The 72,089-nt window shown below is 42.6% G+C and overlaps 1 protein-coding gene across 1 annotated transcript; it reads right to left on the reverse strand.

The window, feature by feature from the left end:
* Positions 1-5,590: 5,590 nt before the first annotated feature.
* On the reverse strand, positions 5,591-29,948 carry LOC148443205 (glutamate dehydrogenase, mitochondrial). The gene is made up of 13 exons (XM_088463045.1): positions 29,440-29,948; positions 26,086-26,166; positions 21,157-21,212; positions 19,431-19,494; positions 15,867-15,961; positions 14,343-14,522; positions 11,239-11,376; positions 9,723-9,860; positions 9,565-9,645; positions 8,333-8,456; positions 8,158-8,249; positions 7,171-7,233; positions 5,591-6,844 (listed from the first exon to the last, which is right to left on the reverse strand). Exons 1-13 carry the CDS (start codon positions 29,831-29,833, stop codon positions 6,725-6,727), a joined length of 1,626 nt encoding a protein of 541 aa, XP_088319171.1. The 5' UTR covers positions 29,834-29,948; the 3' UTR covers positions 5,591-6,724.
* Between the last annotated feature and the right edge of the window lie 42,141 nt (positions 29,949-72,089).

Below are 72,089 nucleotides of genomic sequence, written 5' to 3' on the forward strand. Positions count from 1 at the left end.
AGAATCCTGCGCCCAAAGGATGCATCTTGAGAGGCAAAAGGTGTCAAACACATAAAACCTCCAAAATGTCTGAATGGAAGACCAAGTGGCTGCCTTGCACAGCTGAAAAGCGGAGGCAGCACGTCTAGCAGCCCAAGAAGGACCAACAGACCGAGTGGAATGAGCCTCAGAGGCTGGAACAGGTAAATGTTCCTGTATAGAAGCCTCTCTAATAACAGAACAAAGCCAACGGGCTAACGTTTGTTTGGTTTTCATAAGAGGGGTTGGCCTGCCAACAAAGAGGACAAACAATCGGACTTTCTTACAGAAGCAGTCCGATCAACATAAACTAAGAGCACGGACAACGTCCAACAAAGCCTCACCAGCTGAAAGTTCAGGAGATTGAAAAGCTGGCACAAGTTTCTGATTGATGTGGAACTTAGAGACTACTTTAGGCAAAAACTCAGGACGAGTGCGAAGCACGGCCTTGGCCTGGTGAAAAATTAGGAAGGGGGGACTACAGGAAAGTGCCCCCAACTCGAATACCCTCCTGGCTGAAGCAATTGCCAGGAGAAACACAGTTTTCAGTGTTAACCACTTGAGGTCAACGAACTCAAGAGGCTCAAAGGGAGGTCCCTGCAGGACCCGAAGAACCACCGCCAAGTCCCATGGAGCCACAAAGGGAGGTTGAATCCTAAGCACACCCTGGAAAAAGGTGTGAGCATCAGGCAGGGTAGCAATCCGTCGTTGGAACCAAACAGACAGTCGATACATGAACCTTCAGGGAAGCAAGACGTAAGCCCAGGTCAAGACTTGACTGCAGAAATGCCAAAATCCTAAAAACCCTGAACACTTGAGGATCAAAGTTTCTAGACTCACACCACTGAAAGTAAGTGCGCCACACTCTGTGGTAAATCCGTGCAGAGGCAGGCTTACGCACCCTCAGCATGGTACCGATGAGAGGTAGAAAAACCCCGGGACTTTAAGACGGCTGTCTCAAGAGCCACGCCGTCAAAGACAGCCGACCCAGATCCGGGTAAAGGCAGGGCCCCTGAGGCAGCAGGTCCCGACGCTGAGGTAGAAGGAACGGAGCGTCTACGGACAAGCTCCTGAGATCGGAGTACCAAGGACGTGTGGGCCACGCTGGAGCAACCAGCAGAAACGTGCCCACGTCCTGTTTGATCTTTCCGAGTACCCGAGGTAGCAGTGAGATCGGAGGGAACAGGTACGCTAGGTGAAACGTCCATTTCACCGACAGAGCATCCACTAGGCTTGCACCTGCATCTCTTGTCCTTGAGCCGTACACTGGCAACTTGCAGTTGTGACGGGAGGCCATCAGGTCCACCTCCGGCAGTCCCTACTTGTCCACAAGTTGAAACCTCTGGGTGAAGCGACCATTCCCCGGGATGCACGTCGTGACGGCTGAGGAAGTCCGCCTCCCAGTTGAGGACTCCCGGGATGAAGACTGCCGAGATTGCCGGAAGGTGGCACTCCGCCCAAGCCAGGATCTGAGACACCTCTGACATCGCAGCGCGACTGCGAGTCCCTCCCTGGTGATTTATGTACGCTACCGTGGTAGCATTGTCCGATTGCACCTGAACTGCTCACCCGTGAAGAGCGGTGCCTGACGACAGTAGAGCACGGAACACGGCCCGCAGCTCTAGAACGTTTATGGGAAGGGCGGCTTCCTCCGCCGACCAACGGCCCTGAAGAGACAACGAGCCTGTCACTGCCCCCCAACCCCGGAGACTGGCATCTGTCGTAAGCAGAACCCAGTCCGGGATCCAAAAGGGGTGACCCTGGACGAGATGAGCTGACTGAAGCCACCACGCCAGAGACCGGCGCACTTCCGGGGACAACACCAGCATCTGGGATCGGATCCGGTGAGGTAACCCGTTCCACTCCGATAAAATCTGCCCCTGCAGGGGCTGGAATGGAACTGGGCAAATTCCACCATGTCGAATGCGGACACCATGGACTCCAGGACTCTCATTGCTGAGTGGACTGACACCCTGCCACTGCTTAGGCAACTGTGTATCCGAAGTTGTAAAGGGGACACTTTTTCCGGAGTCAAGAAAATCCTTTGTTGACAAGAATCCAGAAGTGCTCCCAGATGGACCATCCGTTGTGATGGGACAAGAGAGGACTTCTTCCAATTTATCAACCACCCGTGTGCTTGAAGACAAGCAATGGTCAGGTGGAGATGACGAAGAAGCACCTCCGGGGAGCTCACTTGCAGCAGAAGATCGTCCAGGTACGGCAACAGCCGAATACCCTGACCCCGAAGGTGGGCAGCCATAACTGCCATCACCTTGGTGAACACCCTTGGATCCGTGGCAAGGCCGAAAGGCAACGCCCGAAACTGGTAGTGACGGTTCAGAATAGCAAACCTCAGATACCGCTGATGTGCCGGTGCTATGGGCACATGGAGATATGAGTCCTGGATATCGAGGGAGACCATGTAATCCCCAGGTTCCATCGCCAAAATGATGGAACGTAACTTTTCCATCCTGAACCTGGGAACTCTGAGGTATTTGTTCAGAGACTTCAAATTCAGGATAGGACGATGAGAACCATTGGGTTTCTGCACCAGAAACAGAGTAGAATAGTACCCCGTCCCGCACTGAGACTGCGGAACTGGAACAATGACCCCTGCGTGTAGCAAGGATTCTATAGCTACCTGAATCTGGACAGCTTTGGTCTGGTCCAGAGAAGGACTCTTACAGACAAACTGGTGGGGCGGCCTTAACCGAAACAGGGCGTACCACTGAGACCACTTCTCGAACCCAGGCATCCGTGGTGGTACTGTGCCAACACTGGGCAAATTGGAGAAGTCGGCCTCCCACTCTGGGGTCCCCCAGAGAGAGGCCCGTCCCATCAGGCAGCAGGTTTATCCTCCTGCTTGGAAGAAGGGCGCCGAACACTCCAAGCCTGCTTCTTGGGCTTGGGCGCGGCCTTGGTCGCTGAATGCCTCGGGAAGGACTGACCCTTGGCCTTACCTTGAACCCGAAAGGACCGAAAGGCAGAGCTCCGAAACTTAGCCAGCGCTAAAGCCGAAGGAAGGCCGACTTGGATTTAGCCAAGGTATCCACTAGTTTGTCCAAGTCCGGACCAAATAGTAACGCACCATTAAAAGGCAAAGCCTGCAGACCCTTTTTAGAGTACGCATCTGCTCGCCAAGACCTTAGCCACAAGAACCGACGAGCAGATACAGCTGCCGCCGACACCCTAGAGGTCAGCAGACTAGCATCCAACGAAGCGGCATCCCTCATTTATCCAACTAACGCTCTCTGAATTTCCGGAGCATCCTCTGGAAAAGAATCCTCCAAAGCGTCAGCCCAGCTCTCAATGGCCTTAGCCACCCATGAGATGGCCATGGACGGGCGCGCCACCGCCCCTGAAAGGGAGTAAATGGATTTCAAACATATCTCGACCTTCCTGTCTGTGGGATCCTTCAAAGAGGAAATAGACGGGAAAAAGGGAGCGTAGCGCTCTTAATCAAGCGGGTGACGTGGGAATCCACAGCCGGTGGAGTTTCCCACTTCCTGCAATGTGCTTCAGGAAAAGGATAATTCGATGCCAACCTCTTTTGTGGTTGGAATCTTACTGGGCACCTGCCAGGCCCCCGCCATATGATCCATCAACTGGTCAGACAAGGGAAAGACACTCGACGTAACCTTAGCTTTTTTAAAGTTAGGGTACTTAGATTTCGGGCCCGGTGCATCATCCTCTATATGAAGGATAGCGCACACCGCCCGAACCAATGCCGGCACATTAATGGAGGACTTAGTCTCCATCTCCTGGGCCGCGGCATCAGAGTCAGTGTCTTCATGAACTTCTCCATCATCCGAAGACACCTCCGAGTGCGACAGCTGCACTGTTAGAGAACTCACAACGTGATGCTTGGGCGCCTTATGGGGCAAATCACTCTGCAACATAGACTGAAAAACAGAGGATGAAGCCGCCAGACTCTGCACTGAACTGGAGAGCACATCCACCCAAGGTGGAAGCGCAGCATGAGGATAACCCTGAAAAGGCACCACTGACTGCTGAGTCACAGGGGGGGACTGGACATACACAGGCACCCTCGCATAAGGACCCACAGTTTGAGACCCTGGGGGAGACTGCAATAAATGCGGAATACCCGGGGAATGGGGGATGTTAGGCTGGGGCAACGCCCTAACAGGCACCGCTACACGGTCCGCAATAGATGCCACCTGGGAAAACATCGCCCAAGGAGGATTCTGTGAAATAGGGGGCATAGAGGGGCCAGGCACCAGCTGGCACCGCCCGCACAGACTATCCTGAGAGAGATCCCCCCTATCAACTCCAGAAGCACAGCGTCTGCAGGAAAACAGCACAGGAGCTCCGAAGCGCTCAGTCTCCTCATCAGACATGATACAGTAAATACTTAATGAATACGTATCACCAGAGGGAATACAGTGAAAACACCCCTGCACTCACAGTATGCAACACCAACAGCCCACAATATGGAACTGTGCAGCACACAACTGTATGTGACTGACCTCGCAAATACTTGATTTATACAAGCGAAGGTCTACAGTAAAAAGCCCTTCCCCCACACACCTGTCGGGCCGTATGGAAAGGAAAGTGATAGGCATAAGCCGACAGTAAGTTTGAAAAAAGTCACAGACAGCAGCGCTAGCAAAAGTCACATACAATGCAGTAAGGATTCGACTCAACGCACCTTCCGCTACAATCAACCTCCCAGATTCAGTGTCTGGGAGGGCTATAGCGCAGCGCACACTGTCCCTTTGCAGAGGAGAGGTACACAGGGGGACAGGTCCATGCACCGCCTGGGAGTCTGCGTTACAGCCTAGAAGATGGCCGCTGGAGAGCTCTGAGGAGGAGTGGCCGCATGTAGAACAGCTCAAGAACGCCAGCACGCATGAGAGAAGGCGCGCTGAGCTGAGGGGAGGAGCCGCTAAACCAGGGAAGGCTGCCTCCCCTGGCTAGTGATTAACCGCAGGAACGCTGGTTCCCCTCCACCAATTACTCCCTGGTGGTCCAGCGGACGCGCAGGGTATGCCTGCAGAGGGGGAGCCCGCCGCCGCTACTAGCTCCGCCGGTCTGTCCCCAGAGACCGGCGGCTTAGAGACTGCATTTCCCCCGCGTGCAGCGCTACACGCAGCTTACCTGAATCCCCGTGTGCCCGGCAGCAGTCAGTGGGAGGTCCCGGAGCCACGCTAGTACAGACTCTGGGGTCCCGCTGCGATCCCCAGATCAGTACTGGCGTCGCAGCGCCAGCGGGGTTGTTGGAGCGGCAGCGTGGACGTCCAGCTGGACAGTCTGATGCTGCCGCTCAGAGAAGTAAAAATAAAATAATAAATCTTCTATCTTCGTAAAATAAAGCTTAGGGGCTGCGACAAGGTGACCCGACTCCGGCCGGGCACCAACTAAAACTGAGGTGCCTGTGGTCGGGGGCGGGGTATAGAGAACGACGGACCCAGGTGCATCCTGGGAGCAGTGAAAGCTTTAACTGCGTGGTGCCAGTGGATCCAGATCCAGCTATACCCCAAGGTCAACCAATTTAACAATAGTAGCAGTACCAATTTGTATGGAGAAAAAAAAAAAATGAAGACAATACAGATTTTGTAAAGGAGGACTTTTAATATATAGTATTTGTTCATCTGTCATGCTATTACAAAATTCTATAAGTCTGTGACAAGCATCTTTGGAACTACAGTGGCAGTACATTGTAAAAATTGTTCAAATAAATGCAAGGCCTCAGGGCTAAAAAAAATATCCAGAGAAGTAGTCTTATTTAGGCAAGTGATTTGGTCGCTTACGGAAAAGTAAAGACTATGCAACTTGAAAGGCTATGACTGCTACAAATGCAAAATAAGAATTATTGCGACCATACTAAATACTTTAAAAAAATGAATGGTAACAAAATATAAAAGCTTCAAACTGCTGTAAAGTTATCCTCAGAATAATTTTACTGCAGAGGGGCAGATGCATCAACAGCCCGCAATGGCCTAGCATTCAGCACAGGGTTGTTAAAAAAAACAAAAAAAAAACACAAGTTGCATTTTAATGTGATGGGGACTATTATAGTAATTCAGAACAGTCTGAAACAATTAAAAAAAAATAAAAAATCTATTACAGCAGCAGTAGGTTAAAAAGAATAAGTGGCCAGCAGAGATTAATGTGCAAACAAGTCATTGAAAGACTCTCCTGAAACACTTTTGTGATATGCAAGGTTTTCACCCAAGTGATCTGTCAAAATAAACACTTGCAGTTCCATATGGCACAGGGGAAAAAAAAAAGAAAAAAAAGTTTGCCCTGATAAAAGGACACTGAAAAAGCTAAATGCTTTGGAGATTAGCAGGTTTAAAACCAACCATTTCCTGATTTGACCAATTGTCAGACCAAGTGGTACATGTAATCATTTCATTGCAGTAGATTTACCCCAACTTCCTGATCAGCCCCAGGGAGAGCCTAATTATGCCAAGAGCATATTAACAGTCCAATCGTGTGCCAACAAGCTCTTTGGAAGGCCACTAAATGTAATCTTCATGTGACTTTCCTATGGGTTTAAGATATTTTGTTTTATACACCAGTGGCGTAATGTTTGCATAACAAAGAAAATGGACGGAAGCATTCTGAAGTACGGTCCTCTATGAGGAAAACAATTGTAGTCTTGGTTATATGTAAACGTATATATGATATGTTTCTGATGAGGGTGAAGGATGGCCAGATGACCACCCAGCAGGTTACTCATTTAGGTGAAGGTCAGCCCAGCCTCATTGTATACTTTGAAGACTTTCTCAATGGCGTTCACATAGGCAGCAGTTCTGAGGTCCAAGCCCAGGTTGTACTTCATTGCAGTGCGCATGATTTGCTGCAATATAAACAAGTGTTACAATGTCTCATCTTTTCATAATAATCCAGATTAGATTTTTAGACAATATGTAACAGGTCAATTTTAAGCAAAAGCAATTACAATGTCCTATGTATACCTAGTATCCTTAGTATTGTAGCACTTTCTGCAAGCTGCAGGTGTCAGTGTTGTGACTGTCGGGTAGAACGGAATACTGACAGAAGGCCAATAAGCCACTCCCTCACATTACAACTGTAAACTGACTAGATGCTGACCATTGTTTAACTTCTCCACTGTGCAGAAACATTTTAAAGTTAATATGAAGTAAGTAACATGTGAAAGCTTACTCTTGCTGAACGTTCCATGGTGTATGCCAAACCAGAGTGGACAATATCTTTTTCAGAAGCACCCTGTCAAGAGAAGGAACAAGTTTACTATTCACTGACCTTGTGGAAGTTGGATCACCATAGCGCAAAAAACAAAACAAAAAAAAAAAAAACTCCATTTAACAACTGGAGAAATCATCATTATATAATGCAGTATGTAACCTATACTATAGCTTAATTGCACACATGTGTAAGCAAAAAACCAAAGCCACAATAAGTAAAGCCTTTTTTCCCTTTAAAGCCTAAATTATATGCTAGAATGGAAACTTTTAAACACTTAGCTATTGGGTTTATTGCAATATGTACAGTCTTCTCCAAATAAAGATTCTGGACTATATAGAGACATTCACAATTTGTAGAGCATCATGTTAAAAATGTTTCAAAAGGCAGCGTTCAACGCTGGTTCTAGTACATTTCATTATCAGCTATTTATATAGCACACATTCTGCAGCGCCTTTTGGCCATTCACATCAGTCCCTGCCCCAGTGGAGCTTACAATCTATGTTCCCTGCCACATGTACACACGTAAATTTTTGTATTGGGTGCCAATTAACCATCCAGTATATTTTTGGATAGTGGGAGGAAATGCATGTAAAACAGAGAATATACAAACTGCACACAGTTAGGTCATGGGTTGGATTCCTATTATGACCCTCAGTGCTGTGAGGCAGTAGTGCTAATGTGCTGCCCCACATAAGACCACTACACAAGTGCCAATGATGAACACATTAAGGGAGATAAAGAAATGGATTTTTAAACACCATACTAACGCCTTAATGTTTGTATTTAGAATACCTTACAGCATATGCCAACATATTGTTCTCATCATTCGCCATGTAGGGATTCTGACATGTGTACAGTGAGACCATCCCTACAAAACCACTGCCAGCAGCAAATAAGATTCCAGAGAGCATTCATCTGTCAGTTTGGTACTGAACAGTCACTTACAGATATTCTAGCCTGGAACTCTGCAGTTGGCACCACTGGGATAGCTCCACCATGTTTTCCGAACTTTCTTTCCAAGCTCTCCTGGACAGACACTAAGTTAAAGAGAATTAGTCAATGAAACAGAGATGGGAGAGGTGGAGAAGGGTGGAGGGGAAGAAGATTTCTCTATACATACTGAGTAAATGGTAGTTCGAATCCCGTTCATATTTGAAGGTTAACCGCCCATAGCTCACATGATTGAGGTTTTTCAGCCACTCAAAATAAGATACTGTTACACCACCAGCATTCAAATACAAGTCCTACAGAATAATAAAGAACAAGATTCCAGTACTGCAGTCAGTTTATATACACAAGATACTTACTCAGGCTACAATTACTAAGAACCACCTATCTCAAAAGCTAGGCTGTTACATGAAAGTGATGTAAAAATCATGAATCCAAAAAAAAAAATTAAAAATTAAATTTGCAGTTTCAAATTGTCTGTGGAGTGGAGGGTGCTCGAGGTATGGCTAATGTAATTTATCATCTCCTTCGAGAAACAGATTGCCGGAGATGGAATGTAAGTTCAACTAGCTGCGTAATAAGTGCTGGGCCTTCAATTTATAGCAAGGACTGTAAATGCTCAAACCTATGAATACACCAATACTACCAAATCAGATGGTTTAATTTCCTTTGGTGTCTGGGATCTCGGTAAATGTCAATTGTACAACAAGCAGTAGCTAGGCAAAGTTTGAAAGAAAAAAAAAAAAAAAAATCAATCAACCAGCACACAGGAAGAAATCACTTTGAAAACTAGACCAAGCTTGTGATCTTGCATTTACATGTAATATCTTGTGTGTTGGGCAATAAGATATGCCCTCATTAATAAATCACAGGTCACAACTAATTTGCATTGTACAGACCTGCTTGAATGACAGCAGGTAAGAGGGGGCTTAGCAGGTATAGACTAATAGTGTAAAAAAATAAAAAAATTTTACTTGAGACCAGACATTATAAAGTTTGGTCAAAAGGTAAAAATTCAGCATGTTACAGCTATTAACTGCACTAAGATATCTATAAAGGAAAATAGTGAATACCATATTTAAAAGGCATTTCCAATTAATGCCTTATACCATGAATTTCTATAAGAGGCTCCCCTTGTTCAATTAGCAAGATCAGAATTACAGCTGTACACTTTTAACTTAAAGTCTAGACTGGAAGCTTAAGGGTCTTGGAAGCTAATGACATTTTATGATGTAATGTCACATTGAGAACGCATATGGAGGTTCTTAAGACCATTCTAAACATTACTACAAAAGCTAAAACCAGTTAAAATCATGTACACAAAAAAAAAAAAAAAAAAAAAAAAAAAAAAAGAATTGATAGATTGGTTTGTAGATTTTTTATGTCCACAGTAAAATTACTTACAGGAATGACCATCATATTTCTCTCAAGGAAGATTTTATCAGCTTCAGGAGTAGTAGGACCATTAGCCCCTTCTGCAATAATCTGAGAAAAATAGAATATTTTAAGACAGACATTCTGTATAAATCAGTTCTTATAATGGAGTCTTATATTTAATATACCTTTGCCTTTATCCGGTGTGCATTGGACTTTGTCAGTTGTTTCTCACTGGCTGCTGGGATAAGAATGTCACAATCCGCCTCAAGAATGTTCCCATCATATGCCTGGGCTTTTGGGAACCCAACAATTGTCCCATGTTGCTGTTAAAGATAATGAACTAATCAGATTTTACCCACGTTTTAACAATGATAGCTGCACATAATTCCTTCATGTGGAATCAGAACAGGCTCCAGTTAAAATTAAAGCCGTAATTGTCAGCCAATTCAGTTTTGTTCATACCAAGCAATCTGCTCATTCTCATGATATTCAAAATATTTTAAAAGCAGTTTAAAGATACTTCACCAATACATAGCTGTACTTACAAAAGCCCAAAGCATTAGGTAAAGCCAACAAACCAAAATCAATTAGATGTATTCTGCCTGCCTAACATGTCACCATTTGCTAGATACACCATAGCAGAGCATAAACACATCTACTTTAAATAACCATTATGCCCATGCCTACATTGTTTTCCTGACAGATCCAAAGACAAGCTTCAGATATAAACAAAGACACTCTACAAGAGTACACACTTTGGGCCTGATTCAGACCCACTCGCGAGCGGCTGTCCGCTCACAAGTGGGTCGATGGTCTGCACAGCGCATGCGCACGACGGAGGGAGCTCAGTCGTGCGCATGCGCAAGACGCGACGAGTGAAGGCCTTTCCTTCGCTCGTAGTGTCTGATCAAAGGGGGCGTGCTGTCGATGTGGATTGACAGCACGCCCCCTTTGGTGGGCGTGCCTCCCAGACGGAGGCGTTCCCAAGGGAACGCCTACCGTCAGAAGTCGGCCCCACTGACGAGCCAAAATCACTCCTGGCCTTGCGGTTGAGAAACTCAACCGCAGGCTTCTGCTCGCAGTGGCGATGGTCGCGATGGTCAAGACCATCGCGACCATCATCCTGCACGCTCTTATATGCTGTGGGTGGTGACCCACAGCTATACGAGCGTCCAGGAGGATGCTCCATATTTATGGAGGTGGGCCCTGATTCAGAGCGAGCGCTCTGGTCAGATCGTCCGGCTCTGAATCAGGGCCTTTGGCTCTTTTCTGTTAGAAACATATAATTGAGTGCTAGCTTGACAAACAGATGAAATGTTACGAGTTTAATTGACATTATGCAAAGCATACAGCTGGTATACCAATCCAGCCCCCCTCCCCTTACTGGTGTGAAGATTCTCAGCAACAAATACTTGGACCATAATTTTAGCAGCTTTGAAGTTCACTCCATATACAATAATTCTCAATCGTACTTTAGAGGACATTGATTCAATTCGGAGCTATATTATAGATGTGTCCCCAGAAAGGTCTTGGAATGCTTGTAATGATAGCACATTGTAAAAATCGCTAATTTTACATCAAACCCCACATAGGGGAGTGCCATAAAAATAAGCAGTTTTAGGCTGCCACAAGTGTCTGCAATAAGAACAGATGCACATCACAACTGCTTATTAAAATATTTGAAAAAAAAAAAAAACTCACGAGTTTATAGTCTTCAAGCTCTTTAGGGTCAATACCATCTGGATTCCAAATCGTTCCATCTATTTCTCCAATGCCAACACACTTGGCACCAAAACGATGAAGATAACGCATAGAATGTAGACCCACATTACCAAAGCCCTGTGGAGTATGCAAATTAGTTACAAAAAAATAAATAAAAGCCAACTGCTCAGTTTATTTTGTAAACTGCCCTCAGCTACATGTTGTATTGCTAGTAAATAAAAAAAAAATAAAAAAGTAAAGGTGCGTACACACCGGGCGATTAAAGTGGACAACTATCGTCCATTTTTAACATCAAAATGACGACACGCATTCCCACGTGTCGTTCATCGAGTAAACATGCAGGCCAACCTGACGATGGCGTCAGGTTGCTGCATGTTGGGGAATGGGGAAGAGAGCCCGGCGCTGAACGATATCGTTAATGATATCGTTCAGCAGGTGTGCTCAATGTCATGAACGACACTGAGCACACCCTGCCGGGGACACACTAGACGATATCGCTCAGGGAGCATATCGTCTAGTGTGTATGCACCTTTACATTATATGAGCCAGGCCAGACTTCTGGTTTTCATGGCTTACACTACCATAATAGAATACATTGCCAGACGTTAAGGACCAAGCGGTCAACTTTAGTAATAAGCATTACATAATACCGCATATTGCAGGGATAATGGTTCACCACTGCAATTTACCACAAGAGACCCAGAAAAAACAAAACCTCCACTTGGTTAAAGCTTGTGCAGCTAACTTCCATGCCTGCACAAAGCAAGTGGATCAAGTAAAGCCTCTATGGTCCCTGTTGATCGGTATAGCCAACACCTGAAACGACATTGGCTACCACAGCTTTTTGCCACTTGTTAAATTAACTAAGGCAATTTGTTTTAACCACTTGGTAAGTTTAAAAAAAGTTAATGTACTTTCTCTCAAAACGGCAGAGAAAAAAGGCTCATCTCAGCTTCATAATAAGACCCTAGTGTATAATGTTACACAGTGCCTTGCCAAAGTATTCACCCCCTTTGCATTTTTCATGTTTTGTTGCCTCACAACCTGGAATTAAAATGGATTGTTTGAAGGTGTGCATCATTTCCTTCACAGAACATGCCTACAAATGTGAATGTGTGTTTTTTTTATTTTGTGAATCAAACATCTAGGACAACATAAGTCAACTTCAGCGTGCATAACTATTCACCTACCTAAAGTCAGTACTTTGTCGAGCCACCTTTTGCGGCAATTATAGCTGCATGTCGCTTTGGATAAGTCTCTATGATCTTGCCACATCTTGCCCCTGGAATTTTAGCCCATTCTTAAAAGCAAAACTGCTCCAGCTCCTTCATGTTCGATGGTTTCAGCTTATGAACAGCAATCTTCAAGTCTGACCACAGATTCTCTATTGCAGGGGTTCCCAACCTCGGTCCTCAAGGCACACTAACAGTCCATGTTTTAAGGACAGCCACACTTGAGCACAGGTGACTCAATTCGTACTTCAGTTATTTTGATTTAACCTCCTGTGCTGAAACATGGATATCACTAAAACCAGGACTGTTAGTGTGCCTTGAGGACCGTGGTTGGGAATCACTGCTCTATTGGATTGAAATCTGGGCTTTGACTAGACCATTCCAACACATTTAAATGTTTCCCCTTAAACCACTCAAGTGTTGCTTTAGCAGTATGCTTCGGGTAATTGTCCTGCTGGAAGGTGAACCTCCGTCCCAGTCTCAAATCACAGGCAGACAAACAGGTTTTGCTCAAGAATATCCTGTATTTAGCACCATCCATCTTTCCCTCGGCTTGAATCAGTTTCCCAGTCCCTGCAACTGAAAAACATCCCCACAGCATGATGCTGCCACCACCATGTTTCACTGTGGGGATGGTGTTCTTGGGGCGATTGGATGTGTTGGGTTTGCATCAGACAGTTTTCCTTGGTGGCCAAAAAGTTCAATTTTAGTCTCATCTGACCAGTGCGCATTCCTCCATACATTTAGGGAGTCGCCCACATGCCTTTTGACAAACTCAAATCGTGTATTCTTATTTTTATCACTAAGTAATGGCTTTTTTCTGGCCACTCTTCCATAAAGCCCAGCTCTATGGAGTGTACGGCTTATTGTGATCACATGCACAGATACACCAGTCTCTGCTGTGGAACTCTGCAGCTCCTTCAGGGTTACCTTTGGTCTCTGTGCTGCCTCTCTGGTCAATGCCCTCCTTGCCCAGTCTGAGTTTTGGTGGACGGCCCTCTCTTGGCAGGTTTGTTGTGGTACCATGTTCTTTCCATTTGATGATGGATTTGATGGTGCTCCGGGGGATCATTAAAGAATTGAATATATTTCTTTTTTTATAACCCAACCCAGAATTGCACTTCTCAACAACTTTGTCCCTGACTTGTTTGCAGAGCTCCTTGGTCTTCATGGTGTGATGCCTCTTGCTTAGTGGTGTTGCAGCCTCTGGGGCCTTTCAGAAAAGGTGTGTTTATACTGACAGATCAAGTGACACACAGATTTCACACAGGTGGACTTCATTTCACTAATTATGTAACTTCTGAAGGTAATTGGTTGCACCAGAACTTTTGAGGGGCTTCATAGCAAAGGGGGTGATTACATATGCACATGCCAATTTTCAGAATTGTATTTATTAAGATTCTTTTTTATACATATTTTTCTCATTTCACTTCACCAAATTAGACTATTTTGTGCAGATCCATCACATAAAATTCAGATAAAAAAAAAATATAAATTTAATTACAGGTTGTAATGTAACAAAAAAGGGAAAAAGGCCAAGGGGGGGGTGAATACTTTTGCAAGGCACTGTATATGCTAGTAGATGTGAGGTAACTGGTACATCTTGTAAAATGTAGTTCTAGTGGAGAGATTAGGCTGAGGCACACATCAGCACAAGTGTTTAAAGGCAAATATGGTGAACCCTACCCTGTCAAAGACAGGTGTGAATGGGTATTAAGGCAAGCAGCACTGGAATATGCTCAACAGGAAGATATAGGACTGTACATTGGACAGTGTTATGTACTGTAAGTGAGGGAGCACTGTGTTTAGTGTTTAAAATACTGAAACAAAAATCCAGAATTCTCAATTTACCTGAATAGCAAATGTTTTATCACCAAACCCTGGTGTCATTCCCAATTGGCTCATATACGAAGCCTCATTGATGAAGTTCTCAATGCCATGGAAGACCCCACGACCAGTAGCAGACACACGTCCATGGATGCCTCCTTGGCTAATAGGCTTTCCAGTAACACATGCATGTGCATTGATATCCTGTAAGTAGTGTGAAATTGTTTAAAAATTTGTCACATTTTAGTCTCCAAAAGAGCTGTACAAAAACCTTCACATGCACAACATACAGAACACTACTGTTAAATGCCTAAAATATACAGAGGGAAAAACAAAGCAGTTACTAGCATTGTACAAACACCCTCATTGTAAAAGTATAGTTAAGACACCGCTTTATAGCCACCAAAAACCTGTCTCCATCTCTGCAATATGCAGCTGCTTTCTGGAGCCATTTATGAAAGTTACCTTGTAGTGACAGTGGCTCCAATAAGCACCTGTCCCGGCAAAGAGTGAAAAATGATAGCTTACAATACACTGCTGGATTCAGACCCGGCCTAACTATTGTCAGTCACCAGGTCACATATGTGCACAGTATAGGCCAAAGAGGGAGAGCTACAAAGGAAGATATTCTGTTGCTAGTTCCTTCATGCTACACGTGTTTCCCAGCTTCAGTCCTGGTTTTAATGGTAGCTATACTTGAGCACAGGTGACTTCATTAGTGCCTCAGTTAACTTTATTTAACCATTTGCGCTCAAGCTTGGATATCCTCAAAACCAGGACCGCATTCCCAACCTTAGTCCTCAGGCACACTTGGTGCCAAATAAAAAATATGATTGGTTAAGAGAAGCTCACCACCATTTATATGTACCCTATTTTTAAACTCACATTTCTGAACTTTGCAGCCAACATTTAAAGCAGGGACCAACAATGTTCAACCATTCAATATAAACTTCTAACATTTGATTGAGAAATAGTTTACTGGTCCTGGAAAATCTTGTTAGATGATTTAAGTAATTAATGTATCCTAGACTGATTAAAGCAGCTATTCCTGGGCACTTTGCCAGTGGAATAATGTAGAAGAATCACAACCATCTAGGATGTCAGACAAGATGTAGCTTTTATGTTTAACCATGTATTTTGTTTTCAAGCAATTCATGTTTCACTACTGTAGAAATCACTGCATCCATTGCATACTAAGGTTAGAAAGTATTAACCACATTCTGAATGCAGCAAAGATCTTCGGTCAAACAAACTTTGATAATTAGAAGGAGCATTGACCTCAGAAGATAATGCTCTAAGTCCATAAACAAACCAGATCTAACATCCTTCCCACAACTCCCCAACTTGCAGATGCAGGCAGCCTAACCTTTGTGTCACATACTACATGGATACCAAACCATAATCACACCCACAAGCCAAGCACAGCCTTCAATACTCCATGCTCATATCCAAGAATGATAAGTGTATAGAATTGTCAGACTGGAGCAGAACACCGCTTCACAGAAACAGAAGTTGTCTGTACCATGAATAAGCTGCATAAAAACTCACGGTGTGTCCAATTGTGTTGGCATACGTGTCTGCTATCCATGACATCTCCCTCTCCCCAGTACTCATATCCGGTGCAGGGACATCAATACCGGGTCCTATGTGAAAGAAAGGCAATCATTTAAGTTGTATTAATATCTAAAGACCTCAATTCACATTAAGCCAAGGTGAACCAGGCCTTAGAATCTGGCATTTGTTTTATGGCTTCAATTTGCATGCTTAAAGCCCATTACAAGGCATCATAAAGTTACATTTTCTATTGAGCCTCACTAGAACAGTGGTTCTGAAGTCAGGTCCTCAAGTACCACCAACAGGTCATACTTGTGTATTTCTTTAATCATGCACCGAAGAGTAGATATATGGATGCGGGAACAGTAATTATACCAATTCCAGACAGCAAGCCTGGGATATCTTGAATGTTGAGACCCACTGCACTAAAATATACCATGTATGGATTTAGGTGTTGTGGTACATTGTAGTTCATGTCAAACTCAACTATTGTTGAAATTAGCCTGATATTTAATTGACATTAACAATAACTTACTGTAATTTACCACAGCCAGCACCCAGTCCCATGTACAGATGGGTCCACATACACATTTGTTCAAATAGCACCAAATAGCCCTATTTAGTGCGGAGCGTCTGACTATTCCAAAATATGCATCCTAGGGTGGGTACACAGACGATATGTCATCCAATCCTGCGGATTAGAGCAACATATTGTACACAAGATCGTGCGCTCCTGCCCGCCATCGTTGTAGTCACATCTACAGCAAATAGGACGCTCAGTCGGCATGCTCCTGGATGTGGCCACTGAACGATATGTTGCACGCTATATCGTTCTGTGTGTATGGGCGACCAATGTATTACTACAAGGGTCGGCAAAGATAATCTGATGTGTACCCCAGTTATCGCTAATGCAACAAAAGGTACACCATCTACTGGTGTTGACATTTTAAGTACTACTGTGGGCAACTAAGTGCTAATCAGTTTACAAAAGGCCCGATAACCGTGACCACGCTATGCACCGTGTAACTTTATGCTTAATCTGCAATTTACTATTAAAACAATTTAGAATGGCACTAAGCTAGTGCGCCTGGTACACTGAACGACTTTGTATGTCATTATGATGCAAATAAGACACAAAACTAACAAGTTCAGGTATAGCTACCAATTTCTTTCATCTATTTATCCAGCAAAGTAATTAAACATCGTAAAATAGCAGGTCTAACATGGAAGCATGGGAACAGTAAAATAAAGAAAACCACAAGCAGCTCTAAATGGTAAGCAATAGTGTCTTATCAGCTTTCAACATGTCTGCCAAGGTTGGTGTTTGTCATTTAAAACGTGGAAGGCACAGGTGAAAGTTGGATATTGTGTATTATAAGGAAATTGGGCAAAAAGAGAATGGTCTCTCGGGGAGAGGAGTGGCTGAAAGGCAGACCTGGTTTAAAGATGGTGAGGCAGTAAGAGTTTTTCATTTGTACTTGAGGGTCTAACTAATTTTACAAATGATTTATTAAGAAATCTAATGTATTTCTATAACAAGACAAACCTTTGGGGATTAGGTCAATAATCCAGACAATCAGATATAGGGCATGACCCTTGCCCCAAGGGTCTTAGACCACAATTTCACCAACATAAAAAGGAAGTCAATGGATAACGTGCAGTATTTCTGGGACCAAAGGGTGCCTAATATAAAAGATAGGATTTTTCCTTGATAGTTTACAGCTATTTTAGCAAGTCTAATGGATGAGCAACCATCTCACCCAACTGACAAGACTCCCTAATCTTGCTCCAAAGCCAGTTCAAACTACACCGCTGCCGGATGGGAAGATGTAATGCCATAAAGGAGAGATGGCACCTTCCCAGGACATTGCTGCTCAAATGATGTGCATTTGTGGAGCCTGGGTGATTTGTTTTGGGGCTGAATGAAGCTGTAAATCTTAACATAACACTGCAGCACAGTGGAGATGATATCCCCTATGTACCAGTAATAAAGCCATAAAGGATAATTGTCCACGATAGGAAAAAACCAAATCAATTACCAAGATGACCCATGAATCTGAATAGGCAAAAGCAGCCTAAAAAAGGAAATTAAAAAAGTGTTCATGGGGAGGGGGGGGGGGGGGGACATTTACAGTAGTTTTTTCCAGATTAAAAAAAAAAAAAAAGAGTGAATCATGGGGTACACAGAGGCTGGGCTCAGGCTTTTACTTTGGCTTCCCAGAGCTTTAACCTCTTGGTCTATCCACTTTGTTTATTTAACACACCCTAGACTGGTCTGGCAGGACACTATGTGGCTCGGTTGAGTGGTGTAGTAGAGTCTTTCAAAGATGGCGAGACCCAACTCGTAAGTTGTAGCCTTGGAGAGACATCCTCTATTTCCTGGTTTCTTACCTTGTAAAATACAACGAAAGCAAAAAGGACTGAATAGAATAAAGAGCATTGGGACATTGATTGACAATGTCTGAAATAGGTACATTAGCTGAGAAAAATATTCACCTTTACAGAATTCATTCTACCAAACTAAGAAAGGGAATCCATTCTGCTAGACCTTCCTAAACTTGTTTAATAGAGGGTGCAATTAGCATGGAAATGTGCTTGTAATACTCGATGACAGATACAGGATACAGCTAAAAAAATAACAGGGGAACCATAATTGATTTCTGAAAGATTTGTTGTGCAAGGAGGTATTTGTTGCTGTTAACCTTGCATGCCAGACCCCAGATTGTAAGCTCCTAGGAGCAGAGTCCACCTCCTAACTGTCTTCTCACAGCCTTCTTCTCTAGCACTTCTATGACAGCCTTCACCTTCAGAGCTGTACTGTGTATGGAGAATTGTGTTGCTAATTGTTACTTGTGTTCTGTTTATATTTTGGTTACTGTATTGTAATGTTCTGTGTACCCTTTACTGTATGTACGGCGCTGCGGACCACTCGTGGCGCCCTATAAATAAAATGTAATTGTAATAATAATAAGTATGCTATGTAGAGGGGTGTTTTTTTTCTTTGAGGGGGCAGACAGCATTTCATCAGCAAATAAGAACTTTAATTAATTTGATCCCTCTATTGTCTGGATTTACCCTATCCATCCATCAACTCTCTCCACTAATGGATTTACTGCTATTTTCATTGTTTATTCAGATACATTTTATGATTATGTCTTAATTATTTGCAGAGCCTGAAGAAACAGAATGGCTGATAACATGCAAATGCAATATGAACTGGTCTGACAGCAACAGTGACAATTTCAGCCAGATGAGAAGGACAGAGACCACCAACTGGACCTACAATAAATATGCAGGTTATGTGGTATAGACAAGGTATAGAAGTCCAAAGATAACCATTTTCTAAATTAGAATTTAATAGCCAGTGAACCAGTCCTATTAATATTGGTAATTGAACATTGTTGTGCTGGGGGAGACAGTCAGTAGGGAGGTAACTTTAAAGAATTAAGATCATATACTTGAAACCTTTTTTTAAGGATTAGATTTTATTAAACATTTAATGCGACTCAAAGTGCAAAATACCAGGACCATTTATTGTTACATATAGCACTAACTTACCAATAAAACCTTTCTTTGCAAGCTCTATAGTAAACCGTCTTGTTATCTTTTCAAGTTCTGCATCCTATTTCAGAGAAATATAAACAAACAAAGTTAACCTACAGGGAATAGACTGCACACTTGAAAATGATTTACATGAAGTCTTATCTGGGCTAAACATGGTCCCACACATGGAGTTCATATGACTCGGTGCAATGCCTATACTCAGTAGGTAATACTGTTCCCCTGTCATACAGGTTTCAGCAAGAAACCCATGAGGCACCTAATGTCATATCAGATATGCAATAAAGGCATTACACCATGTCCCCTCGAGAATAAACTTTGCAGTGGTTTTTAAAAGCCAGGAAAGAGGGGAGTAGTAATAGTGCTCTAGCCCACCCCCCCCCCCCCCCCCCTCCAGCCATATTGGCACCCACAGACTCAGGGGCCACACACTAAACAGCTTGCAAAAGATGCAAAGTTGTTAACGATTTCCCTTGAACTCTCCCCCACACTCCAGGACACAATGTGGTGCGTAAAGTGTCCAATCTGACCAATGATCCATCGTGTGTCCTTAATGATTTCCAGTGAGTCATGTACAAGTTTGCCAGATCTTGCCTGCTGTAGGCAAGTTCTGAAGATACGACAAATGACCCGCGGGTACACGCATCTTTATAGTCCGTGAACACTTCAGATTTGCTCATATTATGCACAATTTGTAGCTCTGATGCGTCGAAATCGGGCAAATTGTGCAGAAAATAGTCTAGTGTGTGGCCAGCTTTACAGTGTATGATTTCCCCCATCTTGGCACCTCCACCATACAGAAACCTCATCCTGACATTGTGATATACCTAAAAAGAAAATCCTGTCAATCAGTGTGTTAACTTAGATTTCCCACACCTTGGCATCAATATCAGGGTACACTTGTTTGATTGGGTAGGTGGTCTATTTTTTAAAATAGCATGCCTTGTTAAACTACCATATATTCCTACACATTAAGTATTTTATTTGGGGTTCGAGAGGTGAATTAATGTTGAAGTAAAAACCAGTTTTGTGACAAAAAGAAAAAAAAAAAAAAAAAAAAGACCCATTTTGGGTAGGCTGCCTTTGCCTTATGAGCAGAAATGTAATTTCAGGGAACTTTGAGTCATCAGAAAAAGAAAAAAAAAAGGCATACTGGCCGGGGGTGATTCAATTCAGCGCAATGTTGATCAGTCCCAGGAAGGAGTTCCCAGAGCTATTCTATTGACCTCACTGTTAAGTCCAACTATAGGATTGCTGCTCACACCATCCTGAGGTGCAAGCAGAAATCAGATTTAAAATGCAGGCGGCGATTCAGTTTTCCCAGCTTATTGCAGCACTAACAGCCTCGCTGCTTGTGCTTTAGTCGGATTATGCCAGTTACTGCGACTAAACACCCAGCTTAAGGTGCAGAAACCAGAATTTTTCAACTTAAGTGGTCCTAGTCAAACTTAACAGCACAGTCAATTGAATAGCTCCGGGAACTCGTTCCTGGGGCTATTCAACGGCAAGCTGAAGTGATTCACCCCCCATGTGTGGGTACTGCTTAAATAACTTTGAATAGCCCTGTTGGAATATGACCATCCCAAAAAGTGGCAAAATAGGTTATGTAGATAAGAGGTTAAACAATTCAATTCTACTCCATGTTGATTTAAACAGAAACAGGGCAAGCAGGATAATCGTGAAAAACATGCATATACATATAGCAAGGCCAAAACAGACTTACTGAGTAATTCTTAGTGTTGATTTTCACACCAGCTTTGGCTCCACCAAAGGGTACATCTAAAAGAGTGTTTGGCAAATTTAAAGACAGTAGAATTAAAGATTCAAGGAAAATAAAGTATAATCGCAGCTTTTCCTTCCCATGAGAAAACAAGCTTAGACAATAGCCAACCTACTGAAAGGTTGTCCACTACATTTTCATGCGATGAATCAGATTAAAAAAATAAAATAAAATAAATCCTAGGACCAAACTTTGTAAATACATACATGGCAGCCTTTACGCGACTTAGCATATTTCCAAGACCTCTGAGCCAAAATCAAATGTCAGTAAACAGTCATTTTGAAAGTAAATACCACTACTGCAGTTTAAGTACCAGTGACTAGACAAGGCTACATATGAAGTCCACTGATAAACATCCAATGCCCACCCACTGCAAGGATCCTCTACAAGCATCCTTTAGATACTTTTGATACAATAAATTGACCCTGCAGGCAGTTATAAGTAATATTTAGCCAGCACAATTGGTGCCAATAACTGCATATTCCCAAGTAATGACCCACTCTAATATTAATATGAGATTATGTTTACTAACAGCAAAAACTAATGAGTGCAACAAGACATTACATACCCAATGTTCTACTGTATACATCCCACATATACCAAAACAAAATTATTAATTGTGCCCAAAATAACATTCTGCAATGCCCAAAGCACACAGTGACCATAACAAACCATGTACCCAATGAAGAGTACCCAGCAGTATAGATATGGTGAGGCTTTTCTGATTGGAGATTGCCAAGTGTATAATATTCTGGAGACTTGTACATGAACAAGTATGGTATGACTGTGTTTTTAATATACTGGCCATTTGTTGGGTTTGTAATACATATCCTGTACATAAACTGCAGACCTCAGATTTATATCCAATGTGATCATATCTGTACTTTGTGTAACCGTCTAATCACGGGTAGGCTGTGGTGAGTTTGGGGCAATACAAAACCCCTTCTGCAGCTGACTGGTTAGTATGTGCTGTCACATGAAGGATTTCTTCACATAATTAGTACTCCCAAATATCCACTTTTAGCACTAAAGAAAAGCTAAAATGGAAAACTGAGGGAACTGCTTGTCATGGAACAATATGCAAAAGCTGTCCCGTGTAAATACTTGCAGCTGAAAACTGAGGGATTCTGTCTATACCCTTAAATTTAACAATTAGAAAGAAAAAGCGTCTGCATTAGTATAAACACAGATTCCCAAAAGCCATTACTAAATATATTAACTGTACAAAGATGAGACTGAACTGGAGTTTAACACATAAATATACTTGGTAGCATACATGAAAACCACATATGCAACTTGCAACAATGTGTAACCTTACTTCAGTTGCCTCAGCACTGTAGATCTTAATATATTAATGGTACATAAATAGCATAAGTTCTGTGAATATATCCAAAACTAATGTCTTTTCAATTTCATATTGATAAATCTCAGATGAATAAAACATCAGGAATATGTTCAGTCTGTAAAAAGGTTGAAAAATTAGGAGCAATATTCCCCAGTCCATAGAATGGGCAATAGTGGTAGATAGCACTGCAAATAGGAGTAAATCATTTCCCAACAGCCCACAGGCTGTTTCTTAATCGGCAGTGCGTCTCATGTACCTGCGGGCAGCGTCTCCTCTAAAGGCTGTGCTGTTTAATGCCACTCCCGGCTGTGTCCCTTTGGAGTGCACAAGATGCTGCGACACACAGCTCACTGCACCCGGCTAGTACTCCTCACTGACAAGGTCAACGTGCAAGTACGCAGGAACAGTGATGCTCTCCTCTGGGCAGCAGAAAACAATCGTCGCTGGTGTCTGCAGCTAAGCAATCCCAATTACTGTGGTTGTCAGTGACTCACAGTCCATACAAAAGTAGCAGGAGGCAAGGTAAAAGGATTAGGCTGCGGTATACAGTGCAATAGCACCCTTTACAAGTTTCTCCCCTCTCACAGGGTTTTTTTTTTTTTATTGTGCACTCCAAAGAGACAGCCCTGAGTGGCATTAAACAGCGCAGCCCAGAGAGGATACGCTACCCAGAGGTATAGGAGATGCACTGCCGGTAATTTTTTACAGACTTAACATATTCCTGATGTTTTATTCATCGCATGAGACTTATCAATAGGTAACTGAACATTTGTTTTGGAAATTGACAGAACTAATGCTATTTATGTGCCATTAATATATTAAGATCTACAGTGCTGAGGCAACTGAAGTAAGGTTACACACACTGTTGCAAGTTCATATGTGGTTTTTTTCATGTATGCTACCAAGTATATTTTATGTATTGAACTGCAGTTCAATCTTCTCTTTCTACAATTAAATTTGTATTTAGCAACAGCTTTTGAGAATCTCTGGTCATGCAATCATCACCCAAAACAATCCACTAGTACAGAGCAGCTCAAGTACCAACAGAATGGAGAAAAATAGGCCGGCGTTTTGAACACCTGTCTTGCAAAGAAGTATAAAAATTAATTTAGTCCAGTATGTATGCAAATCACCATTTCAATCGCGATGTAGATTCAAGGGAGCTGGCAGGGTACATCTGCATGGCGAAGGTGTGAGAGCTGCTGAGAAGGGGGAGTGGCATGTTCTTGTGACACCCCCCAATCTGTCACACTTGGGGCGTGCCCAGCACTTATGGAGGTGCTGGGCTTCCCCCAAGCTCTCCCTTCATGATGAATTGATATCGTGCGCATGCCTGCAGGTGGGGAAGGCTCAGGGGCAAGCTGTTTTAGCGGGACACCTCTAAAAGGGTAGGGCACATTTTTCCCTTTCAAAATCAGGCAGGGTGCAGTGCACCGCTAAAACAGCCTAGCGGGAACACTATGATGTTCACCAGCATTCAGTGCTCCAACTTTCTACCCACCTTCTTCGCAAATGTTATTCCGTTGACTATTGTGGTACATTTCTGGATTGCACTAAGTGCCAAAGAGTACATAGAAAGATTATTGGAATATATTTTCAAAAGTTTAGCCAATTGTACCCCATAGACTATGTTTATTACAGTTTACTAGAAAAAGAAGCCTTATGTTTGATAAGTTAGACTAAAAAGTAGAAAGTTATTCCTGGTGAAATAAAGGTCTAAAACAATCTAGTATGTTATATAGCGAACTAAAATATGGTTGATATAAAAAAAAAAAAAAAAACAGTAATTTCATTGCATTTAAAAGGAAAAAGTAAACAGGCAATCAAAGCTAAAAAATAAACATACATATGCTCCTCTGAACTGTGCAACAAGTCCAAGCAAAAAAGGACCCCAGAATAGTCTTAAGCTGGCCACACACTAGACCAACTTACATCCAACCAGCCAACTTGTTGATTGGTTGGAATGAAAATCTGGTAAGGAATGAAAGCAAATGACAATCAGCAATTTGCTCCCAAACGCCGGAAAATGGACAAAACTGTTTGAACAAATTGTTCAGATCAAACATTTAACAAACTTGTCTGACTGCCATTTTCATCTGTTTTCTGGCATTTAGGAGCAAATTGCTGATCATTTACTCCCAATTCCTTACCAGATTTTCATTCCAACCAAACAACAAGTTGGCTGGTTGGATGCAAGTTGCTCTAGTGTGTGGCCAGCTTTAGGCTGCATATACACCTATAGATAGGTCAAATATATAATAGAAATTTTCTTTCAAACACTGTAGAGTGGACCAGATTTTCCTTCTCACCAGACAGATTTCTATAGGCGTGTACGCAGCATTAGGGGGGCCATACATTACATTGACAATTTCCGACAGATCGGAAAGAAATCATCCCGTGAGTCGTTCATCACATCTTTTGGTCAGCCCTACGTGACACTCAATCTGAGGATCTACTTAACGATTTTTACCACATTGTGCAGTGTGTACGCTCTACAGAACGATCAGGCAATATGTTATTATATAGCTAACTAACCAGATGATGCACGATATATCGTTCCATTGTTCGTAAGATTGCACAGTGTGTATACACTATATCGTTTGTCCGAGAGTTCAAGGGAAATAGTTGACAATATCACATCGTCTAATGCAAGGGTAGCCAACCTCGGTCCTCGAGAGTTACCAATAGTTCACATTTTCCAGGTCAGCCAGCAGGTGCACAGGTGTATGCATTACTCACTAACATTTGAAAAGATCCACAGGTGAAGCTAATTATTTCACTTGTGATTCTGTGAGACCTGGAAAATATGCACTGTTGGTAGCTCACAAGGACCAGGGTTGGCTACCCCTGGTCTAATGTGTACCCAGCTATACACTACAGATCTTTCAGGAAAGATATTCACCAATCTTGAAAGATTCATCATTTTTACTAGTGTGTCAGAAGATCAGCTAATCATTACCATACATTAGCAATCTACAGCCCTGATTGGGCGGTGAAATCCAGCATGTAGGACAACCTGATTTAGTGTAACACATACATTAGATTTTTTTTTCCCCAATCATCTGAGAAATGGGGAATTGTCCCAATCTATTGATGTATGGGGGCCTTTAGGTGAACCAATGTCCAGAGCAAATAAAGTGCAATTAATTACCATCCAGAGAGTTCCCAGTTAGCATGAAGTATGGTCAGCTGGGTGTAGCCAGTTTGTTTCCTTTAGCAAACAGTTGTATATTTTAGCTTTGACTGCCTTTTACATTTCCTTAAATGGAATTACATTACTTATCAAACCATATCTTAGTTCACTATAACATCAGTGCTGTTGTATCAATTTTTTATATTGCTTACCTGTGGCTTTTTAGAGATTTATACAGTTGCTCTTAACGCCCTTGAGAGCACAGTTAGTGGAATCTTTTTGCATTTGTTGTTCACCATTATGTCTAAAACTAAGTCAGTCTGACCATGAAGAGGTGAAAATCCTCTACAGTGATTTAGTTAATGCTTAAGCAAACTGAATGAAAAACCCTTACCTACTACTGCACATTTGTAGGTCATTAAAGATGCCAAGGCTTTCACTTCATCAACACTGACATCCGTACTGTAACGAATACCTAAACAGAAAATAGGAAAGACAAGTTAGAGGGCAAATGGGTTTCACAAAGCTTTCTGCTGTCTGGCTCCCTGCTCATTGGGCTATTCATCTTAATTTGATAAAGCAGAAAATAATAACACCAGTGTCTGACTAACTGTACTTTAAACTTAAATTGCACTTCACAGCAGAGATTATATGTGCCTGATGTTTGGTTTCAAAAAGGTTTTTATTATGACAACCTCTCTAAAAACCCAGAGCCAAAAACTGCAGACAAACTCAAGATTGCCAAGAGCCACCCTCAAACCATGTCAGACATTCATTTTAGAGGAAAAAAAAAAGGAAGCGTGAGGAAACGAATGACTCACTACTTTGTTAGTTTTTCAACAGTAAAATATTCCATTGGATCTAAGCCAAAAAGCTTGCTGAATTCAATTAAGTTACATTTAGGGGAGCTTTACCATTTTGCTTTTTTTTTTTTTTTACAGAAAAAAAAAATTAATTGGCAAGAACATGAAAGAATCCCTACCATAAAAATGGAAGTTCACACTTTTCAACTAATGTTGCCCATACATGGTACGATTTTTTACCAGATATGGACAGTTTTGACGGGTTGTACAGACCAATCATATGAAAATAGGTGTTTTTTATGTGTGTTCTGCGACCCCGATGCGCGTCCCCGCCGTCCTCTAGTTGGATCGCAGATCAGATGGTTTTGCAGAGAGATCTACAATCTTTTGATTACAATGTTATTCGATCATAGGATACGATGCATAGAAGTGTAATGATCAATCGTACAACATTTGACCACATCGTATGAAGAATTTCAAGGGCAATTGTACAACACATCTTACAAACTTTGAATCGCACAGTGTATGGGGCCCTAAGAAATTTATATACTTTCTTTAATGTTAATCTCAATCAATTGAACCTCGAATTGAGTCAATGTATTTGTTTAATTTTTAACAGACAACTACAACTTTATCACTCACTTTAAGATATAGTGTCCAGATAGGAAGCGAATCAGGTCAAAAAGCATAGTCTAAAACTGGGTACACCATACAATAGTGCTACCCAGCAATGCGGCAAGCGATGTAACACTAAGCCATGCGAGTTACAAACTGCACGAGCCGGTGTATGACTACGCAAAGTACTAACTATACTGCGACGTACATTGCGTTCTCACGTATGAAATGCATGGGGAATGGGACGATACAATAAATGGTCGGCCGTAAATATAAGATGTGTACAATATATTGTTCCCAACAGAGTCAGGACAATATATCGTACAATATATTGTATAGTGTGTACCCAGCTTAAGTCGCTGCAAGTGATGTGTGGATTGGTGAAGCCATGCATGAGACATTGTTACAGAAACTAGGAATGCCTTTTCAGATTTTTGACCTGTGCCAGTTGCCATCAGGACACAGTACTGAAAATGTGGTAAGAGACTCAGCTGTCTAATGCAGTCAGGAAAAAATATTTACTTTTTGACAGACCTGCAGTGGAAGGCCATATTTTACCTTGACAATTCACATATGCAATTCTAAATCGTAGTTGTAGCAATGCAATATAAACCGATTGCACAGCAAGTTAACAGCCAGATATCACTGCTGGTGTAGTGGCAAACATTGCTGCTTCCCACCGCTGCTACTTTGGGTCTAAATGAAAGAGTCCCCATCTGTGCATTGAATTTAGACTAGATACACTGGGGCATACTCTGATAAGAGCAAAAAATTAAAAGTCTCTTAAAGCACTGTGGCACTACATAGGAATTTAATATCGCTGCTACAAGAATAGGGGCAGAATACCTTATGTCCACCAAAATGCTCAAATGCATTGAAACAACTGGTATTAACCATTAAATAACTCACCCTACCTTGTAGCAATGGGAGGAAGAAAACTTTTGTTTCATGTGAAATGGTCACGTTAAGAGTTCAGGTGATGAAACAGCCATGTCCCAGCACACTAGTAAAACCCATCTTGTCACATACCAAAGCATAATGCACTGGTGTACCCAAATCTGCCCACAACTTATTCTGTGTTTCCGTCCCATTAATATGTGGCCATTTTGTAAATGCCTGCACACTGCCCTAAGGTACATTCATTTCATGTCAAGTGGACCAACTTTAGAGATCATCCCCACCTGCTGATTGTGCACTGCTGAGCCATTGACAGTTGCACCCACCTTCACTTTGAGTGCCATAGTTTAGCTGCTATTCCATATTGTGAACTAGTATTTTCCCAAAGTTAGACAGACATATGCCAAACTTAACGTAAAAGGTTATCAAAATTGGAGAGGACAGGTGGGAACCCCTGGTCCGCACATCATGGAACGACCAAGACACTGTGGCTGCTTCAGGCTGAGATGAACAGGAGATTGACTTATTGCTGGAGTCTCTGGAAACTATATAGCCTTATAAGACGCTCTACACAAACAGTGGGGAACAGTTACCTTCCCGCTGGATTACTCATGCCATGCATGTGGGCATGATCGTCCAAAATGAGGGCTTGACAAAATGTGCAGGGGCTTCAAAATCAGATATGTCCAGCAAACGAGAGTCATACCTGCCAATCATGCTCCTAGGAGTAAGAAGGCTTCTAGAATGACCGTGTCCTTTAGTCCCAAAAGACAAGATACTGGGTAATGTAGGTCTTCCGGTGTTTGGCACAGTTAAATCTGTGGTTAATTAACCCAAACAGATGCATAGGTAAGTGTGGAGGCAGTTAGTCATGCCCTCCACCACAAGATAACAATGTTGTTGATTGTTCCAATCAATAGTAAGGAGCTATAAGCAAATTCAAATCAGAAATTAAAATTTGGCAAGAATGAGGTTATTACAAGAAGCAGAGAAAATCCAGAAAGACAAAAGGCAACAGCAAGCACAGCCTACGGGGTCCAATGCACCTTCGGTTACCCTTCACAGCACAAATGCTGCATGGTGAGGGGACATTGCTAGTGGGGGCACTTACAAAGACCCATGCATCCTATATGGCTGTCCCAGCCTGCATTACACACACAGCGTGACCATGACAGCCGGGCAGCGCCGTGTCAGTCAGTAATGGCCATGTCAGTGTGCGGGGACACGGAGGCAGAGTTACACGTATGCTTGGGGCAGAGCACAAAGGAGGGAGAAGGACTAAGTAAAGTCACTGGAGCACCCCCCTAGTAAGTGCCGGGAGAGCATGTAGCCCCGTGCCGGGACACAGCTGGGGATCACTGGTGTGACAGCGCCGGGCTGCAGAGCTGACTATCTGCAGCGCCGGGTACAGCAGAGCAGGGTCACCCACTCACCTCCCTTGCAGGGCGTGCGGTGCTGGCTGTGCTGGGCCCGGTAGCCCTCGATCACCTCCCAGTCGCCGTTATCCCGCTTGATGGGGAAGCTGACGCTCAGGACGTGGTTGCAGGGCTTGATAATGCGCAGGATCCCCTTCACCCGCTTCCGCTTCTGCTCCTCCGTCTCCCGGGTGCGCAGGTCCTCCACCAGCTTGTCCTCCACAATGCCGGCGCCCCGGTCGAAGAATCCCTCCACCATCTTGAAGAAGTTCGGGTCGTCCTCCCGGTCCACAGCCTGGCTGTAGCGGCGGAGGAGAGAGGAGGAGGCGGTGGCCGGCAGGGCTGTGTCGGCTGCGCAGGAGACTAGGACCCCGCCGCTCCGGGACACGAGCTCCCCCAGATAGCGGTACATGGCTGCGGGCAGGCTGAGGCTAGGAACCGGGAGCGCAGGATAGGAGGGAGGGAAGCGAGGCCGGGGCAGCAGCTGCCTATATATAGGGTGTGCGCGCGGCGCTGAGCGCGAGATCAGGCACGGGGAAGGCGCGTGCACGTCACACTGCCGCCCGCACTGCGCAGCCGCAGACCAGGCCCCTCACACACGCACACATAGCTAGGGTGTGTGCTTTCAGGGTTTTTTTTAACATCAGTAGTAGTAGTAGTAATAGTAGTAATACTCCTGTGTCCCAGCAAACAGCAGCCAAGTTTGTTTATTCTGTAAGCGTCAACGTTTACAGTAAACGGTGACGCTTGCAGAATAAACAAACAGCCGGCCACACTACTTTATAGATATATACTACAGTACAGTGTATTAGATATTATAACTTGGCTGCTGTTTGCTGGGACATCGGAGTATTACTACTACTGATGTTAAAAAAAACCCTGAAAGCTCGCATCCTAGCGGTATGTGTTACTCCAATTTTGGACAAAATGGAGGACACAAGGGTATTACAATTAGGGGTACATTGCCAGTGATTCCTGCAATGTGCTGTTACAAATTATGTTGGCACACTGGCAATAGCCCCCTTAGGGAGAGCTTTATCAAGGCTTGGAGAAAGATAAAAGGTTGGGATCATAGGTGTGCACGGGTGCCGCTTCGGCACTTCCTCCTCTGCCGGGTCATGGACAACCCTGTCCACACCTCCCAACGGGACATAGACTACTCAACTGGACGGCCAGGTGAGTCCAGGTGGGAAGTGTATGTCCCAGGGGGAGGGGGAACGGGGTAATCTATGACCTGACAGAGGAGGAAGTGCCGAAGCGGCTCCCCCGGTGCCGGCACCTGCGCACGCCTATGGTGGGGATGCATGACTTATCGCATTTTGGATGAAATGCACTCCGCCACTTATAGCATGCATAGCAGCGTTTATGAACGCAGTATGCATGTAGCTTTAAGCAAAGGACAGCTCTACCAGTCAGAACTGTCCTTTGCAGTGGGGTTTTCTGGGGTTATGAATTAAGAGTCCTAATGCACGGCCATCAGCCAGCACATGCATGACCTACGGTGGACACTAGGAAGGATAATATTGGATCCCTCTCATAAAAGCCTCTCATAAAAGTCTCCAAAAACAAGCCCATACGTTGCCTATCAGGTCCAAGCTCTGAAAAGGTTTGCTCTCTGGAGCTTGGTTCATATGCGGTGAAACCTCCAAAACCAGCATTTTTGGAGGTTTGACGACATTTTTGGTGTTGCTGCATCCCATCCAAAGTGCCAACCAAGCTGCTCCTAACTGTAATTTTTCAAACACAGCCTTTAAAATGACAGGAGCTGATTGGTTGGTACTTTATCTCTCTCTCTACTTTCTCGCCAAGCTTTGATAAATCTTCTAGTAAATTACTAAAACTTTGCCCATATATTGAGCATGCCCTCCAACATGACCCATTCCACCAGGTGCGCATTGCTCTGGTCCTGGACTTCCCTCTTAATTTATGATTGTAGCAACCTGTGTTATAATTACCCTTCTTATCAATGAACTATTTCAACACAGGTAATCGCAATGATAAATTATGTGGGAAGTCCAGGAGCAGAGCCTCTTGTATTTGTTGTAAGGGGTCATGTTTGAGGTTCTGGAGGAGTGCATATTAAAATGTGCAGTTTAGGGCTACTACTGCTTATGCACTGCATCACTCCTTATTGAATTACCCTCACCAAAGCTATTGGTGTTGCTTTTCTTTGCAAAGGGTTAGAAGTGGCTTACTGCTGATTTTGCACATTTAAATCTGCAGGCTAGTATATGCACATAGAACATCCAAAAGCCCAAATATTGGTTGCCAAAGATTCGCATCCACACCACCAACATGGTGTTGCTGCAGCATCTGTGGGTGGGCCCCTGATGTCCCAGCATGGTGTGGCCACACCCCCTCTTTACGCCAGGGCTCAATATTTCTAATGGCATCCCTAATTCTGTAAACACTAGCCACACATTCTCAGAAAAGACCTCCAGAGGGGATAGACAAATATTGCTGGGGACCCCAATAATTCTGCTTTAGATATTTTTGGTAGTAGTATACATTACCCTTTTTTAAAACATATGTTAAGAGACTTTTTATCGCAGTCTGTTAGCTTTCAGCTTTTTCTCTTTTGATGTCATATTTTTACATGCAAAAATGCAATACTTTTTACTTTAATTAGAATAGTACAACAGGGAAGTATCTATTAAAGTCATATGTTATATATCACAAGTGTATGAATTGTAATTTTAACATAAAAATGAGTCACCAGATGATAAGATGATCTGTTGTACTGCTATTACTTGTATTTTCAATACCGTAGTGTTTATGCACTTCATGCTGTTAAATCATTTTCCTTAAAGCATTATGTATCTTTGCGGCCCCCTGGTTATGCTACTTGTGTATCTTCACTGTTCAGTGAAGATACGTAAGTAGCGTAAACTTGAGGAAATACCATTCGGCCCCTTGCGGGCTCGCTTCGCTCGCCACGCTGCAGGCACTGTGGCTCGCTTCGCTCACCACATGGATTTGTTCCCCCTCCATGCCCACTTGGATGGTAGGGAATGACGTTGGACATTAGCGTAAAGATGAGCCAGTGTCCAACGTCATTCCCTACCATCCAAGTGGGTATGGAGGGGGAATAAATCCATGTGGTGAGCGCAGCGAGCCCGCAAGGGGCCGGATAGTGGGTCTGATTCAGAGCCAGATGCTATTTGCACTCGCTCGTTCAGAAAAAGGGGGTGGCTATTTAAATTAACCGTTCGCTCTTTGCGGTCTGTTGACGCCTCCATGTCTGAACGAGCGAACAAAACATGCGGTCGTTATTTTGAAAAATACGCCCCCTGGCTACTCGCATCATACGTCATGTCCGCTATTTATTAGATTAATCGAGTACATCGAACAGCGTATTGACTGCTCGCTATTCTTGTGGTTGGTTTTTCCTACCGCAATCATGCGAGCAGTTCTGGGTAAAAGACACCCAACTGACGTGGTCGATGACGCTGCTTTGTTAATTATGCACACCCATAAAACGCCCGTTTTGGCCGTTTGGCACGCCTTCGTTCGGATCTCCACTCCCCGTTTTCAAGCACCTTCCCCTGTTACCACCCACAAACACCTCATCCTGTCACTCAAATTAGCAGGCATTCGCTATATTGCGAGCACACGATTTTCGTCCGCACTGACTGGTTCGCGCATGCGTACTAAAACCCATACGCATATGTGCGAACATCGCTCGGAGCTTACGAGCGGCTCTGAATCAAGCCCAGTATTTCCTGGTTACACTACTTACGTAGCGTAACCAGGGGGACGCAAAGATACGGAAGTACCGAATGTCTTTATTCAACTATAATTTATTTCTGTGTATTATTTATCAACTCATATCTTTGAAATGACCAAAGAAAATCAGCAAAACTAGTCTGCTTATTAAAAGTAACAACAATGCTACTGATTGCAGGAAGTTTGATGTCTTGCTGTATCTTTTCAAATGCTAATAATCAAAGTATTTTGCTTATTTAGACTTATTCCAATATGGAACATGTATGTGCAAATACTGCATAGTGGATCTGACAAGTTTTCAGGTAGCTTGGAATTTAGCACTGTAACCAAACCCTCCCAGGGCAATGGTAATTTCCTCTTTCTCTACTGGTGTTTTGCTGATATGAACATCAGCTGGGAGGGCGTGAAAGGGGTGTGACAACCATGTGATTGTCAGTGTACCAATAGCAATTGTTTCATAAGCCTGTACCTTTAGAGGAGGGAAGCTGTAGCTGCAACTTTTGGAATTAGCTTTTGTACACAGAGTAGCTGACAAACCAATCACCTTTAGTGCACATTGCTGTGGAAATGTAACAATTTTTACCGATGTAATATATATTAAAAAAAAAACTGGTTTTGATTTGGTGCCTGTAAACATTAGTGATTGATTAATTTTCCAAATTGTCACAAAATTAGAACAGATTCTTAAAGGTGCATAAAGAAATACTCACAAAGCCAAACTTTATCAATTCTTGTCCTCGGTGCCATGAGACTGCTGATGTGGACATGTTGCTTGTCTGTCTCTGATCTTTGTGCAAATATTTTGAATTAGTTTATCATTGCTGATGATATACTGTACAATCAAACAGGGAACAAAGAAATGTTTTGGAAGTTGATTTCACACAATGATAAATTCACAGTGGGAAAGATTCAAATAAGAGAAAAAACAGTATGTGAAAAAAAAAACCTACATTACTGATATGTGATGATTTCTGAATGTCTGTTCTTTACAAGTTCATTTAATTTTGGCTTCTTTTGCAGTATATTAGCATTCTTTTAAGAGATCTGCACTGTTCATACAGGTTGAGTCTCCCATATCCAAATATTCCAAAATACGGATTTTTTTTGGCATGACTGAGATAATGAAACCTTTAATTTTTGATGGTTCAATGGGCACAAACTTTGTCTAAGGCACAAATTATTAAAAATATTGTATACAATTACCTTCAGGCTGTGTCTATAAGGTGTAAATGAATCATAAATTAATTTCATTTCTGTACACAAACTTTGTTTGAACTACAAAATTATTGAAAATATTGTATAAAATGACCTGCAGGCGGTGTGTATAAGGTGTATATAACACATACATGCATTCTGTGTGTATATTGGGGTCCTATTCCCAAGATATTTAAGTATGGTATACAAATGTTCCAAAATGCGGAATTTTCCGATATCCAAAATACCCCTGGTCCCAAGCAAAGATAGGGTTTTGGGAGACTCAACCTCAAAATGTAGTGGAGAGGTGGGAGAAATTTACTTTGTTCTTAACAACAAACCATTATAAAATAATGGAAATAAAACATATAAACCAATCAGACATTAACTTTCATTGTCTAAACTTGCAGCAGACAGATACAAAGCTAACTACTGGTTGGTTGCTGTGGTTTAGTGCAAATTTGCATCTAGACGAAATATTCATAAACGTCAGGGATCGCATTTCGCACAGTATTCTACATAGTTGTGATAGATTTATTTAATAAAATCCTAGGGACTGATATGAATGACCTACAAAGGCAACTGAGTACACTCAAGATGGCTGCCTCACCCTCTTCCTCTACTTCCTAGTACCAGAGGCCTCGTCCCCTCGGTGTGACATCATGCAGTTGTGTTCGGGGGCATGGTCACTGGCACTAGGAAGTAGAGCTCTGCCCGTAGCATCCAGGCGGCTCTACAGGCTGCAGGGTGTGGGCAGTTCCCCTGGTATGACATACTCCTAGGGGTACATGTATTGGAATCTTAGCAACATTGCTTTGCATAATTTTAAAAATGCTAGTATGGTGGGAATAAACCATAGTATTACAATAAGTTCATTAAATGACTGATCATAGTTTGAAATATAGCTATATTTGCTAGATTTTCGACCATCCTACATAGGTTTGGGTGTTACGAAGAAAAACAGGATTTAGTACCCGCACAAGAGCAGTTCAATTCTTTACATATTATTATATACTGCACCCATACATATGGTCTAATAAATATATATTTAATTGCATGTGGGAGGTGCACCCTAGAATAAATATCACATGCAAGAAAAAAGGGGTAGTATTCGAAAGTGGGGCACTCAAATAAGCAGTATCTCTGCACTTTAGAATACTACCCCTGTTTTCTTGAATAGGTTTGGGTGTGTTCTTATAAATGAATAACCACCTATTACGCTAACCCAACGTACCAGTCCATGTTTATTCAAAGATAGCAACTGTTCTTATGCTCTTAGCCAATCAGCGCTTCCCCATTTCTATGGAGTGACCTGGTCACACTACTGCATCGCGGGTCTGCTGCAAACTATACAAGCAGGCCTGTCCGTCAGGATTTTATTATTTTGTCAAGTGTCGGAATGCTACATGGAACGAAGAGGATGTGATCCCTGCATTTTGTAAGCAATAAATTGGTGAAAGAGTGTGTGTGGAGGAATGCCTTTTTTAATAAATGTATGACAAATGTCCCCCTTTGCTGTGCGCGCACCTATTTTTTTAAAATTTTGTACATGTCCTAGACCCACTTACAAACCCCCCTTGATATCTGCATCTAGTGTGCAGATTCCTTTTGAGCATGGTCCAGGGGATCTTGAACATCAACGGCAACTGCAGTTATAAAGGTATAGTGGTAGTCCAGACATTTATACCAGGGAACAATGTTGCTGTTAGTCTCCACACAAAGGACAATCATTGGGAGAAGAGGAAAAGGGGCAAATGTGCCATTTTCAGGACTTCGACTATTTCAGTACATAAAGATAAACTACACTTGCCAAAGTTCCATTGTGGTCATTGGAGGATCTATCCTGGTTGCTGGCATTCATCACATACACTGTGCAGCGAGTTAAAGTGATCATCTGTTTCTTAGGTGTCGTCAGGTTGTTGGATTCATTGATTGCTTATTATTCCAAACCTGGTTCTATTTGGGTCACATGTTCTGAACTTCCTATGGATCGCAGACCTCTAGTATAAAACCTGTTACTAACTATGCCTCATTGTCTGTGCAACGTTACTTTCAGGTCTTCCTTGGACTCCTGCCAGATTCCCGCTGTGCCTGGTGTATGCTGTGGACCTCGCTACATTCCTGCTCATGTTCCGGTTCAAGTTCTGATACAGGTTATCAGCTGCACTACAGGGCTCAGCATTGCCATAGTCTTTCCGTTGTTATCCTGCTCTATTACTGGTATTCCATTCTATGCTACACTATTGGTTTTACTTGTTATAATTGACTCATACGGACATTGGGGTTACTTCTTCTACAGTTGTGAACTGCACCGTTACAGTCTATCCTCACTGGAACCCCATCACATCGCAGGGCTCAGCCCTGCTCCAGATACTCATCCAGCCGCAGGGCTCAACCCTGCTTCAGACCTTCATCCTGCCGCAGGGCTCAACCCTGTCCCGGATCTTCATCCTGCTGCAGGGCTCAACCCTGCTCCGAACCTTCATTATGCCGCAGGGCTCAACCCTGTCCCGGATCTTCATCCTGCTGCAGGGCTCAACCCTGCTCCGAACCTTCATTACGCCGCAGGGCTCAACCCTGCTGTGGACCTTCATTACGCCGCAGGGCTCAACCCTGCTCCGGACCTTCATTACGCCGCAGGGCTCAACCCCGCTCCAGACCTTCATCACATCGCAGGGCTCAACCCCGTTCCGGACCCTCATCACATCTCAGGGCTCAACCCAGTTCTGGACCCTCATCACGTCTCAGGGCTCAACCCCGTTCTGGACCCTCATCACGTCTCAGGGCTCAACCCTGTTCCGGACCCTCATCACGTCTCAGGGCTCAACCCTGTTCTGGATCTTCATTACGTCTCAGGGCTTAACCTCGTTCCGGATCTTGTTACATCTCAGGGCTCAACCCTGTTCTGGATCTCTGTCACGATACAGGGCTCAACCCTGTTATTGACCTCCATTCTATCCTGAGGCTCTAGCCTCATGTTGGACTCGGGGTTTCACCCCACACCAGTTCATTGTGTACTTCGAACTTTGTTTCTTACAGGGGCATACCTCTGCACCTGTTAGTGCATGTCATGAACTTTGTGTTATTGAGATTTAATGTGGAACTTTGCCATACAGTTTTTGTTCTTGAATAAATTCTACTTACTTTTATTTTGTTCTAGTGATATTTCATGAAAAGGTCATTCCTAAAACCACCTCAGTTCATACTACCTAGTAAGCCTGACTCTTCCCAGGAGTCTCAAGTGTCTGTAGCCATGTTACTCTCCTGAAGCCCTGACAAGGTAGTCCAGTAGCAGTAAGGGTTGGAGGCATGAGAGAAACCTGAGATTCCCAATGGATCTGGTTTGTATCCAAGTCAAAGAGACCAAATGGGAAGAATGGTACACAGAAATTGAGATGTATTTTCATCATTCCCTGTGCCATTCTTACCTACTCTACCAGAAGGTCCGGAAGACTCCAGGTTTTTCAGAGAGTCCCCCAGATCCTCTGAAGAATGGGAGGATCTCCTGCATCCTGCCCACTTCCTAATGAAATGGGTAGGATGGGGAAACAATACCAGGAATCATGGGCCCGGCCTTGAACCCTGAGTGGTCATCTGCATCTCCTCTCTGTGCTTCTTCTATAGAGGTTAAACGAAAAGTCAGCAAGTATGTCCTGAACACACCAGAGTTATTATGCAGAGTTATTCAGTCACAATGGAATGACTGGTGGTACTATAAATAATTATCAAAGCAAATGCATGATCATTATCCAGGATTATTCTGAGGACTTGTAAAGTATAATATACAAATTGAATCAAGAATAATTACCTAATATATCCACAGAGATAATAAATTAATTTGTGCCCATACAAATCTGATGGGAGCAACTAACTGTCTTGAATGTGGCAAATCAGTGGTTAATATTAATCATTACACTGTTAATAAATAAGCACAATAAATAATTGTAACCACATCATTTATATCAGTTTATATAATTGATTATTAGTCACATTTCCAATAGACTCCATTAGTGAGCAATTGAATCATTCCGCGAGTGAGAAATTGAGTCAAAAATACAATCTACTTTAGTGATAAGAGATCACATTTGTATCCAGAAGTAAGATAATAGACACAGATAATGTATATGATACACAATATACAATTTTATTCCACGGTATAGGAAATAAAGTGCACGTTATTTGAGCAGTTCAATACAGAGATTTGTCATATCAATATTTTATGTAATTAACTAATTACACACTGTAATCAGATACAAAATAAAGTAAGGATGGCTTTAGCCACAGAAAATATCTTTTGAGTATCTGTGCAGTAATAGATAGTAATATTATGATACATGAAATGGCTGCAACTAACTTTCAATCTCTGGGGTATTGAATACACAAACCTCATTACAGGTCTTTTATTTATAATATTTAAAACAGTAATAAAAATATTTCACCACATTTTTTGGAAAAAGTTTTTATTTAAGAATTAATAAAAGTTATATTTTTTGATTTCATATAAATGTGATTAGTGCTCCACACAACTATCTCTTTTTTTCTATATCAGTATTGTAGTGCCTGACAGACTCCGGATAGATAAGTATATTAATGGGTGCAGGGTGTGCTGTGTTGGATGCCTTGGACCCACGTACCCATGTAAACTGCACACCCCATTATAGATACACCAATTAGTAGTTTTAAATAAGATTTACTGCACTCTGAAAAAATGAATAGGTTGATGTATGGCAGCACTTTAGTTAGATAAAGGGGTCCTCCTTCTTAAATATACAATGATTATAAAGAAAAAAAATGCGCTCAAATACACAACCTGATTAATTCTATCCCAATATGAAATAAATTGGTGAAGTAAATGACTTAGTATAAAATATGTTTATTCATTAATAAACTAAAATAATCCGAGACGCATTGTCCCATTGAATGTCAATAAGAATTGACTAAACCCTCCAGGGGGATGTCAATTGAGAAACAGGTGTCAAGGTGATAATCACCTATATGTTCTGTGTCACTGTGGGGAGTCAGCTTATCTTTTAGGGACAAGCTCTCCGTATGTTCTCTGCTGTTGTGCTTATAACATATGTACCCCTGGAGACTGCTATGTAGTCATCAGTGAAAGGCAAAGGAAATGTAATGTGATGATATATGCACTAGCCACCTTGCTCTGTCTCACTGCGGGAGGTCAGCCTCTCTTGCAGGGATTGGCTCTCCGTATGATCTCTGTTCTTAACTTATATCATACGTCTCCCAGGAGGCCACTGTGCAGCCATCAGTGAGAAAGTGGCTATGCTTTAAGAAATGGTGAGACCAATGTAATAGGTGGCGTCCCGCACAGGTACTCACCCCACTTCTGGGTAAAACTTTTGTCTGATGTCAATATCCTCCCAGAGTGCAGGGCTGTTCAAAGTATAAAGTTCATGCACTCTTGCGCTTCTGTATGGAGGCATATACTATGGATCAGCCAGTGATAAAAGTCCTGGGATACCAGATCGCTCAGTCTTGTGTGGCTGGGACTTGGTCCGGGATTCATTCTATGTCTGACCGTTCATCACGGTGAGAGCTGCTTGCGCTATAGCCGCTCACGCTGGTAAGGGAATCCTTGGATAGCGAGTCCCTCAATCACTTGCGGCGGGGACTTGGTCCAGGATTCCTTCTCTGTCTGAACCGCTCGTGAAAGGTAGAGCTGATTCACGCTGTAGCTGCTCGTGCTGCTGCTGACGTGCTCCTGCATCCAAGTCCGTCTGTGATAAATCATGCGGGGATTCCCAACGCGTATCGGCCTCTGATTGGCCTTCCTCAGGGGGGTGTGTTTCTAGGATCTGTGACAGCACTGCCTCTATAAAGTGCAGGCTCCGTTTCTATTGGTCAAGAGAATTTTGTCCTGTAAGTTCAGTTCTTTCTACTTGTGCTGTTTCAGAAAATGCTGTTTGGACTAGTTGTTCATCATATTTTTTTCTCCAAAAATTGTGTTTTTAATTGTAGCCCCTGTTCTTTGTATGTGTTGATGTCAGAACAATTACATCTTATTTCTTTAAACTGACTATTGAGCATAAGAACAAAACAAATAAGAGAAATGAGATCACAGTAACACAGTACAATAGAGACAACAAATCATTAACAAAAATATTCAAGAGACACTGGCATATCCTATTACAGGATGAAATTCTCGCTGACATTTTGACACCAAGACCATCAATAACATTCAGAAAATCGCCAGACATAAAAAGCAAATTAGTATCAAGTTATATAACACCCAAAAACACAACACAGAAAACAATAGATGGAAAAATACGTTTTTTTCCAATGTGGAAAATGTCAAAGTTGGAATGTAGTAACATATACCACAAAGAGTCAAGAATCTTTTTTCTCACAACAAACAAAGGAATCATACAAAATCAATGATTTCATTACATGTGCAAGTACAGGAGTTATATATTTAGCAGAATGCCAGTGTGGCAAACAATATGTGGGAAGGACGGTTCGTACATTAAAAACTAGAACTGCAGAACATATTAGGAATATTTGGAAAGGATTGGAGACACAGTTTGTCCAATCACTTCAAAATGGAACATAACTGTAACCCAAAGGGGCTAAAAATAATAGGGATACAATTGGTACAAAAAAACTGGCGAGGAGGTAACTCTATTAATAAAACTAATAAAGAAGAACTTAAATGGTTCTATACTTTAAAAACTATAACACCACGAGGGTTAAATATAGACAATGAGATTAATTCAGTTATCACAGCCTAATTAATCCATATCATTGATACACATGATTTAATCAGAGACCTATGCTAAAAAAAAACCCTAGTTGATAAAACCAAGTTAAAATTAACAATTGATTTAGTAACTAATTAGAAAGATTTATTTAGCATATTAGTCTCATGATCAATGGGCATAAATGAAGCACCTGTGAAACTTTACCCTTATACACCATTTTTTATTTATTCATCTCTTATGCTGGGCATACACGGCCAGATAAAATGTCTGTCAGACCGACAGACATTTTATCTGGCAGCCTGCCAGCCGCAGATGTCGCCGGCATACAATGTGAGATTTCTCTCGCAGTGTATTAGCCGACATCCGCGCTCCGCCCCCGGGGAAGGAGACATTTCCCTGTTCCTTCCGTAGGAAGGAACACAGGAAATGTCTGTCTGTCGGCCGCGGCTGAGCATACACTGTCCGATGCGGCCGACAGTTTACCCCATAAATATTGCATCGGATGGGCATGCTGGACAATCCGGCATGCCCGACCAAGCAATATTTAACACTCGGTCGCCCCCCCACATGCTACAATTATCGGGGCGATCCGCTGATATCAGGCGGATCGCCCCGATAATTGTAGCGTGTATGGCCAGCATTATTCATATGATTGTCCTAACTAATAGCAGTATGACTTGATTCTATTAATGTGTAATCAATTAACTATTAACACATGACTGCATAGATCTAGTTGCCAGAACATCAATTAGAACCACAGTAGATGTCCATTATGAACAATAATTAAAAGATTCTGTTACAAACTCTGATATCAATCTGCATTAATTAGGTAGTCACTAAGCAATTATTAGATTCTCCTACTGAGTCTAATATCAATCTGCACTAATTAGGAAGCCAGCAAGCAATTTATGGTGCCCCTTGTTGACCAATAGAAACGGAGCCTGCACTTTATAGAGGCAGTGCTGTCACAGATCCTAGAAGCACACCCCGCTGAGGAAGGCCAATCAGAGGCCGATACGCGTTGGGAAACCCCGAATGATTTATCACAGACGCACTCGGATGCAGGAGCATGTCAACAGCAGCACGAGCAGCTACAGCGTGAACCAGCTCTACCTTTCACGAGCAGTTCAGACAGAGAAGGAATCTTGGACCAAGTCCCCACCGCAAGTGATTGAGGGACTTGCTAGCCAAGGATTCCCATTACCAGCGTGAGCAGCTATAGTGCAAGCAGCTCTCACCGTGTCGAACGGTCAGACATAGAGGAATCCCGGACCAAGTCCCAGCCACACAAGACTGAGTGACCTGGTATCCCAGGACTTTTATCACTAGCTGATTCATAGTATACACCTCCATACAGAAGCGCAAGAGTGCATGAACTTTATACTCTGAACAGCCCTGCACTCTGGGAGGATATTGACATCAGACAAAAGTTTTACCCAGAAGTGGGGTGAGTACCAGTGCGGCACGCCGCCTATTACATTGGTCTCACCATTTCTTAAAGCATAGCCACTTTCTCACTGACGGCTGCACAGCGGCCTCCTGGGAGACGTATGATATAAGTTAAGAACAGAGATCATACGGAGAGCCAATCCCTGCAAGAGAGGCTGACCTCCCGCAGTGAGACAGAGCAAGATGGGTAGTGCATATATCATCACATTACATTTCCTTTGGTTTTCACTGATGTCTACATAGCAGTCTCCAGGGGTACGTATGTTATAAGCACAACAGCAGAGAACATACGGAGAGCTTGTCCCTAAAAGATAAGCTGACTCCCCACAGTGACACAGAACATACAGGTGATTATCACCTTGACACCTGTTTCTCAATTGACATCCCCCTGGAGGGTTTAGTCAATTCTTATTGACATTCATAGGGACTATCCGTTTCAGATTATTTTAGTTTATTAATGAATAAACATGTTTTATACTAAGTCATTTACTTCACCAATTTATTTCATATTGGGATAGAATTAATCAGGTTGTGTATTTGAGCGCATTTTTTTTCTTTATAATCATAGATACACCAATGGTTTAATGCCAGCCAATTAGAATAAAGTAGGGGTGGAACATAACCTTTAAAAAGGCTTTTTGAAGAAATGGCAAGAGCCAAGAAACGCGTCAAGCCTGCCCCATCTGCTACATGCTGCACAGCTGAACCCTCTGAGGGTCATTCCCTATACACCGCACAGCATTGTTTGTTGCCGGACAACGCTGCAGGGATTTCCATTTGAAAAAAACTATAGTAGCCCCAATGGACACACAGTCGTAGCCACGAGTGCACTCGGTAAGGACTAATCCTGGATGGCCCTGCGATGTGGAACCCAAGAACTGGATTATGAAGGTATCACACCAACACAAGCAGTGGTATTAGAAATCTCTTTCACTTCAATGTAATCAGATTTTTTGTTTGCACTAAAATCATTGTCTCCGGTGCATATTTTTACACCTTATCAGGACTTTACTTCCATGCAGGCGATCTCTTTATGAGAGGAGACAGAATTAGCGGTGTTCCTTGGGGAATTTTATTTACTTCTCAAATTTAATTTTAATTTTTGTTTTTTTATCAGTAAAGATTCTGTGTATAAGGACCTGTTAAAAATCCTTCTATCACTGGCTGCTGCTACAGATTCATAAATGTAACCAGTTCGGCTACTGATGTTCAATTTTCAAATATTAGACTGGAGGATTTCCTTTCCTATAATATACCCACTACAGGACAATATTGACACGAACTGGCAACATAGCTGCACATTACTGCAGAACTGGCAACATAGTTGCACATTACTGCAGAACTGGCAACATAGTTGCACATTACTGCAGATTTAACAATAAAGGTACACAGGTTCATCTTTTATGAAAATGTATCAAGTGGTTTGTTATTTTTAATCACACACATTCCATATACTGTATATTTTATTATTTTTCGTATGTAAATGACATTGCTTTTTATGTATATATTTTTATGTAAATCTGTTTCTCTTGGTTTTTTAATTTTCTTGCTTCTCTGGGTCTCCTTAAATGTTTATAAAGATTTTTATTTCATTGATTATTGGAAGTCTTTTATAATTTTTTATTGTATTTTGTTTCTGTTTCATTCTTTGGTGGAATACTAATTATTTATTCTATAATACCTTTATTTAAGTGTAAATATCAGGCCTTCATATCTGTGTTGTATTTACCTTTAAAAAGGTACTGGTTCCTGTGAACAGATCAATTGATGCCCAACAAGCTGGCTGATCTCAGTTGGGCTGAAGAAACTAATTTGTTTTATGAAAGAGGTCAACCATCTTGACAAATAAAGCAGACTGTTATACTAAAGTTACTTGTGAGCGTTATCTTGAAAGTGTCAGTATTTCTGGAAACAAATCGTCCAATAATGTATATTTCTAATACACTCACCAAAAATAATGAACTTACTGTAAGTATATTTGATTTTAAAAAATGGAAGACTATTTATGCTATGATTCGCAGTAACTTCTAAAGAAGCACATTTTAAAAATGGTAAAAAAAAATGGTGTCCCAAATCTCCCACACAAGAGTGAAGGTTATTTAATTTTTTTATAAGCAGATCAGACAGACCAAGGGCATAAAATGCAAAATATTTTATTAAAGAATGATGTTTTGCAAGCAAAATTTTCACAAACCATAACAATTTAATAAGTTTCTCAAAACATACAGAGTATGTGTGTGTCTGTGTGTGTTCAAAGTCCTGTGGATTCACCTCAGTTTCATTATAAATGCTTGGAAAAAATGCTGACCAAATACACTTTACTGTGTATGGCAACAGCAGTGTATTCATTGTATGCAACTAGCAGTAACGGGATATTGCTATGGAAAAATCTACATTTCTCTTGCAGAATCTCCTGGAAACAGAACTACCGCCCATTATGAGATACTACGGATGAAATCTCTCTGGAAGCAATCATTAAAAATCAGACTGAGGTGTAGAGGGATGTTACCTAAGATGTGCAAATATAGTAACCAGGGGCTGGTGGGCAACTTTCAGTCTGGGGGGCAAACACAAGCAAGTGGCCCTGGGGCATGGGTGTGACAAAAGCCTTGTAGGTGTGGTTTACCTAATGTGGGTGTGGCTTAAATAGGCAATGACATACTGTTCTGTCAAAAAGCCATAAACAAATATAACATCTACAATTCTCATCTGACAAAGCAGATACTATTGTCAGGGGTGCCGAGAGGGGGGGGGAGCAGGTACTAATTACCCATGCCCGAACTTGCTGGAGGAGCCCGGTGGGGGCCCAGGTCCGATGCCGCCCCTCTCCTCTCTGTCAGCTGAGCAGCCCAGCACACGCTGCTGTGTGCTGGACTGCAAAGGGAGACTGGCTTGCTGCTGCAGCAGCAGTCTCCTCATCCTGATCATGCCCCCCCCCCTGGATATGCGCTGGGCTAAGGGGCTCACAGCACCCCCTTCGCAGCGCACAGCAATGATATTGTCTTTTCTTTTTTCATTAAGGGGCATGGCCACGCTCCCGTGATTAGGCCACACCCTCTTCACCCGGCCCAGCTCTTGGCAGCCCTGACTATTAAAAACAGAGCATTCCTTGAACTGAATACAATACAGAAAGTATTCTAGTTACTGATATACAGCACAGCAAGCATCGAAAACACCCAAATAAAATACAGGCACCATTCTAGTGATCAACATACATAGGAGAGGATTGGGAATTTAGAGTGTCCCCATAAAATATTCTGAAAACTCCTGTGTAAACATCCACATTATGGCATTTATGTATCAAAAAATATTTGCTGTATATCCTTTTCGGGGGCTACCTGCAAATATTATGTACCATCTGGACGGATGTAAGGGTGGGGGGGGGGGGCGTCATCATCAGAGATATGTGCTGACATCCCCTGTTTTCTAATGCAAAACTAGCTTCCATAGATTTCTATAGGGACTGATAAAATGCTGATGTTATCAAGCTCCAGAATGCAAAGCGTTCCATAGATTTACACTGGTAGCTAATGCCACCTTCAGATGTCGTAAGCCTTTGTAGCCTATGGGCTACACTTTGAAAAACTTACCCAGAGAGATATCCATAGGATCCCTCACCGGCAATGGCCGCATGCTCACGCACAGTCTGATGTAGCACCATCGGGTCCCAAACTTAGAACTGAAGTGATCGCATTAGCAATCACTTTACTTTTACATTTCACAGGGATGGGCCCCTTTCAGAACCCCCATCCTTGTGTGTGTATATTAATACATCCCGGCAAACTTAATTTCAAATAGCAATAAGAAATTATAGTTATCAGGTCTTATCTGGCACATTGCATCTGCTGGCATTTCAAGTTTCTACTTGCACCCCTTAGAGGTGTGAGAGAAAACTTGCCATGTCGGTACTACCATAACTATCTGATGTGACCAGCTGGGCATGGCATACTGCACAGAATTTAATTCACCCTCTGACTTTTGCTCGAGAGTAAGCAATCTCTAATAACTACAAAAGGGAGGCCTTTACAAGCAAATACAACATCAATGATATCTGCCACACTGAAATACACACACACACAATTCTTCTTAGAGCCACATATCTGATCAGATAACCAATATAACAAAACCAGATAATCCCCAATCTCCTTAAAAAAAGTGCCCATGGCAATGGCCACAGACAGCCCTCCTCCCCTCACACGGTCAGCCTGCAGTCCCAATACTATTTGCAGCTTTGCCAACAGCCAGGGTCTCTGCTGCACCCTCCCAGCACCCATTACAAGTGAGAGGGGCCCATTTATCAAAGTGAATTTGAGGTAAATTTCCCGAAAACACACGTTTTCGGGGGTTTACCTCAAATAGTAAGTATCCACCGGATGTATGAAGGAGGGACCGCAGCAGGTATCTCCGATACCTGCTGCAATCCCTTCATTGCCGCCGGCAGCCGCATCCCCCATAGGTTTCTATGGGGGATGCGATGCTGCCAAATGTATCAATATCGGGAATGCTAAGCATTTCCGATATTGGCCCCAGCAGCTAACGCTATCTAAAGATAGCATTAGCCGCTGTAGTCTAATGCAACTTACCGCATATTTAGCCAGTGGAGGGATCTCACGGATCCCTCCGCCGGCAATGAGAGCCGCACATGTGCAGTGCGCGGGACTGCGCATGCGCAGCAGCCCCGACTGCCCTCCGGAGATATCGCAGGGAAAGGCCCCTTTCGGAGCCCGTCTCCCTGCATGTCCCAGATAATACATCCGGCAGATAGGATCGCATTTTGCAATGTGATCAGGGGCGGTACTGCATGCCGTGATCACATTGCAAAATGTGATCATTAATAAATGGGCCCCTAAGTAGTTGCACGACACAAGCAGAATGAATAGAAGACTCACCTTGGTGCCCCAGCCTCCATCCACCTGTTGGTTGCATGCTGGCAGCACCTTGCTAGGTAGTGTCCCCGTACCCCCAGGCCACTCTCGTGGGAAAGGCTACTGAATGCCAGCATCTTGTTTTGGTAGTTGAAGGCCACCACTTCCCCTTGCAGCCGCTTCTCCTGAGCCCTGGCAGGTCAGGAATGAGGCCTAGGATTCGGAGTCAGAGCCAATACTGAAACTTTTCCCTGGAGCCGGCAGAGACATGTGACATGCTTCAGTGCTTGCTTTACTGGCTGCCCCCGGCCAGGACACTAGTCATGTGGTGGTGCGTGGAGGCGGTGTTAGTGTGTGTACTGTAAACACTGACTGGGCAGGCTGACTACTCTCCTTGCATGCCAACCCCCCGCTGCCGATATTGCTGGCACCCTACATTGAGGACACCACCGGCACCCATGCACTGCCGACACCATCAGGACCCCCAAACTGAGAACACTGCTGGCACCTCCGCTCTGCTGACACCGCCGGCACCCTGCACTGAGGCCACTGCCAGCACCCCTGCACTGCTGCCCCATGTACTAAGTACACCATCAGCGACCCTCACAAGGCTGACACTGCCGGTACTCCCACACTGAGGACACCACTGGCACCCCTGCACTGCCGACACTGACAGCACAAGTGCACCGAGGACACCGTTGGCACCCCCCGCTTTGCCGACACCCTGAATTGAAGACACTGCCACCACCTTTGTACTCCCCATGTACTGAGGACACCATCAGCAACCCCACACTGCCTGCACTCCCACACTGAGGACACCACCGGCACCCCTGTACTGCCAACACTGTCAGCACACATGCACTGAGGATACCGCTGGCACCCCTGCTTTGCCGATACCACCGGCACCCTGCTCTAAGGACACTGCCTGCACCCCCGCACTACTGCCCCACGTATTGAGGACGCAGTCAACGACCCCGCACTGCCGCTGCTCTCACACCGAGGGCATCACCGCACAGCAGACACTGTCAGCACTCCTGCACTGAGGACACCGCTGGCACCCCCAGTCTGCCGACACTGCCGGCACTATGCACTCAGGACACTACCAGGACCCCCACTCTGCCAACACCACCACACTACCAACACTGATGGCACTTCCACATTGAGGACACCGCTGGCACTCTCGCATTGAGGACACCGCCAGCACCCTGCACTGCCGAAACTGCTGTTACAGTAAGTGCACTATTGGGGTATCCAACCCACACTGTATAACACACTGTATCCATGTTGGAACTTGAAAGCTGAATTGTCACATGTTAGTGCTGCCCACTGCTGTTGCTTAGCTTAGTCAAAACAGCAAAAAAATCCCAGCTTGGCGCTAATGAAAACTAATAAAAATATATATAGATAGCTGCATACACCAAAGGGTCTGTGTAAACCCCAGAGAGAACACCAAAACAAAACAAACAAAAGATATAGGTGTTGTGCTAATAAATAATTAATTAATTAATAATGACTGGACATGGCAAAAATCAACATCAAGACACCAGATGTATAGTTAGAAATAGTTCTTTATATAATATGCATAAAAAGTAACAAAGTAACAATGTACAATGTCCCCGTTTTGTGACCTACAGGTCTGATAATGATCGGACACTTATTGGGCTCAGTAGATAGTGCTGCTGGTATAGTGTCTCTTGTTTGAAGACCGCTGGCAGGTGATCCAAGGACAAGTGCATCCGGAGGCTATAATGAAGTCAACTCGTGATCGCCTTCACCTTACTCCACACATAGTCCAAGTGCAGCGTACTCACAGTGTGTATAGAAAGTAATCCTTAGGCAATGTCCAGCAGGTTTAAAAGCAAAATAGTACCAGTAAGTATCAATCCCTGACGCATTTTGCTTCTAGTCCAGGAAGCTTTATCAAAGAGTATATACTCAGCACTATCTACTGAGCCCAGTAAGTGACCAATTATTATCAGACCTGGAGGTCACAAAACGGGTGGCTCAGTTCTCCAATACACAGAGTTGTTTAAACGCCTCAACATTACTGGACCTGGAGGTCAGAGAAGGCGAACTAAGATTTTACCTACGTGTATGGATGTCCAGTGAGGTTGTCATATTTTCTGGACAGATTGAAACATACATATATGGTCCCCACAGCAGGGAATTCACGTACTAGCTATTGTAGCAGCTTTCTTTTTACAATATAATCAGACTAGTCTGCATAGACTTCTTATTAAGAAGTAGTTTTAATTATTGTACATTGTTACTTTGTTACTTTTTATGCATATTATATAAAGAACTATTTCTAACTATACATCTCGTGTCTTGATCTTGATTTTCCCCATGTCCACTCATTATTAATTAATTATTTATTAGCGCAACACCTATATCTTTTGTTTGCTTACCTTAGTCAGCCAGCTAGCTGGATGCAACCTTTTGGCCTTAAACTAGACGAAAAAAATCAATATTGTGAGGTGGTCAAAATTGATTGGAAATGACTGGAAATAAATGTTATTGAGGTTAATAATACTGTAGGAACAAAAGCAGGCCCAAATTATGTGATTTCAGCTGTTTTTATAAATTTTTTTAGAAAAAAATACAGATCCAAAACCAAAACCCAAAACACGCAAGGGCGGTTTTGACAAAACCAATCCAGATCCAAAACAAATGGAGATACAGATCCAAAACCAAAATACGGGGGTTCGGGCACAGCTCTACTATTAATATATATTATCTTGTTGCTTCTGTCCAGCTCTCTGATTTCTTTCTTTGGCCCTACTTCCGTGGCTTAATACTGAGGTCCCAGTAATTGTCCTGTATTCACCTTTACAGCCTATCCTGCGATCTCCTGATAATTGTATAAGCGCTTACTGTCTGGAAGGTTAAGCCCTGGCGGCATTCTAAGTACTGGTGAGTGTACCTACAGTAGCTCTAAGGGAACAATGGGCAGTTATATACAGAGGGCCTGATTCAGACCCACTCGCGAGCGCTATGCGCTAGCAAGCGGGTCGATGGTGGCCCAGTGCGCATGCACACGACGGCGCTGGCTCCGTCGTGCGCATGCGTGAGACCCGGATAGCGACGAGCAAGCCGTTGCTCCGGGTCTTGTACCATAGGGGGCGTGCTGTTGATGTTGCGTGACAGCACGCCCCCTTTGGTGGGCGGGGCAGGGGCGTGGCTGCCCAGATGGAGGCGTTCCCATGGGAATGCTTACCGTCTGGGGCCGGCCCCACTGACATCACAAGTGATGTCAGTGGCAGTGCTTTCGAAAGCACTCTAGGGCTTGTGACAATGAGACCCTACCACAAGGGTCTCGTCGCAAGCCCAGAGATCGCGATGGTTTTGACCATCGCGACCATCTTCCTGGCCGCTCGCTATAGCTGTGGGTGGTCACCCACAGCTCTGCGAGCGTCCAGGAAGCCGCTCTAAAAAAACAGAAGGCCGGCCCTGATTCAGAGCGAGCATTCTGTCAGGGCGTCCAGCTCTGAATCAGGCCCAGAAGCCATTCCTAGTGTGACCCCCCTAAATTATTCAGGAGCATCATAATAATGCCCTTTGATAAGGCTTTTACGTTATCTGTAAGCAAATTTATTCCTTGGTGATTTGCGTGTAATTTGCATCTGTTTTGGCTCACCTGAAGCAAATTGTAATCAGGGTATGCACGCTCCCGATACCCATGGTATCCAATGTAATAAAATGGTCACCGGGTTTTCAGCTCTGAAAACCCTGCACCGAGTAAAAAAAATTAATTATAATAATTCTGCACTTACCTGCCCGGGGGACTCCGGTGGTCTCCACGAATCCCGGTGACCTCCCCTATATCTTCTCACTGGATAGGGGGCTGCTGGGAGTCCTGGGGACTGCTGGGAGGCTCCAGGTGCTGGTGGGGGGGCAAGGGCTTCTGGGAGATGCAGTTCTCCCAGCACCCATTCCAGGGAGGGCATGCAGACACTGGGGGGCGACACAAACTGGGGGGGGTCACACACTCATGCACACACACACTCACAAACAGTAACAAACACTCACACACACTGACATACTCCTCCTGCTGCAGAAGACCCGGCTTCTACCGCTGGGTGCAGAAGACAGCACTGCAAAAGGTAAATAACTAAGGACTAATTAAGCTAATTGGAAACTTCCAATTGCTTAATTAGTCCTCAGGGGGGTTAACGCCGAGGTGACAGAGCAAGTCCCGTTGATTTTTCCTAAAATTAACGATATTAGGAAAAATCACACTTTCTCTGGAGGTGCGAGAATAAAAAGCTCCCGTCGCATATAAAGAAAAAAAATCTGCACCTATTTGAAAAGAAAAAAGACGGATATTTTAATTTACCTGTAAACGGACATAAAAACAGAATCAGTGACTGAGTGTCTAAGGAGACTGCTGATGATTAACCAAAAGTCTGTTCTGCCTGTGTCCATCCACTAGACGATTAAGTTGAGTGATTGAACAATAACAATCGTTCAATCGTTTGCAAATCGTTTGCAAAAATGTCTAATGTCTAAAATGTATAAAACGACCAGCGTTGCGGGTGCCCGCTGGTCGAATAGACATCTATCATCGTGCAAACATGCTGGTCAATCTGACGATAACATCAGGTTGAGCATGTTTGCAGATGATTGATGAGCCCCTATAAACAGCTTAGTGCAAGATTTATTTTCTTCAACTTGCTTGACTAAAGTCATCACTGCTCTGCTCCCTTTTTTCACAGATGAATGGTTGAAACACCCAAACCTTCCTCGACCAATGCTGTATAGAATAGTGAAACTTCCATCAAAATCCATCCAATGGTTCAAGAGATTAGCCCAAATGAACAGACAGACCCCTAAACCTGGGACTTTATTTTATATACATATAGAGATATATACATATATAAGTTAACAAGGACCACACTCACATCTATTAGCAACCCAAATAGATTAAAAAAACATGGTCCAAGTCCAAAGTTGAAAAAAATGGGTGCACTCACCAGTCTTGAAAGAAGCAATATTTTATTCAGAAAGTCCCATTATGCAAGATATAAGCTTCAACATTTCTATCCTAACATTGGCCTTTGTCAAAATGTTACTACACGGGACACATGTCCAGAATAAATACCAACACATATAAATGTAGCCACATCCCCAACCAAACAATTAGCACAGGTATTTAATATAATTTTGGTGATACAGAGTCACTATATAGGAGCTGCTTAGATTTAAAGGGGTTTATCGATTATTTAAATTAACATTTTAAAAAATAATTATTTTATATTTTAGCGCCTGAATTATTATCTATATTAATTAGCACAGGGTTAGTACATTAAAATCAGTGTCCAGCAAAGACAGAACCAGAAGTAGAGTGAAACCATTTTAAGTAAACAAAGCCCTCAATAAAAATCTTCTGACAATCATAATTAAACAAATGAGACATAACGTATTATAGTAAATATGCAAACTGTTGTGACTCTATTGAGTCTGTTGAAATTTCAAATGCATTTAAAGAGAGTAGCTCTCATGACCCTCCATCGCAAAACTAGTATTAAAACATTTTCCTGACTTATGGATCAAACGATCCAACAGTCAATCAAGACACAGCAAAGAGAGGTCAGCATTGGCAATCTGAGAAAGAACCCCATGATTGGTATTAGACCTGCTGATAAGAGAGAGGCTATAGTAGTGCAAGTCACTACAGACTAGGAGAAGAAGGTCAAAAGGCAGTAGTCTGACACTGGGACAGATGCCAGATTGAGGGGTGACCCTATGGTATAGTTTAAAAACAAATTGGATTCTTTACTTGAGATAGCTCTTTGTAACAATTGGATAGATATAAAAATAACACATTTTTTTTTTACTACAGATTTTCCTATTTGTCAAATTCTGTATCTGCTACCGAAGATACAGTACATAAAACACTTACGGACCCACTGGGACAGCCGATCATATCTGCATGCAATTCTATACTATCTCTGTCAGCTTGTTACTTAGGGCCTGATTCAGAGCCGGACGCTATTTGCGCTCTCTCGTCCAGAAAAAGGGGCTGGCTATTTAAATTGACCGTTCGCTCTTTGCGGTCTGTTGACGCCTCTATGTCTGAACGAGCGAACAAAACATGCAGACGTTTTTTTTGTAAAAAACGCCCCCTGGCTGCTCGCATCATACGCCATCTCCGCAATTTATTAGATTAATCGAGTACATCGAAAGGCGAATGAACTGCTCGCTATTCACATGGTTGCATTTTCCTACCGCAATCATGCGAGCAGTTCTGGCTAAAAGACTCCCAACTGACATGGTCGATGACGCTGCTTTGTTAATTATGCACACCCTTAAAACGCCCGTTTTGACCTTTTGGCACTCCTGCGTTCGGATCTCCACTCCCCGTTTTCAAGCACCTTCCCCTGTTACCACCCACAAACGCCTCACCCTGTCACTCAAATTAGCAGGCATTCGCTATTTTGCGAGCACACGATTTTCGGCCGCACTGACTGGTTCACGCATGTGTACTAAAACCGATACGCATGTGCAGATGTGCGAACATCGCTCGGAGCGAACGAGCGGCCGCTTACGAGCGGCTCTGAATCAGGCCCTTAGTTTATTGCAGCCGTGTGTCCGAAATATTGGGAGCTATGTCAAAGATACCAATGATTTCATTCAAAGTATTACTGATCTGCATAGACCAAATCAAGATTCCATCTTGGTCATGATGGATGTAACATCTTTATACACGGTAATCCCTCATGAAGGTGGTATCGCCAGTATAAGACATGCTTTGTCCCGTACACATAGAGGTGAACCGCTTATTGAATTTCTAATTAATTTATTTGAGCTTGTACTTACATGCAATTACTTTAAATATAATAATCAATTTTTCCTCCAAGTCCCAGACACTACGATGCAGTAACATCGCCCCGTCGTATCGAATCTCTCTATGGATACCACAAGAATACTCACATCTTACAGAATTTGGGGAGAACATTACACATTATGGTTATTTTATAGATGATGTTTTCTTTGTGTGGGGTCTATTAGTGCTGTCCTTGCCATGCTTAATCATTTGAACAATTTGGATACTCCTATCAGGTTGACTTTAGACTTTAGTACACAAGAAATCAATTTTCTAGATGTTACTGTGTATGCCACATACAGGGGTTATGGGCACAGGTTATATAGAAAGACAACTGACCGTAACACCTTTTTATAATTTGATAGTGTTACATGTGCCGCTGCAGCTCTGTGCCTGATTGGCTCTCAGTGGTTATGCTAACTGCCTGGACTCTGGCTGCTTAGTGCAGTTACTCACCTGTTGGTAGTCTCGTTACTTGACATCAGCCTGAGTGACCAATCACAGGAGACCTCTCCCTTCATTAAGGATTCGAGTCTGTTCCTGTCTGCCGGTGATATTACTAAAGTTTCATTCCTAGTGGATGTGCACGTGGTCGCTGCACGCTGTGCAGTTCCTCGCTTCCTTACCTTTGTTCCTGTGTCCAGTATCCTGCCGTTGTATCCCTTTGCTCCAAGCCTAAAGCTGGCCACACACTAGACCAACTTACATCCAACCAGCCAACTAGTTGATTGGTTGGAATGAAAACCTGGTAAGGTATGAAAGCAAATGACAATCAGCAATTTGCTCCCAAACGCTGGAAAATGGACAAAAACTGTTGTTTGAACAAATTGTTTAGATCAAATAGTTATCAAACTTGTCTGATGTCATTTTCATCTGTTTTCTGGCATTTAGGAGCAAATTGCTGATTGTCATTTGCTTTCATACCTTACCAGATTTTCATTCCAACCAATCAACTAGTTTCCTGGTTGGACAGATAATCTTTAGATGTGTGGCCAGCTTTAGTCCACTGTGTCCTGCTGGATTCTACCCTGTTCCTGTGTCAATCCTTACTCTGGGCCTGTGTCTTGCCAAGACCCTCCAGCTTACCTTTTATGTCACCTCCAGTTTGTGTCAAGTCCAGCGTGTACCTGTGGATTTATCCTGCCTGTTCAACTACATCAAGTACTGGTTCTTCTACAAACTCCAACCTGCATCTGCCTTCCAGTTGAACCATTTCAAGTACAGATTCTGCTACAAACGCCAACTTGCATTCACCTGTCAGTTTATCCATATCAAGTACTGGTACTGTTACAATCTCCAACCTGCATTCACCTGTCAGTTCAACATTATCAAGTACTGGTTCTGTTACAAACACCCACCTGCATCCTGAGTAACTGACCTGCCACAATCAAATCCATTTCCAGCATTGCAGGTTCTACAGTATTCCCACCTGCATCCTGAGTAGCTGGCCTGCCATAATCAAATCCATATCCAGCATTGCAGCTTCAACACAATTCCTACCTGCATCCTGAGTAGCTGGCCTGCTACTATCCAGTTCTACATCCTGTCTGTTTCTGTGCTTATCCACCTGTGCCAGTTGATTACTTCCAGCTGCAGTCTCCAGCACACTCCTGCATCAGCTATTAACCCCTACCTTGCTTGCTGCTTTACTCCAGGTAAATTATTCTGTGAATCCCTGCCTATTGCATGAGCCCCATCAGCGAGCTCTAGGGGTCTCATGCAAATAGTGCAGGTACATTCATAACATTATCACTGGCCATTCACTGGAGTATAGCAAGATGAGTCCAGCTCTGTAAAATCCGGTCCAGTTTTCGCCCTCAAGCCAGGCCACCTCAAGTCAGAATCCAGATGAGGATCCAGTTCCGGTCTTGTTCAGCAGATTGAAAAGCTGTGAAGCCATGCAAATTCTCACATCACAAGCCTTCCTAGGGCTATCCATCCGTGTAGACGCTCTGCAGCAGCAGATTTCTGCAAATAATTTTTGTCCTGACAATTCTCAGCTTTGTCAATAATGTGGTCAAAAAGTTTTTGGCACCTTTCAAAGTGACTGTTCTCTGCCCCCTAAGTTTTCCAGTAATGAACAACTGAGGATTTTTCAGGCTCCTGTGGAGCAGTTTATGACATCACTCCCTGAAAAAAGTCAGCAAGTTTCAGAATAATTTGGAAGTTCTTCGGATGCCACAAAAGTCGCTTCCCTATTTACTGAGGCAGAAAAGACCACTGATTCTGGTTCCCCTAATCGAAGGGTGACTCCTTCCATGCTGTCAGAAAGGAGATTCCAGAGTTTTTGGGGTCCCAAACTTTCCGATACTGAGCGCCAGCGACGAAAGAATGACCTGCTATGCATGTATTGTGGAAGCGCAAGTCACTTCATTAAAGACTGTTCCTTCTGCAGCTCAAGAAAAAGTGACTCTCAGCAACTCGAGGTACAGACTGTCCGATCACCTCAAGTGGTCATTCCGTACTCCCAAACTTCCAATAATGGTGCCAAAAGTTCCCAAGAAGGGGATCAGGCCTATAACTGGGATTCTCTGACCTGGAGCCCCAAGTTAAGATTTGGGAACCAAATGAGGAAATGCAAATCTCCCATTCCCAGGGTATACCCTGATCCTATAGCCCTAGGAGATAAATCTACCACAACCATTCGTGGAGGGCCAGTTAGTTCTACTGCTCCGAGTGGGGCATTTTATTTATCAAAAACCTCTGGAGAGGTCCCAGAGGTGTCCGCCCTGCCAGTGGTCCCAGAGGTGTCTGCCTTGCCAGTGGTCCCAGAGGTGTCTGCCTTGCCAGTGATCCCAGAGGTGTCTGCCTTGCCAGAGGTCCCAGAGGTGTCTGCCTTGCCAGAGGTCCCAGAGGTGTCTGCCTTGCCAGAGGTCCCAGAGGTGTCTGCCTTGCCAGAGGTCCCAGAGGTGTCTGCCTTGCCAGAGGTCCCAGAGGTGTCTGCCTTGCCAGAGGTCCCAGAGGTGTCTGCCTTGCCAGAAGTCCCAGAGGTGTCTGCCTTGCCAGAAGTCCCAGAGGTGTCTGCCTTGCCAGAGCTCCCAGAGGTGTCTGCCTTGCCAGAGCTCCCAGAGGTGTCTGCCTTGCCAGAGCTCCCAGAGGTGTCTGCCTTGCCAGAAGTCCCAGAGGTTCCACCCATGTCTGCTTTGCCTGAGGTGCCGACTCCAGAATGGGAGTCTGAAATACCAACCCCACATATTGGGGATAATGTCCAGTTTTTTGAGGGGGTATCTAAGTCTCCAGTTCCAGGAACAATATCGGGTCTGTCTACCCCAGGAGGGACATCTGATGCTGTTACCTGACCTCTCCTGACTGACCAATAACAGGCGACCTCTCCCTTCATGCCTATTGCATGAACCCCATCAGCGAGCTCTAGGGGTCTCAAGCAAATAGTGCAGGTACATTTATAACAGATAGTAATCATCCACTGCCTTTGAAAACAAATCTTGGAATAGTCCAATTTTTTTACTACATAATAATTCTGATTATAATATGTCTGAACTACAGCTAGATTATAATATGATTTATAATATGTCTGAGCTACAGCTAGCTGAAATGAAAATTAGATTTCTGGAGCAGGACTATACTGACAAGGTTGTCACTAAATGCTTGGATAAGGCTTGCGCAATATATGGACAAGGTGCACGCAGTAGGAGACATTGTGTCGATAGTGACAACTTATTTGTTTTTACTACTATTACCCATGACACTGCTGGTCCAATCATTGGAGACGTGGTTAGACAACAAAGGTACATTGTGACATCAGATCCTGCTCAAATAAACACCTGCCCACGAAGCTTCTTCTAAGCTATAAAAGAGGACGGAACTTGAAAGATATCCTGATGCATCCAGATTTATATCTTACACAGAGTTCGTTGAAATGGTTTCCACCTTTGAAGACAGGGTGTTATCGGAGTACTAATTTTGCAACCCGCAGAAGTATTGTCTTTCGGGATGCCGACGTTCTAAATGCCGACCGTCGACACCCCTACTGTCTAATCCCGGCAAGTGTCTAATGGCAGGCATTGAAATCCCAACGCATGTCATTGGACCTACGCCGGGAGCCCGAAACCCGTCTTACCGATAGAAGGTAATCCGGGTGCGGACAGCTGCGTAGGGGGGGTAGGTTAGGGGCTCCTGGGGGGGACTTAGGGCTAGGTACCCCCCTGGGAAGTTAGGGTTAGGCTAGGTGAAGGGGGGGTTAGTTTTAGGCATCCCCCCGGGAGACTTAGGGTTACGCTGCGGGCAAGGGGATGGATAGGTTTAGGCACTTAGAGGGGGCTTAGGCACTTGGGGGGAGGTTAGGGTTAGGCACCCCTAAGGGAGGGTTAGGGGGGAGGTTAGGTTAGTAAATAGAAAATATACTTTCCTGTTGATCTTCACTGCCGGGCTTCCGTTGTCGGGATTTGAACCACCGGCCATGCGGTAAATCATACTGATTCCCTTTTCATCACCCCCATACAGGATGTAAGAATCAATTACAGACTATCTTGCACTTTGGACCATATTGTACATCCTGAGCTGTCCTTGTTTTCTCATATAGGATGGTAAACCATTCGACCATTTTTAAAAAGGATAGCCAATCACAGGTCTCCTACAAGAGCAGTTCTTCTGAATGATCATTCTTATAAACCAGTCGCCTGACTTTTTTTTTGAGGCATCTTGCATCACAAAGTTATGATCATCGACTGGATCCCCCCACCGAAAAGAGGGGGTGTTTGGGCAAAAGTGCTGATATGCAAAAAAAGCTAATTTGATACATTAACTGGACAAAATGTGGCCCTATGGCCTGAATGAATCAATACATTTTGTTATCTTTTTGGATTGAATTCCAGTTTGGGTGCACTCCTGGCTTTTTGTAACTCTATAGCTATAATTATGTTTTTTATTTTAATTCCTATTTTTGGTGGATCAGGTTGTTCTTATAGTTTTCCTATATAACCTGTGCCCTATATTAATACTTTTGTATATCGTTATATGTGCCGCTGCATTTGTGTATGGATTAGCTATGGTAAATTGCACTTTAATGCTTTAAGCATGCTGATGACTAATAGGCAGCTAATACACCGAATATGCTTTATTATATCATGTAAATGTGGAAAAAAGTATGTAGGGGAAACTAAATGACAACTAAAGAATAGAATATTAGAGCATACAAGAAGCATTACTAATAAAGTTATCAGTCATAGTGTCCCTAAACACTTTGCTGAATGTCAAAATTCTTCATCAACCCGATTCTATTTTAAAGCTATAGAATCAGTTAAAATGGATGAAAGAGGACATGATTTTTGTTTTTAATTGTCTTGTAGAGAGACTTATTGGATTTATATGCTTAGGGGACCCATTTATCATTGTATATTTTTGGCTTAATCCCCGTAAACACCCATTTTCGGGGGTTAACAACAATTACTACGTTTCCCCCAGATGTATGAAGAGACCTCATCAGGTATCCCTCCATACCCGCAGGTAGCCGCATCCCCATAGGGATGTGTTGCTAGCAAATGTACCATCAATCGGGATTCCATGCATTCTGGCACATTCTATTTTGGAGCCCCTGTCCCTGCATGTGCCGGATGATACATACCGTTGATTTGATTGCATTTTGCAATGCGATCATGGGCGGTAATGTCATGCCCAGATCGCTTCGCAAATGCGATCATAAGGTTTTTTCAAAGTATTTCTGTGATCTGTGTGATTTTATTTTCCTGTGGTTCATATATTTGCAGAGATGAATTATGCAATATATGGTAATAAGAGAAATAATATATTCTTTCCATTTTTTAAACTAATATACTAACGAACGGTAAGGGTAGATACTGCGGTGAACTGTTATTATTATTATTACGCCTTTTTTGTTATTAAAGGGAAAAACATCCAATGGAGGAGTCTGTATAGATCGGCGACTATATGGATTCCTCCGGTAATGATCCCACTGAGTATTTATCAAACAGGCTCCGGGACACTGGTGGTTTACAGGCTGGTTCATGCTGATTGTTTTAAACTTTTAATGTACGTAATTGATTACTATTTCTTACATAAAAATTTTATCTGCTTTACAATTGTGTGCTGCTTATCTCATTGCTAGGAAAAAAAAAATAAAAAAAAAAAAAAATATATATATATATATATATATATATATATATATATATATATATATATATGCACCCCCATACTATATATGTACACACACACGTACTTTATATATACTGGTGTGTATATATATATATATATATATATATATATATAAATATATAAATATATATATATTGTGTGTGTATGTATGTGTGTGTGTGTGTGTGTGTATGTATATATATATATATATATATATATATGTATATATATATATATATATATATATATATATAATTTGTATGAGTAATAAAAACAAAGGAGCACATCTTGCATTATGTCCATCTAACAGCCTGATTCAAACTTACAGTACTTTAACTAAACTCCCCCATACATGGGGCGATCTTTCACACTATATGGCCGTTTTCGACTCATCGGAACGACCAATCGTGTGAAAAGTAGTGTTTCATACCCGATTACAATGCTGATGCGTGTCTCTGACGTTGTGTATCGGCATTGTAGATCAGATGATTTTGCAGAAAGATTGCGACCTATAATGTATGATTTGACAACCATCATACGTACTTTTGCAGCAGTACGATCCGATGTACGATGTGCGATGTCCCTGGACACTCACCTCCTCCATTTTGTGACAGACGACGGTGGACAAGACAGCAGGAAGCAGCATTGTGTGCTATGAGTTGTTTTTGATATTGTCAAGTGAGTATATACATCCCTACACCACAAATGTGTATTAACCCCTGCCCCACCAATGCATACCCCTGCCCCACAAATGTGTATTAACCCCTGCCCCACCAATGCATACCCCTGCACCACCAATGCATACCCCTGCACCACCAATGAACCTAGACCACCAACGTCGAAACCCACCAAACATTACAACTTTTATATTTTTTCAATATCTTTTCCCAACAGGCATGACAAGTGTCAGAGAAAGGCGGTTTGTTTTGGGGTTTATTGAGCTATTCCAAGCTCATGAGTGTTTGTGGCGAGTTAAAAGTCCCAACTACCGGAATAAAAATAAACAATCCTCGAGCTTGTGGAGTTTAGTAAGCCCTTTCATGAAGAGGCTACTCCAGTATGGGTCAAGGCCAAAATCCAAACTCTCTGTACTGTATATGTTAAGGAGAAAAAGAAGCAGCAAGAGTCCGGGCATCCGGAATAGGGGCTGATGACACATATGCAAGTACGCTGTGGTACTATGACCTGCTGAAATTCCTGCATGAGCAGGGCCCACAGCGACCATCACAGGCCCTAATGGTGGAGAGTACAGAGGACCCTGGAGTGGACAACCCAGACATGGAACAAAACTCCTCTTGTGATGTAGTAAGTATATTAATATTTTACAGTTTACATGTCCACTGTAGTCCACTAGCGGATACTGTCGTCCTGCCACGGTACTGCCCCCACTCCTTTGAAGTAGGCCAGATATTGCTCCCTGACCTCTTTAGCCCGCCCAGTCCCTGTTATTGAAGAGACTGAAGGTGGGGCCACAGAGAGCATTGGGACTGTTTCCTCAGGTTGTTCCGGGTCGTCCAGCACTGCTGTGTCTGATGTCCTCTGTGGGCAAGTACTTTTTTTACGTAGGAAATTTTGGAGGACACAGCAGGCCAAAACAACAGAATTAATTTGTCCATACGCAAATTAAATGAGGTATGGAAAACCCAGAAATGTTTGCATAGAATGCCGAATGTGTCCTCCACTATTCTACGAGCCCTGGATAGTCGGTAATTAAAAATGCGCTTCTCTTTTGCAAGGCCCCGTTGCGCATACAACTTCAGCAAATGCTCATGGAGAGCAAATGCTTCATCAGCCACAAAAACATAGTTTAGGTCATGCTTTGTTTCTGTTACTGGTGGCAAATTCATGTGGTTGGAGCCAAGTTTCTCATAGGGGATCTTTTAAGCAAACACTCTTCTATCAGAAGCATGGCCATTTTTGCCCACATCCACGAAAATAAACTCATAATTGGCATTAACCACCGCCATGAGCACTATGCTGTAAAATCTATAGTTATAATAAAAGGACCCGCTTTGGACAGATGGGGTTATCCGGACATGTTTGCCGTCTATTGCTCCACCGCAGTTTGGGAAGTTCCATCTCCGTTCAAACTCCTCAGCAATAGTCTGCTACTCCTCCACCATTTTTGGGAACTAGAATATTTTTTTTTTTAAATGAAACATTTGAAAAAGATGTTATTAACATTATACAATTATCTCTCTCCTCCAACAGCCTTCAACACATAACTTGGTCAGCCCGCAAATTGTCTTCCAAATCGAGCCCGAAACACCACAATTTGTGCCTAAATGCCGGAGATACCAGCATAAAACCCAGGAACAACCAGATGATCTATTGAACCAGGTCAAGCAGGCTTTAAACAACCCCCCCAAAATGTTTGACCACCTGGGCATGCACATAGCTAGCATGCTCAGGGAAATGGATGAAAACCAGCAAATCCATGCCCAACGCCTGATGTACAATACAGTTATCCGGGGAGAATGAAAAAGCTGACAACCACTACTAGGCTCATGGATCACCCTGTCCCCAAGATAACACTGCAGCCATTTAACTATGGCCCATCAACATCCTACCAGGCCACACCATTAATTGGGTAAACCCCATCACCCCATCCCAGTTATCCTACTCCTCAAACATGCAACCCCTCCACATCCTCTGAAGTTGTGTATATGGTCTTCTTGGCAGAGGATGAGGACCCCCCTACATTTTTTAATTATTACATTAAATGTACATTATCCAGTTTTATGTCTACCAATAGGTGCTGCTTGGTATATGGCATTGATGATGTGGGTTGGACAGGGTCACGAAGCGCATGGCACAAGGACAGATTGTTGCAGGCCGGGACCTCAATCTGGACTTGTGCCATGTCCTTCATGGCCTGTTCAATCCGTCATCTGACACGCCGTATACTATGCAACTAAATAACTATTGGGAGACCTAAAACTGGAGGAGAAAGAACTTTTGATACAGTGCTAAGAAGACGTTTCGTTTTAGCATTTTAATTATCAGACAGTTTTACTTGTGGATATACCAATTTTTATATAGTAAATATACCATGTTGGCTTGTTAAACAAAATAAATCAGCCATGTTGGTTTGGAATTTATGTACCCACAAACATTATAGATATGTACAGCCATGTTGATTGTTTTATCAAACCCCAGTGTGTTTAAAAAAAAAAAAAAAAGATTTTACAAGAATAAAATGTGTAACTACTTTGATGTAGTGGAACTTCAGTACATTGACAATGGCATCACAGGTGTCCGGGGAGATGATGTGCCCCAATGCCTGGGGGGAAATGAGGGTCCCAAACTTCAGGTCTTCAAATGACCTCCATGTAGCCAGGTACCTCAGCATTGCAATGAGCCTCTCCTCCACCGGAATGGCCCTCTTCATGTTGGTGTCCAGCCTCTGGATATAAGGGGTCACCAGAAGCAGCAACTCCTGGAATGTGGCATCATCCATCCGCAGGTAGTTGTGTTAATCGTCTGGGTTGTTCTCCCTAATCTCCATCAGCAGGGGCATATAGGAGCAGGTCTCCCTCCTCATCAGCCATTCCTTGGTCCAGCAGGATATCATTCTCCTCCTTCTCTCCTGAACTCCTTCACTTTCAGCCTCAGATAGCCACAGGCTAGCAGAAGCTTATGGCGATAGGAATCCATCAGAAAGCAAAATAATCACACTTTGTAAAGGCAAGCCTTAACACACTAGCAAAGTACGACGTTCAGCAGGGTATAAAACCAAGCCTCAATAGTCACTGAGCAGAGTGTGCACAGATCTAAAATGGATGCTGCCTTTTATATACCCTAGATAAGCCCTCCCCTATTGACATTCCAGCAGATGCAACGTGTGTGTATTTGCTGCATACAATTTATCGTGAATGATTTACAATCGTTTAAGATACATCGAATCATATGGCCATTTGGACAATCGCACTTTTCTAAACACAAATCGTACAGAGGGCCTAGAGGCGCACGCTGTTTGCGTGCTCTCGCTCTGAATCAGGGTGTTCTTTTTTATTTTTATCCGGCCTCCAGGCCGCTCACACAGTGCGAGCGGCCTGGCGATGGTCGCGATTGTCGTGACCATCGGGCTTGCGGCGAGTCCCTGTGGGAGGGTCTCAGCTCCCGCAAGCCCGAGTGGACTTCCTGCTCTAATAGCTATGAGCTATGTGCTCACGAGCGGGTCTGAATAAGGCCCAGAATGTCAAGGGTAGAATTTTCAAGGGAAATCTTATGTGCCATCGGATCTGATACAAATCGCCCCGTGTATGGGGGCCTTTAGAATTAAATTGCTTATCAGAAATCCTTAAAGCTCAATGTTATGGAATTTAAACTTCTACTGTGCAAACTTTGATGGATTTCTAATACAACAAACAGTCTATAAAAAAAAAATCTACACCTCCCTTGTGCACTACCATTTATAGAAACTTGATATTTTATTAAAAAAGCTTTATAAAATCTGCTCACAATTAGCATAAAAATTGATTGCTTGTCTGTTATGCCGCGTATCCACTAGGCGATTAAAATGAGCGATTGAATGATAAAGACATCGTTATCGTTCAATCGCTCATTAATTATTCACAAATTGGGCATGAAAATGTCAAAAATGACCAGCGATGCGCGCTCCCGCTTGTCATTTCCAACATCAATCATCGCCTGAACATGCAGGCCAATCTGCCGATAACAACAGATTGGGCACATTCGGGAATAAGGGAGGGTGCCAGCACTGAACGACATATCGTTTAGTGTAGGCACTGCACATTATGAGGAATGACTGTACGATTACAATGATGTAATCGTACTGTCATTCCTCTATCTGCTAGTGGATACGCACCTTTAGGACTCCATACAATCCCAATGATAGTACTGCAATTCAGGTATCCTTCCTCGAAGACACCAAGAAGAACTGGCAATTTTGATTTCAACAAAGACAATACGCATCCATGTAACTATATAGAAGTTATTTTTGCCAAGCACACTCTCATTACATTTCTTTCCCTACAATGTTGCTCCCTTCCCCCACCCGTATCTCATCTCAGCTGCTGTCCTGCTGTTGCTTTAAAAATAAAGACAGATGGTTTATGGATGTGTTATATAGCTGCTCAAAATGTGCTAGAAAGGCATTTTTCTGTTACCATGTGGATCTGTTCATGAATTTGTCTGTGTGCTACATTACTCTTACTAATAGTTAAATATTATGTGTATCTGTCTGTCTCGTTTCTCACCTAGATTGTAAGCTCCTAGGAGCAGGGTCCTCCTCCCTCCTGTTCTCACAGAACTCTTCTCTAGCACTGCTCTCACAGCCTTCAACTTCCCAGCTGTATTGTGTACTGAGAATTGTGGTGCTAATCGTTACTTGTGCTCTGTTTATGTTTCGTACTGTAGTGTAATGTAATGTTTTGTGTACCGTGTACTGTCCCACTGTTGCCATGTATACGGCGCTGCGGACCCACTTGTGGTACCTTATAAATAAAATGTAATAATAGTAATAATGTGCATAAACAAATATCCTCAAATTACATGTAATGATATTATTAGGCAGTTTGTCATGTTTTTTATTGATGACTAAATTGTCTCTCCCCAATCTTCGATTTAGCAAACTAGCTACAAAACTTTCAAAGTAATCTAAGTCTACTCTTGATACCATTATATGTGTCTTGAAGGGATTAAATTTAGGAGCCAGCGAGCAGTGGCCTCAATTGCAGTGTGAAAGCCGGCCACCAAATTCTCATGCAGATTGTCACCACAATCACAGAAGAGAATGGATGGCCACCGGTTATCTCACCGGTACATGGAGACAGCAGGAGGTAGACTGAATTATAAGGGCATGTAATGCTCTCATCATCCTATATAATATATATATATATATATATATATATTATATATGCTATGAGGCCCGAGAATATAGTTCATACCATGTAATATCAGTGGGAGAGTGACCATAAATGTTGTAGTAGGGCTCAATGTGAGTAGTAGGAATTCAGCAATCAAAGCATGGAGAAGTGTCACCAGCTTTGAGGTCCCTGACGGTCAGCAAGGGATTTACCACTGCGAAGTCATTCGACATTAAGACAGACTGCAGACTTCCCCTCTCTGCCAGGAGAACAGGCATCCATGGGATGAAGACAAGATACATCTATCAAGAAATAATTTGCACAGCCCACCAGCTAAAAAGCAGCTAATGCTTCAGCCAGCATTAGAAGGGTGACATCAATAGGTACACACCTATTCCAGCAACAGCATACCTCACAGTCAATGTCATATCCAGCTTGGTAGGGAGTGGTGCTACATCAGTGACTGTCACCAAGTCCAGTAGGTCATTAAGTGGACATCTGACGTCAGTGGGTTAGTCAGCTTACATGGTTTTAACGTAGTAGCTGAACTTGCTGAATGAGCAACATCTCCGAGTTCCTAAGTTTCAGTCTCTTCCAGTATTCGATGTTACAGCTGCCAAGGCATCTCTTCAATATTTTACAAACATCTGGAAGGAAGTACATTCCACACTTAAAGAATTATTATTAATAGAGAAAGAGGGTTCTATCGCACAGAAAATAGGTTAGTGTTGTTAGAAAAATACCCCTAAATATTCATAGTTTGTCATACATTGGTTTTTATTCATAAGATAGAGGGTGCTGCCAGAGACCAAAGGTTACAACTTAATCAAAAGAGAGAGAATAGGAGTCTATATTTGGTGAACAAATTAACTAAAATATAACTTTTATTAATTAGTATTAATATAATCTGTGTACATAAATAGCGAAATATAAAATAGTAATAATAGAGTGCAAAGAATAGAAATAATGTATATAAAAATCGTAACATCCCGCCATGTGTTTATTCCTGTTTTAAATTTGATTAGCCCCTATCATGTATTCCAATATTCCATGACATTTTAATTATTTTGAAGGAATAATATAGCAATATACTGTGTATTATTTTTAGTATATACTCCACAATTATTGTTCAATTTTATACACAGATATATTTTTGTGCAAAGCCATTAAATATTTTCTAATATGAATACAGGGGTTATTGACCTCAGTTTATATCGATTGGGATTATATACTGCTTCAACGATTATGCTATTTTTATTTTTTAATTATTTTATTTTTATATTTATTTTTATCCTGCATATGAGTACAATATTTTCATTTAGAAGCAGGTTTTATATTATTAAATTATATTATATAATTCATCAGGGGGGCAGAGAGGGGGGGAGCAGGTACTAATTACCCGAGTCCAGGCTTGCTGGAGGGGCCCGGGTCCAGCACCGCCCTCCTCCTCTTACATCACAGCAGCCCAGCACATGCCGTTGTGTGCTGGGCTGCACTTGGGGACTGCTTGTGGCTGCCAAGAAGCAGCCACAGCAGTCTCCTATGCCTGTGGGGGGAGCGATGAAGCTGATCGTGCCCCCCACTGGTTATGCGTTACCCTCGCCAGTGCGCGACGCTGCAAAAAAAAAAATTATTTGAAGGGGGCGTGGCCACGCCTTCCACAATTAGGCCACGCCCCCTATAACCTGGGCCCGCTGCGGCTCTTGGCGGGCCTGTAATTCATCACTATGTCACATTTCTTTATAGACAGCGTGCATGTAATTTGCATCAATAGTCTCCAATAGCCACAAATATAATGTTACAATTTGTGACAAGAGATTGTAACTTTTACAATGTGTTACATTTGTATCCTTTCACAGCTGCCATGCTCACAGACTGCTACTGCTAAATTCAGTGTTCTGACAGTCTCAGTTATAGCCCGACTGCTCTGCATTTGTCAGCAGTGTGTTTTATAGCAAGGCAGCCGGCTGTTAACATATTGGGCTTGCTGGGTTTATTGCTGTCAAACCTATGGATACCACGAGCTCTCCCTCTGACAATTAAAACCGCTACAGACAGGGGCTGTCTGGCAACTTTCAGCCTGGGGGGCCCCGCCACTGTATATATATATATATATATATATATATATCCCACACAACCAATACAAAAAAGGGTGCGCTTCAAAAATAATTATAGACACTTTTAAGTGTATAGTCCTTATAGTATCACTAAACCTTAAATATAGGCCCAGTTAATAATTGGTTATAATTGACATAAATGAAAGAATGTTATAATTACAAATTGTCACTATAGACCAAAATCCAGACACTCATTCACATAGAAATATCTTCCAGAAGTCAGACGTTAGACTGATCTTCTTAACGATGTTGATCCAGAATGAATCTTTATGATATTGGTGAACAAATGTAGCACTCCTCTTTAAGGTAGTGGAACCTTCCTTTATACTTGATCTAGAACAAAAAACCCTCGCACCAAGAGAAAATCACCCAAGAAAGCCAAAAGGCCACCATTAGTGTTGTACAAATCTAAAATTTTTCCAGACACCAAATTGGCTACAAAATCTCACAACAATTGCTCTGGAATAATCTTACTGACCGCTCCTCTCCATGTGTGTGTAGCCAATTTGGTGTCTGGAAAAATGAGTAATCCAGACCTTTTATCATTGAAAAGTGTCCACTTGAGAGCCTTATGTTTTATGAATTTTCATATTTGGATAAATATTTTGATCCACCCCTGAGGAAGTCCTTTCAAGGACGAAACGCGTCGGGTGTTATTGTTAGTCATCTCTACCTCAGTGGGAGAATATAAGGTGGGACAGCATTATTGACCACCTTTTTCCAAAACATTTCTTTTAAAGATGGATTTTTAATTATTGTGTTATAATACATTTTATATTTGTACAACACTAATGGTGGCCTTTTGGCTTTCTTGGGTGATTTTCTCTTGGTGCGAGGGTTTTTTGTTCTAGATCAAGTATAAAGGAAGGATCCACTACCCTAAAGAGGAGTGCTACATTTGTTCACCAATATCATAAAGATTCATTCTGGATCAACATCGTTAAGAAGATCAGTCTAACGTCTGACTTCTGGAGGATATTTCTATGTGAATGAATGTCTGGATTTTGGTCTATAGTGACAATTTGTAATTATAACATTCTTTCATTTATGTCAATTATAACCAATTATTAACTGGGCCTATATTTAAGGTTTAGTGATACTATAAGGACTATACACTTAAAAGTGTCTATAATTATCTTTGAAGCGCACCCTTTTTTGTATTGGTTGTGTGGGATGTGTAGACCTTTCTAACAGGGGGTCAAGAAAAAAAGGGGTTGCAGCTATTATTTATTGGAGCTCATTCTAGTTTTACGTATTTGTATATTGTGAAATTTAGCGCAGTTTAAAGGCTTTCTTTTTGTGGATATATATATATATATATATATATATATACAGTATATACATGTATATATATACATATATATATATATATATATATATATATCCACACACACACACATACACACAAACAATGAAGGTAGCACTCCAGGGACTTGAAAGAAAATGACAACAGCACACAGCTGTATATATGTATATATGTATACTCAAGTAAATACCTTTTTGCATCTAAGTCCCGGGGTGCCGCCTCAGTTTGTCCTAGGATCGACAACTGTTAAATATATATATACCTATATGTAATGTACACATTATTTTTATATATATATATACATATGTATATATACACACACATACATGCATATATACATACATATATACACATATATTTATACATATATATATATATATATGTACGCACACATATACTGTGTATATATATATATATATACACGAACATACATATATATGCACGAACATACATATACACACACATATATATATATATATATTTATATATACACACACATATATATATAGGCACATATATTTATATATATATATATATATAGGCACATATATTTATATATATATATATATATACACACACATACAGTACATATGCATACATATATATCTCACGCCATGGTGAAGGTGATGCACTGTGGTGAGAGCTGCAGCTTACCTTACCAAGGCCCTGTTCACACATACACGGGGAGGCCATCATTAGTCTCAACGCACCCATGTAGATTCCAGTGCTGCTTCTACTCCCAGCCCAAGAGAGAGACTCATGAGATCGTGATGTCATCATCTCGCGAGACCACAGTAGCTCCTCCGCAGCGGCGCCGGTGGCTGCGTGGACGTGAAGGATAAGGAAGGATTATTTATACAGTACAGTAATCAGTACTCGTCCGATGACTGGACCGGAAAAGCCCTCTCCCCCCCCTCCTGCGTGGCAGCCCGACAACAGTGCAGCAGCAGCCCTTATGCTGCACAATTGTAGCGGCCTGGGGGCAGATGGCACTCTGCCTCCCGGCCCAGTCCGCCACTGCCTACAGACATATATCATGCGGCTGAGCGACCGAGTACTCAATTATATAATATAATTTAATAATATAAAACCTGCATCTAAATGAAAATATTGTACTCATATGCAGAATAAAAAGAAATATAAGAATAAAATAATCAAAAAATATAAATAGCATAATCAATGAAGCAGTATATTATCCAAATTGGTATAAACTGATATCAATAACCCCTGTATTCATATTAGAAAATATTTAATGGCTTTGCACAAAAATATATCTGTGTATAAAATTGAACAATAATTGTGGAGTATATACTAAAAATAATACACAGTATATTGCCTTATTATTCCTTCAAAATAATTACAATTTCATGGAATATTGGAAAACATAATAGGGGCTAATTAAATTTAAAACAGGAATAAACACATGGCGGGACGTTCCGATTTTTAAATACGCTTATTTCTATTCTTTGCACTCTATTATTACTATTTTATATTTCACTATTTATGTACACAGATTATTTTAATACTAATTAATAAAAGGTATATTTTAGTTAATTTGTGTGCCAAATATAAACTCCTTTTCTCTCTCTTTTGATTAAGTTGTAACCTTTGGTCTCTGGCAGCACCCTCTATCTTATGAATAAAAACAAATGTATGACAAACTATGAATATTTAGGGGTATTTTTCTACCAACACTACCCTATTTTTTCTGTGCGATAGAACCTTCTTTCTCTATTAATAATGATTCTTTAAGTGTGGAATGTACTTCCTTCCAGATGTTTGTAAAATATTGAAGAGATGCCTTGGCAGCTGTAACATCGAATACTGGAAGAGATTGAAACTCGGAAACTCGGAGATGTCGCCCTTATACAGTGAAAAAGAATTGACTTTTGCTGATAAAAAAAGAAGGCTCTTCCTCACCTCAAAGTGGGTGATCATGTTTGACTATCTACATGCAACATCAGACTTCGAGCGCCTTCCATGAAGTTTGCTCCCCAATCGGTCCATTCTCAATCATCAAGATCATCAATCTGGTGGCTTATCGTCTACAGCTTCCTCCATCACTCAGAATCTCCAATTATTTTCATGTGTCTCTTCCCAAATCCCATGTTATCTAGAAATCGCTTCCCAAGACTCCGCCTTTTAAGACTCAGTGTGGAGTGGAGTTCAAGATTGAAGGCATTATCGATTCTCTATGTCATTATGGAAAAATCCAGTATCTGGTCCATTGGAAAGGATATGGTCCTGAAGAGAGAACCTGGATGAACGCCGAAGATGTTAATGCTACTCGTCTTGTTTCTGGTTTTCATGCCAAGTTTCCTAAAAAACCAAAGAGATGTCCTGAGGCCACTCCTCAAGGGGGGGGGGGGGGCGGTTCTGTCACAACCGGGGTTTCTTACCCCTGCCACTGGGTCACTTATAACTCCTGTGGTCAGCCGGCCCGCTCCCTGAACTCGGGTTGTGTCTCCGCTGCCATCCCAGTGAGATGCAGGCTTCACTATTTCTGACCTGCTAGGCTGCAGCTCAC

Source organism: Taudactylus pleione, unplaced genomic scaffold, assembly GCF_031769625.1.
Source record: "Taudactylus pleione unplaced genomic scaffold, aTauple2 ptg001314l, whole genome shotgun sequence".
In the NCBI taxonomy this organism is placed as follows: domain Eukaryota; kingdom Metazoa; phylum Chordata; class Amphibia; order Anura; family Myobatrachidae; genus Taudactylus; species Taudactylus pleione.

Bases quoted from the DNA above. Each gene is read 5' to 3' on its own strand.
- LOC148443205 (XM_088463045.1), bottom strand. From the start codon at position 29,833: ATGTACCGCTATCTGGGGGAGCTCGTGTCCCGGAGCGGCGGGGTCCTA. The intron at 26,167-29,439 runs GTGAGTGGGTGA...TTTTCTGTTTAG, and splicing joins CCGCACGCCCTGCAAGGGAG to GTATTCGTTACAGTACGGAT. The intron at 19,495-21,156 runs GTAAGTCTGTTT...TCTCTGAAATAG, and splicing joins TCAACACTAAGAATTACTCA to GATGCAGAACTTGAAAAGAT.